At 44.2% G+C, this 71,629-nt stretch overlaps 3 protein-coding genes across 3 annotated transcripts; 1 reads left to right on the forward strand and 2 right to left on the reverse strand.

The window, feature by feature from the left end:
• Positions 1-5,107: 5,107 nt before the first annotated feature.
• Positions 5,108-20,434, reverse strand: LOC127238940 (MHC class I-like protein MILL2). Its single transcript, XM_051207716.1, has 8 exons — positions 20,423-20,434; positions 18,071-18,142; positions 17,278-17,363; positions 15,879-16,266; positions 11,995-12,025; positions 7,310-7,573; positions 6,835-7,104; positions 5,108-5,415 (listed from the first exon to the last, which is right to left on the reverse strand). Exons 1-8 carry the CDS (start codon positions 20,432-20,434, stop codon positions 5,108-5,110), a joined length of 1,431 nt encoding a protein of 476 aa, XP_051063673.1.
• Positions 20,435-20,833: 399 nt separating this feature from the next.
• LOC127238941 (carcinoembryonic antigen-related cell adhesion molecule 3-like) lies at positions 20,834-29,728 on the forward strand. The gene is made up of 5 exons (XM_051207717.1): positions 20,834-20,897; positions 22,079-22,438; positions 27,607-27,966; positions 29,106-29,241; positions 29,674-29,728. Exons 1-5 carry the CDS (start codon positions 20,834-20,836, stop codon positions 29,726-29,728), a joined length of 975 nt encoding a protein of 324 aa, XP_051063674.1.
• A 10,572-nt stretch (positions 29,729-40,300) lies between these two features.
• On the reverse strand, positions 40,301-47,127 carry LOC127238942 (carcinoembryonic antigen-related cell adhesion molecule 3). The gene is made up of 3 exons (XM_051207718.1): positions 46,656-47,127; positions 43,031-43,390; positions 40,301-40,572 (listed from the first exon to the last, which is right to left on the reverse strand). The coding sequence occupies exons 1-3, from the start codon at positions 47,125-47,127 to the stop codon at positions 40,301-40,303; spliced, it is 1,104 nt and encodes a 367-aa protein (XP_051063675.1).
• Positions 47,128-71,629: the final 24,502 nt, after the last annotated feature.

The raw sequence follows: 71,629 nt of genomic DNA on the forward strand, positions 1-71,629 counted from the left end.
CACCTTCACAACGGTCTCCATCCCGGGACACTTGCCTGGTCTCAATGACTTTCCTTAGTTGGGGGAGTAAATTCCACAACCCATTTCTTCTATTCATAACTCCAGAACCACATGGCCCAAACAGTCCTGATGCTTACTGTGGCTGGAACAAGGTCCTTTGTTCAAGTTCATCTTCACCAACTCTCTGTTTTCAATGGCTAGACCAGGCTGGCTTCAAACTCAGAGATCTGCCTCTGCTTTCCCAGTGCTGGGATTAAAGGCGTGTACCATCACACCCTGCTCCAAGATTTTCTTTAATTCCTTATCACACATTGTAAAATTTGCTGGGTGGGATCTTGCCCCAAAGTCAGTATTTTTGTTATAAGGCAAGACAAACTTTAAGATGTTCTCTTTGCTCTAGAGTTCCCTCTGGGACAGCATTTTTGAAACCCTCATTTCCCTTTGAGTTTATTTTTATTTTTATTCTTTTTTTTAAACCCCCTAGACATAGCCTGGCTGTCCTGCAACTCTCTCTGTAGATCAGGCTGGCATCAAACTCAGAGCTCTACCTGCCTCTGCCTCCTGAGTGCTGGAATTGAAGGTGTGCGCCACTATCGCCTGGCTTTTTTGTCTTCTCTCTCTTTTTTTTTTTGCCATAAAATCAGGTGTCTCATAGGGCAGACAAGAAGCTTTTAAATAAGCATGCTTGGGTCCAGAGAAGCAGGAGAGGAGCAATAACCCAATTCCACAGCCAGCTTTTCAATAAAGCACAACAGCATAAAACAATATCTCAACTCATCTGAGTCCCTGCTAAGTTGGATTCAGTGACCAGTAGGAGGGACCAGAGCAACCTGGGAATGGAGATAGCAATTATGGCAAAGAACCAAAGTGGCCACTGCTCCATCTTCCCCTGATGAGTCTGCTTCCCCATCCCCTCTTTGTAGGCCATGGGTTTCCTGGGACAAAGAGTCAGGAAGGATGGAGGTGAACGATCCACTAGGATCCACCTCTGGGAGTTTGCCTTTCTAGTCCTTGCTGTCCATCTACCTGCCCTGGCCGGGCATATGGGCCCAAAGCCTGTGCCTAGCAGAGACTCAGGATGGGAAAACGAAGTTTCCTCTGACTGTGGGCTTCAGTGGCTGTTACTGTGGCAGGTGGAGGGAATACGGCAGGGACAGAAGAGTTAAAGAGACAGACAGGTCAAACAGTCAAACCACAGAACACAAAGGGATAGAGTCAGCAAAAATCAAAACCATTAAACATTAAGGTGCAGAGAACCTTCATGTAGCTGAAAAAGACTGGTTAAAAACAAACAAACAAACAAAACAAAACTGAAAAACCCAAACCATATGGTGTCCACCTTCATTCATCTTCATTCATACATTTAATTAGGCCTGACTGATTTCTTTCTTGCTTCCCAGCATCCAAGAACTACGTGGGCAGAGTGTCCCAGGCAGGAGACAGACAGTATACAGGACAAACCACAGGGGACCAAGGAGAAGGCACCAACATCCAGATGGTCAGTATAAAACCTTGCTATTGCCCTGGGCAGGAGTGCATGTACTTTACCAGGTACCTCTCTGCCCCCTAGGTGGGATCTCATCAGAAACATTACCAAAGCCTGTGGGTCATGACCATTGGGAAGCATATATTTCTGATGGTCTTAGGAACCCCTAATCATAACTGTAATTTTGCTACTGAGCGGGGTGTTAGCTCCTAAGATCGTTGGAAATATGTTTTTTTTTTTTTTTTTGATGGTTGAGACTTGCAGGTTGAGAAACACTGCCATGGAAGGAGACACCTTCTATGACTGCCAATGGAACACTCCTCAGACAGGTTCCTCCTGCCTGTTTTCTTTTTTTAGAGCTGCAGTTTGCTACAGTAATTTGCCAAACCTAAAGCATGCATTGCAGTCCGGGAACATTTCCAAGGCATGCACCTTCCAAGGCAGCATTTAGGCTCTGGAGTCCTGGAGTGAAGGTCTGGCTTCAGAATATGGGTCGGAGGTCTTGATCTCGTTGGGGCCTCCAATTGTTGATCCCTGTGAACAAGCATAAACACAATTAGTCAAAGTCTTTGATCAAATTAAGCAAGCTTTGCTTTCTGTCAGACAGGGCTCTCTCCCTAAAGTGGGGGTTTGAAAAAAAATAGCACCAGACACAAGAAAATGTGGGGTTTATATGGCTCCCAAAACTGCAAGAGTAGGGGGTGCTCAAGAGTTGGGGAATTTCCAGAGAAATTTTGGTTACCTAGGATGTTAAAAATTATTTGGCTGAACATCTTATTCATTCAAGGTGTGAGTCAAATCCCATCGGGGATGGGAAGTATGTTAAATTCAAGGAAGAGGTTAAAACACCGTCAACTTTAATTTTGCAGCAAACAGAAATGAATTTGTTATGAGCTTATAACAAAATGGCTTCTGTCCTTAAGATGGAGTCAGGCTGGTCCATCATAGGTTCAACCAATTGGGTGGATATGTTACTACTGATCAGGCATGTACTTTCCTTAGAGTAATAATAATGCTGCTGGAACTCACTAGGAATGCCCATCTTCTGGGACAATACCCATAAACCAACAAAACAGCCACAAAACACCAACCGGCATCCCTTAACAACAGCACTCACTATGTTTTGTACTTTCTTTTTTTTTTTGAGACAGGGTTTCTCTGTGTTGCTTTGGAGCCCGTCCTGGAACTTGCTCTGTAGCCCAGGCTGTCCTGGAACTCACAGAGATAGCTTGCTTCTGCTTCCCAAGTGCTTGGTTTAAAGGCGTGCACCACCACCACCAAGCATGTTTTACACTTTCATAGCCCATGTTTCTTGATTAAACAAGTATCTAGGGTATCCGATAAGATTAGGTTTAAAGAATAGGCACGTTTTTGAGATGGCATGGATGGTATTATATGCCATTCCTTCTGAGATTGCATTTCTCCTTCTGACTGAGAAGAAGGAATTTGGTGAGGTCTCCAAGGTCCATGAAATCCTGATTCCTCACAAGTGTGATTTCCCTTTTCCTTTCTTTCTTATTTATTTATTTATTTTATATAACCAAGTCCATTTAAATGAAAACAAACATTTATAGACAATATTTGGGAATTTGGGCGTTGTTCTTTCCAAACTACTTCCTGTTGGTAAGGGGCGCTGTCATGGGGGATTCTATAAGAAGATGCAGAAATCCTGGCTGTAGTCTGTAAGGCTGCTTTGTCCAGCTGTTTTGAATGTAGGGTGATCTCCTTTTTCTATGTGGACATTATCAATGCCTATATTTTTAAAAAGAGATTTTATTTATTTATTTATTTTTCTCTGAATAATTTGATTTTACTAACAAATATTGGTCAGTGCATGTTTGAACAGGGTAAAACAATCTTCTAAAAAATGCGAATTTTAATGGCGATTTTAGGAGCCTGTATGGCACAGACAAGAAAAAAACTGCAGGGGTGGGCTGCCACAGAGGAAGGAACCAACATTCTCCGCTAAGGTAATAAATAAATAATAAAGCTTTCATTCAGGCAAGGAGACGGGAAACTTCGAACTGGCGCACACTTTGTGGGTTGCCCTGCACAACCAGTGCTTTGCAAAGGTCTCCTAAATGTGCACCTCTCTAAGCAACCTGCCGTAGGGTGAGAAGAATCCACGCTCACAATCCTCAAGCCACCTGTGCCAAAAACTCATGAGAGCAGGCACCCTCTAATCAAGGACACATTGGATGGCTGTGGAGGAACGGCACTTCTCTTCCATCCTGTTAACACCCCAACCTCCCTTTCCTCCCTCACAGACAGCCGGCTTGGGACACCACCTTCCCGCCTTCCCGCTGTAGACGGAGGGGTGGCAGAGCAGCAGGGAGGACATGGGGCGGAGGGAAGGATCTGATTAGCTGCCTTCTTTGCACTTAACAGGAGAGTTTTACATAGTGCAGGCTGCGGGGGGGGGGGGGCGGTGGTGACTGAATGGCCCAAGGTGCTTGTGGCTCAGGCCATGATTCAGTGGCATTTCCAGAGCCCCCATAAGGTTTGGTGGAAAGAATGGATTCTACAAAGTGACCCTTTCACCTCCACAAATGCATCTTGGCATGTGCCCCGTGCCCCTGACTACACACACACACACACACACACACACACACACACACACACCACCACATACACTGCATATACATATACAATCAACACACACACTCACAACACTTAGACACACCACACACAGACACACACATACACACACTGCATACACATACACACATATACCACACACACACACACACACATCATATGTACACATATGCATACACACAGACATACCACATACATACTTACCACATACCCTGCACATACACCACACACACACACACACACACACACACAGAATATTGTCGGTTATCCCAGGACCGTCTTTAGACTCCTCTGATAGCCATTCTTGTGGAGCTCTGAGTCTGATCTGATCTCCTTTTGACAAGCAAGGGAAACCTTTGAAATGTATCAAGGGATCAGTAGCTTCCACCAACCAGAATGTCATGAGACCCATGCCCCTCTTTGCTGGAACACACCTACTGATGTTTCCTCTAATGTATTTGAAAAATACCTTGATTGAAGGTTTTCTTTGTTCTACGACACTTCATCAGACTGCAACTGCTTTGGAGCATGGTATCTGGGGAGCCTTGGATCTGTTTTCCTGGGCCTTAGTCAGGTATATTCGGCTGCAGAATAACCATGTTCTATTATTCCCTGTGTTGTGAGGGCAGGGTTGTTTGGATTTTGATTGACACTGCCCTTCTTCTATTTGGCCTGGCTCCTCAGAAGCCTCCAGGATGTAACCGATGCAGCAAAAGGCTCACCCACTTCCCTCCTAACTCAGCAGGAAAGAAGAGGGAGAAAAATTGTTCCGTCTCCAGTCACAAGCTAGAGGAAAAAGCAGATCACCCAACATGGGCTCCTTACCTGGTAGTTTCTTACCTTTGTGTCCTGGCTTCAGTTGGCTCCAGCCAGCACCACTACCAACACAGCGAGGAGTGAAGGAGCAGCCGAGACATCATTGGGGCTGGCAGCATCTCGAAGGTCAGTGGCACGCCCTGGACCCACCATAAAGTGAGTAGTCATTTTGTGACCTAGGATTCTTCCGCCTCTGCTCCCAGATCCTCAAGTGGATGGCTGCCCCGTTTTCTCACCAGAGGCAGCAGGGACTTTGATATCATGGGTTTGTTGTCTCAGGTGGCAGGTGAACTCTGGTTCCTGTCCAGGAAGAATCCAAATAGACACCCAGGTCTGGTAGGTCCCATCCCCACTGGGCAGGATGGTCCTAGGCCCAAAGGTCTGCTGCTGTACTGGCTTCCCATCCCGAAGCCAGGCCAGGGTGGCCACAGGAGGACACAGATTAAAAGCCCAGCATGTCAGGGTGATTCTGCCCACTGGGTACCTTCTGCTGGTCACCTTCACCTCTGGGAGGCCTGGGAGAGGATGAGGAAGAGGCAGTGAATGGTGAGATGAGGGGGGCAGAAACGAGACAACCACACTGTGCACTTTGCCTCCAACCTGCACCCCCAGGAAGTGTGCCCAGCGGCTAGAGGGCTGCGGAGGCCAGCAGACGGCTCCAGCGATGCTCTCCACCATCAGGCCCTCATCTGCCAGAAGACGTTGTCAGAGGCCAGAAGATGGACCTTCCGGCACATGTGTAGATGACTTTGTTGCCGTGGAATAATCCTCTTGTACACTGTAAAGGTTTGTCACTCGAATTGGTTTTAACAAAATGCTGACTGGCCAGTAGCCGGGCAGGAAGTATAGACAGGGCGGCCAAACTAGGGGTGATGGGAAGGAGAGGGTGGAGTCAGGGGTTGTCCGCCAGATGCAGAGGGAGCAGGAGAGAGCCATGGCAATGAAAGCACTGCCACTGGGCAGAATGTAAGTAAGGACTATGGGCTGACTTAAGACGTAAGAGCTAGTTAGTAATAAGCCTGAGCTATCGGCTGAGCATTTATAATTCATATTCAGCCTCCGAGTCGGTTACTTGGGACAGGGTGGTCGGGACAGGAAATGTCCGATTGCACTTTGTAGGGACAGTGGGTGTCTCTAGTCAGCACATGGCTGGCAATCTGACTTTTTATCTTACACTAAGTTGGTGTCTAGTAACTCCAGGAGACAGAGAGGGACCGCCAGCTGTGGCTTTAATTCTCTGGCTCACGAGGACTTTTGACTGATCACCAGTGTCTTTACTCCCTACCCCAACCCCATTCCTAGGGCCCTTTCATTCTTTCAGTTTCCAAGGAGAAAGGGCCACCTTACAGGGGCCTGGCAGAGCTGTGCACACCTGTGATCCCAGCGTTCAAGAGGCGGATGCAGGATCTTGAGTTCGAAGCCAGCCTTGGCTATGCAGTGAAGCCTTGCCTCAAGGAAAAGAAAACTTAACCAACCTGCTCATGGGGCGTGGGTTGGGTAGCCTGCATTTGAATCTGTAGGCCAGGTCCATGGTTGGATCCTTCCGTCTTACCTTAATTCTGACCAAGCAAGCATGACTCCTTCTTACCACCTAAGCCCAGTTGTTTGTATTGAGCTTTCTCTCCTTCTGGACCCAGAACATTCCAGAAAAAGATGCTGATAGAGAGACAGATCCCCTTGCTCCTGTCTGCTGGGGTCTGGTATAAGATCCAGGTAACATCTGGGAGCTCCCTCTTTTCCCATCCGAGGGACCCGGCAGTGGATCTGGAGGAAAACCTACACCCCAACTTCCAGGCCCCACCTTAGACTGTGCCACGCATGTAAACACCAGTGAGAACCAGACCCCCCCCCAAAAAAAGTATCATGGAAGGAGCCATTTGGCCACAGGGATGTCCCCCTGGGTGCTGGGAACCAAGCCTGTTGATGGTTAGTACCTGTATCCATTGAAAACTTCCTCAAGAAGCCCAGGTATCCCTGGAGCTGAGCAGGACACGTGTCCTCCAAGAAAGCCTTAACCCTGTCAGCTCTGGGTGCATGTGTCTCCCAGGCCATCTGCTGGGAGTAGGGCACAGCCACTGTCCACGTGGGAGTCTTCTGGTCAAAGGTGAGGGAGTCCTGCCCGTCATAGGCAAAGCGCCAGAAGCTTCCAGTGCTCCGGTTTTCCTGAAGCTCACAGCCCAAAGTTTCCTGTAGGGTGTGAGAGCCTGGCCCACCCCAGGCAGGGACCTGTCACCCTGTTGTCCCTTGACCTTAACCCCCCCCCAGACTTTGGTCTAAAAGAGACGTATCCAGTGCTCTGTCCCATGGGAGCATTTTTGCTTTATTCCATTAAGTCGGCCATGCCCTGCCCACAATCAAGGCTTAGGGATCACAGATGGGACCTGTGTATCTCTGGCCCTGCACACTCACCCTCATTATGGCCCTGCTGGGTCATGACCTCGGTTAGCATTCTCCTGAGTTGTTCCTCCTTCTCCTGAAGGTCCTCAGTCTCTCTTGTCCAGGTCTCAGGTCCTGCATGCCCCTTGATTCTGGGCCCACAGGCCTCTGCTTTTCTACTGTCTCCCTTGTAGCATAGGAAGAGCTCGTCATCAACGTATACCAGGATTGGGTATGGGGGCTGCCAAGAGTTTTCTGGAGACAGGACTGTGAGTTCATAGTGCAGGGTATGGGTTTCTGAGGAAGGGAGGGAGGGAGGGAGTGAGTGAGGGACACAGGTGACAACTTGGTGGTTTCCACAGGCAGACTGTGCTGCCCCGTGGGTGTGAGAAGCCAGTGGAGTGCTTTGTTACAGCGTGAAGGAGAATAGAAGGGAGGTGTTAGGAGTGGGCGGTTAGGAAATCCCGTCTCCCCACCAAAGGGTTTGAGAGTGGAAATGAACACCCGTTCTAAGCAGGCCTTTTGAGACAGCGTTTCATACAATTATTGAGATGTTTGCTGGGTCCAATAGGTGCAAAATATTCTGAGAAACAGCTCTGCAACTTATTCCCAGATAATGACCTGTAGATGTTGGTAATTTGAAACTCATAGAAATGAATGGAAATAGAGCCAGTGCAAAAGAGGGAAAATAACATCCCCGTTAGCAGGGCGGGCCTGGGCCCTGCTCCCAGTGGATGATGTGACAAGCTTTGATGGTCCCTCTCGGAGGGCCTTACCCTCCCTGGAGTGTGGTAGGGGAATGGGATGGGGGGGACCTCTAGGGGGTGTGGGAGGATGGGAGGGAGAGGGAACTGGGATTGATAGGTAAAACAATCTTGTTTCTAAATTTAAGTTGAGAGAGAGAGAGAGAGATCTGTCAGTTAATTTTCAAGAGGGAATACAATGTTTTGCTTGGATTGGGGTGGAAGGGTAGCACATGCCTTTAATCTCAGCACTTGGGAGGCGGATCTCTGAGTTCTAGGCCAGCCTGGTTTATATAGCGAGTTTCAGGACAGGCAGAGCTGTTGCACAGAGAAACCCTGTCTCAAAACCCCCACCACAAAAAAGGAAAAGAGGAGAGAGACAAGGGTGGGGTGGGGTCCTGTTGAACACATTCCACCGGCCTTGGCAGGGTAGGGAGGAGAGACTCTGAAGCTGCCCACAGCCCTCTGGCTTCAAATGGCCCCATCCCCGCTGTTTTAGCTGCCTGAGGTCTGCTGAATGCAGAGAGCAGTGTCTGATGCTACGGGTCCCAAGGAATGGTGGCTGGGCTAAGCTGCTGTAGCATGAGCTAGGGCTCAGCTTCCCGAGAGCTTAGTTTTTATTTCCTGTTTGTTTGTTTTCCCTCAAAGCAGGACTAACTCAACGTAGATTGACCAGCGGTCCCTTCACATGGGGAAAAAATTAAAACAGGCCAAACTTCTAGTACAGGGATACTCGCAACTGGTATATAAAGGACCTGAACTGGTTTAATTTAATCACATTTCCTGAGGTATTTCAGTATATAGATGTCATTCTCCTCCCCTGCTCATCTAATCAATACTTAGATGGATGCTTAACTCTCACAGTAAGAAAAGTAAAAGAGCAAAATTTGAAGTTTTGGGCCATATCAATCCGGTGCCCGTGTCCTCTGCTCCCCCGGACATGGTTTCTCTGTGTAGTCCTGGCTGTCCTGGAACTCATTCTGTGGACCAGGCTGGGCTCAAACTCAGAGATCCTCCTGCCTCTGCCTCCTGAGCACTGGGATTCAAGGTGTGCGCCCCACATGCTCCTGGGCAGGGCATACTCTTACCTACCTAGCACTGTTGGGGATGCAACTCTGCTCTTTTAGTTGCCTTTGGAATCCTTTAGATTCTCTAAAAAAAAAATATCGGTGGGGGGATGTCCTTCCGTACATTCGTTTCTCTTACTGTTGGCCAATAAGGCAGGAAGATGGGTAGGAGTAGGAGACAAGGAGAATTCTGGGAAAGGTAGGCAGAGGAAGCCTGCCAGAACAGTCATCATGTAGAGCTGGGAAGAAAGGACTCGTGTTCTCCAGTAAGATAAGACCATGTAGAAATAGTAATAATTAAGACAGAGCTAGACAATAAGAAGCCCTAGTCATCAGCCAACAGCTTTATAATTAATATAGTGTCTCCGTGTATTTATTTAGGGCGAGGCTGCTGCAGGACCAGACTGTAGGGAGAGAACCTCCGCAACAAAACGTAACACCCGAAGCAGAGCAGGTTGTTGGGTTATTAAATAATGATGCTAAAGCTGTAGCTCATAGAATCACTCCCCTGTCAATCAACCATCCTTTCTCCTCATCACCTGCTGAACCATCTATCAACAAGGTAATGGTATTATAGAACTTTATGTATATCATAATTGTCCACAATGCGCTGCAACTCCTTATCTATTAGAAATTATAGACTTAACAGTAACGGGAAGGGTCTACCTTAATTTATTGACAGAACCTACAGAAATCGTTGTGCCATTAAGTAAAGTGCAGGTTGATTATTTGTTGGGTGAATTAAAAAAAAAAAAAGATGAAAACGAGAGGACGTGACTGGAGAAGGTTTATTGTAGATAAGAGGGAGAGCACAGTCAGAGGCAGGGAAGTCTGGGAGAGTCCACAGCAGACATGACCCTGAGGCAGCCGCATGAGGGGAGGGAGGAGGGGAGAGAGAGGGAGAGCCAGAAGACCAAGAGGCCAAAAGGGTAAAATAACAGAACCTAAATCCCCGCACACTATGCTACATTTAGCCATGCCAACTGTGGTGGTTTGAATAAGATTGGCCCTATAGCTTTCACATATTTAAATGGTTAGGGAGAGGCATCAGGAGATGTGGCCTTGTTGGAGGAGTTTGAGGGTTTCAGATGCCCAAGCAAGGTGCAATGGCTTTCTCTCTTCCCGCTGCCCGTGGATCTGGATGTAGAATTCCCACATCCTTCTCCAGCACCACGTTTCCCAGCTATTAGTCTTCGGAGTTCGTAAAGCCCCCGCCCCCTCTCCTCCACCCCGCCCATTTTCCTCTCCTTCCTCTCTTTCCCTGGCTCTGGTCAGACTTCCTCGGTGCCCCTCACCCCGCCCCTCACAGGATCGATCGATCAGGACTCAGCCCAAAGCTACTCACCCCTGTGGCAGGATTGCTTCGAGTTCCATATGAGAGAAAGTGAGACCCACAGGAAGACCGCGGATTTTCCAGAACTGGCTTTCATTTTTTCTTTTTCCTCCCTCTCTGTGGTAAACAAGCTGGTCCTTCCACAAGCCCCACCCACAGCTTTCAGCAAAGACAGGCCTATAAGGCTCCGGGTGTTGCTCTGTCTCTCCGATGAGTAGTTCATTTCTGCATGTCTAAGAAGCCCAGATATTCCTTACACCAACACATGCCTTGTAATATTTTCAAATGCATCACAACATAAGAAGCTTGAGCACACATAACGCTGAACACACATTTGAAGGATGTTAAAAGGGTGGAATCCTTGCACCCGGGGCAATAAATCTTTGGCCAGGGCAAAACGGGAAGTGAATGTGTGTGATGAGCCCAGCCCGGGACAGTAACTAACTGCCTGACTGTACTTCCCTCTTCCCTTTCCACCTTCCACCTCCCCTCTGCCCCCATGCTCCCAATTTCTCAGGAGATCTTGTCTGTTTCCCCTTCCTAGGTGGATCTAGGTCCGCCTCTCTTGGGGTCCTCTAGGTTCTCTGGGGTTGTGGCTTGTAGTCTGGTTTGTCTTTCGTTTTATGTCTAATAACCACTTTCAGATGATTTTTAATTTTATCTCATTTCCACGTGCATTCACTATAGCTTAAAGGAGTAAGACAGATGTGTGCAAATCCAGCAGGGCACTGTAGAGTTCACTGATGTTGTATTGCTTGCACTGCATCTCCTAGGTGCAAAACCACAGCTTCTGAAGCATTTAAGGAAGCTCCTGTGTTTTTTTGTCTATACATTCTTGTGTCACTGAAGCCACAGAAGTATCATAAGCAAGCAGATGAACAAAACTGGCAGTTTGCACGTGTTGGGTTGACATATTTGGAGGGGTTACACAAGCACTGAGTCCAATATGAAAGGGTGCCCGTGTCACAACTGTTCATCATCTCCAAAAGTCCCGTAGATACTTGCGCTGTCCAGGGCTGTGGCTAACAGCCAAAGCTTTGGCTGAACAGTCCCCTCTGGAGACAACATAGCACAGCAGGTCTTAATATGTGGGGCACGGCCCTTTCACAGGGGTCACGTAAGACCGTTGGAAATATCAGATACTTACATTACAATTTATAACAAGAACAAACTTCCAGTTAAGGAGTAGTAAGGAAAATGATTTTGTGGTTGGGGGGTCACCATGACATCAGGAACTGTGTCAAAGCATTTGGGAGGTTGAGGGCCACTGCAGGCGCTGGATGTAGCCTACAAAGCTGTCCTAGGAAGTGATCTTCATCCAGACCAGGTGAGCACCTCCGTGACAAGTCAGTCAGCACTTCAGGCTGTTCACCCAGAGCGACAGAGTCCTTTAGAGCCTTGGAGCACACCATTCAAGGGGAATTCCATTTGCAAGCCTGGTATGAGAGTCTCATTGCTCATTGGGAAATTTCTGTCCTGAGGGTTATGAAAGACTGGAAAACTCAAGTTTGAAAAACTGTGCAGTGGATTCCTCCCAGTCCCCCAGATTAGAGGGACACATTGTTACTGACTCACCCATGACTAACAGGAATGGTGGATGATATCCCTGTGTAGTTAAGGAAGGCAGTGTGGATAACACAAGAGAAACATCCATAACGGTTGGACATGTGTAAAAAGCAATGTGTAAAAAGCCAGGTATTTTAAAATAAACCTTGATTTGTCATACATTATTCATTTTTTTTTGTAATGGCTAATCTTGGACCTTAGAAATTTCAATATTACATGTACCTTTTAAAAGTCTTTTCATAATTTTTATGTACTTTAAGTAACTTACTCATACCTTTATAACTTATAAAAAACTTACCAAGGTTTTTTTTTTAATGTTATCCATTTTGTAAACATATCTGTTATGGTGGAAGATTCACCCCAGCCCCTGGCATCTGTATACCCAAAGAGTTTGGGATGTTATGGTGCACATTCCACTCAAGCCCCCTCCCCTATTTCTATCCAAACCCTGCTGAATCTCACAAAGCCCACCAAATGATGACCCCTCCCCCAGAGACACTCAAGACAGCTCCCAAGGGGTATTTAAAATGTCCTCCAGGAAATGAATGTGTGGTTTTTCTGGTCTCTCTTTCTTGTCTCCTCTCTGTGGGAGGGGTTGGAAGTCCATGGAGCATTGTTTCCATTAAATGTGGGCTTTTTCCAATTTGTTTTGATTTGGTCTGATATGGATTGCTGTATCGGTGGAGAGGCTTATCAGGGTACAGAAACTTTTCAATATCTATCCTAATCTTTATATATAAGTCCTTATTTATAATTTTAATATTTTATATATTTATTAAAATATTTTAATCTCATATCCATATTTTATTATTTGATAACATATCTTTTTATAACCATGTAGGTAGATCTCACCTTTTTTATTTTAAGGTAGGGAGACAGCAGTTATTAATTTAGAAGATAGGGCAGAAGCCCTGTACAAAAAGCCTTAACAAAAAGCCATTTGGTTATTAGCTTGCATTTAAAATGATAGTAGAGGTAAAAATTTCTTTTAAAAACCTTTACATGCTTGTATTTTTGTGTATATATATATATATATATACATATATATATATATATATGACTTATTTAAAGGCACAGACATAAGTTACAGTTCAAGGGGACAAGTGTGTCCAGGATGGAGTAGGAGACATTAAGACCCAGCAGAGGGACCTTAGCAGCTGTAATTGTCCTGGAATTTTCTGTTGAAATCTGTCAAAGCTAGCTTTCTTTCTTGGTATGTTAGTGTTATCACATAGAAACTGTATCGAAATTCAAACAAAGCCTTAAGATAACGTACATACACGTATTCTTATTTCAGGGAAGCTGAGAGAGAGAGCCAGTTAAGAAATAAAGATTAGCGGGACATTGGAGGCAGAGGCAGGCAGAGGTCTACAGAGCTAGTTCCAGGACAGGCTCCAAAGCAATACAGGGAAACCCTGTCTCGAAAAAACCAAAACCAAAGCCCCCCCCCCCCGCCCCCAAGAAGAAAGATTAGAGGATGGGAGGAGAAAGATTTAACTTTTCAAGTCTCTCTCAGGAAAGGTACCAGCTCCGTTTTAACTTTAACTGTGTGTATCTTGAGCTTCTTCCTTTTTTTCCTCCTTTTCCCGAGGGGCCTGTCTGACTCCATTAAGCACAGACCGAGAAAAAAAGCTTGCTTGAATTCCACACTCTTGAGTCAGCGTCTCAGACCGAACCTAATAGGTTAAGATGATCTAGACACAGCAGCTGCTCTGTTTTCACCAGACGGCTCATTAGTCCAATGAGTATCTCAGCTGAGCTGGTAAAACCTGCCCTGTGAAAACCATGAAGCCGAGTTCGTGAGAGATTGCACAGCAGGGCTGGACGCTGTGGGCTGAGCCTGGAGTCTGCCAGGTTTCACTGCGCCCGGGTCTCCTCCACTGTCAAATCCCCTGCTGCAGAAGAGGAAAATCCGGGGGGGGGGGCAAGGAAAGCAAAAGCAAGCAGTTCCTCTTGCCCCCAAATACTCCAGCTGGGAGCTCAGACCCCTCCCCTCTGGCTTTCACAATTGAAGCAGAGAAAGCATTAACAGGGGCCTTCATAACCATGTGTGTTGAAATAGGAGGGAAACTTTGCTCAGCTACAGGAGTAGGAGACATTCCCGGTGATCTGAAAACTGTATCCTCAAAGGGGGTGGGGGGAGAGATGGGGGTGCTTGCTTCCTTCTCCATCCTTTCGATCACGACCACCGGAAAACACGTATTTGCGATGGTCTTAGGAACGAACTCTCAACCATAAATTCGTTTTCATTACTACTTCATAACTTAAATTTTGCTACTGAATGGGGTCTCAGTCTGAGGCAACATAAAACAAAGTAATTCAGTGGACACCACTTCCTTCTCAGGACTTTCATCTTTTTTTTTTTTTTTTTGGTTTTGTTTTGGTTTTTGTTGTTCGAGATAGGGTTTCACTATATAGCTTTGGAGCATGCCCTGGAATTCGCTCTGTGGACCAGGCTAGCTTCAAACTCACAAAGATCCGCCTGTCTCTGCTGCCTGAATGCTGGGATTAAAGGCGTGTGCCACCAACACCTGATTATTTTATTTTTCAAATCTTCCGTCCTGATGTCTGTTTTGGAGTAGAGCAGATTCACAGGGGTATTGATCTACAACTAACTATCTTCATGCCGTGGGTCTGAGTAGTCTGCTTTCCGATTCCAAAGCACAAACCCATCAATATGAAACTATTTCTTAAAAAAAGTTATTTATTTTTTAAAATGTAAGATTACTGTCTTTCCTTACAAGAGGAACCCTTCAGTAAACTTTCCATGTACAATCAACCCCTTTTCATATTGGGGACACATTGAAGTTAGCATCATGGAAGTTTTATTTAGCTTCAGATTTTGAACGATCAATACAGATGTCAAATTACTACACAAGACACCCGCAGGGACTTTTTCCATAAAATATTTTTTTTTGAAACGTCCACAAACATTGAGACCACGATGGCACGTGAGCTCTGACCAGCAAGGCCTTTCAATACATTCTGCAGCATCAGATTTGAGTGGGAGCTGGGGTGGGGCAGTGGAACTGGAGTTTCTTTCCCAGAAGGTCCTGCCCATCTTAAGCCCCACCCAAATAAGCGCACAGAGACATAGATTGATTTATAAAATGTTGGCTGATGACTAGGGCTTCTTATTGGCTATCTCTTAATTAGTAACCGATTTCTGTAAATCTATGTATTTCTATGTGCGTGGTCTTGGCTTGCCAGAGAATGCCCTGACCTGTCACTCCTTTGGCGGCCATGTGGCACCTCTCAGCAGCCTCTCTGCCTCTCCCCCACATTCTCCTCATCTCCTAGCAACGCCTATCTTCCTGCCTCTATTCATTAGACATAAGGACATCCCCCATGAGTTGCAGTGGGAGACTGCACTGATGGGTAGGGATGATTTTCTTCAGAACTTCTCCAATCGTTTTAATATCAGCACTGATACTCAGTATGCTGTTTGGGACTGGAACACTGCCATTGGAGTCTGTTCAGTGAGCCTTAATAACTTTGCCATCCTTTCTAGTCACTGCCCTGAAGCAAAATGTGCACTTCAACCAACCATCTCATCTGCTTTTCTAGATCTTTCCTTTTTTTTTTCCTTATTTTTTCTCATTTTACATATCGATTCCAGTTCCCTCTCCCTCATTGTATCCTAAAGGCGGAGGCCCCAGGTGTATCCTCAATACCAATTAGAGGCACGATAGCAGGGGTGGTGGTAATTTTAAAAGGTAATTTTAAGAGGATTACACCAGCATTTTGTGAGAGAGGATGTGTGGCATCCTCAGGGGCCTGGACAGTGTAAATTGAGTCATAATTACTTACTAATGCAGGGTTGGTGTTATGAGGGTATCCAGCAGTGACTGTGATGTAGTCCCAACAAGAGGAGGGTTTCCAACAGGCCTCACCTGTGGTTTCACAGCCCCGGTTTTGCAGTAATAATCAGAGCTGCCTCCACATTTATGTAAGAGGCTGTGGTCCCGATGGGGGCCCTGGCGTACATAAAAGGTGTATCTCTGCATGACTGCCAGTCGGCTTGGATGGGAGCAGTCAGCGTAGGCATAGGCAGGGCCCTCAAAGTTGATGGATGGTTCAGCTGACTGATCAAAGAGGTCCTCAGTGTCCCACTGGGCAGCAGCACCTAAGGCCAGTTTGCACAGATCAAGGTTAAGTTGTTCAGGACACCAATGGATATTATGGACACGAGAGGTGGACCAGACCATGTCTCCTCTTTCAGAGAGGACCACCCAAGTATAGTTCCAAGGGATGTGGCGGCTCGGTCTGTTTACGGAAGGCCTGTGAGGGAGGGTGACATCACGGGGCTGAAAAGGGGGTCAAGAGAAGAAAGAAAATGGTCAAAAGGGAGTTAGACGTCCATCCAGGTGAAGTTTGCCAAGCTGATGGCTGAGTCTTCATAACTGTTGTTATTCTTAAGCGCATCTTTATCCGAGAAGAGAGAGACATCTCAGGAGCAGGTGATTGCTCCCGTGAGAACATTAGGTCATTAGAGGATAGCAGTAACTTGTTTAACAAACCTCTCAGGCAGCCATTTGGGGGCATCGTGTTGCTGATCATAAATGCAGGCTAAGCCTCATATTTTTTTAAAAGAAGAATAAATGCCTGCTTTGTGCCATGTTTGTATTCTGGGGAATGTGGTAGGGTTGCTGCTGGGAAGGCTGGTATCGACCCATTTGCCCTGGGGATCGAGGTCGGGGGTGGGGTGGTGGTGGTGGTGGTGGTGGCTACGGAGGCTGCCTCTGTCTGAAGTTTCCTGGCTCCCTAGGCAGGAGTGGACGGCCCTGAATATCTGTTTTGGAGTGGCATTCGTTTTTCCAATGCTGCCCACGCATGCAGCTTGGACAGAGAGTAGTCGTGGGAGCTGAGACTGTGGGGTGGGTAGCTGATTAGGGGGCATCTGCCTGGGGGCCAGAAGGGGCCAGCTCATCAGGAGTCTCCTCTGAGTGCTCTTCCACTACATCCTCAAGGGGGGAGCTAAAGCGGAAAGGCTAGAAGTGGCTGCTTACTTTTGGGCTTAGGTGGTCCGGAGAGAGCTGGAGGTCTAAATCCCTAAATTTGGTCAGAAGCTGAATCTATTGTTCTCAATTGTTAATCATAGTTTTAAAGATATCTATATTATGAACAGTCTGAGATCAGTGTGTAGCAATCTTGCCGTGAAGAAAAATTAAATCCTGGGGGGGGGGTTGTTTCATAGGAAGCCGGGGTGAAAGGAGGCAAGCTTTTAGGCAGGGATTAAGTCTGGGGTGGAGGAGGAGGGGTGGAGGCCAGAGTCATCTTGACGTGGCTAACCCAGTAACTGAAGGCCAGTCGGGGTTATGGTAATGAGCAGCCTCCTCCTTCAGCGTGGCTTCCTCCATTGGGTCTAAAGGATGTTCCTGGGAATGGGAGATGAGGAGGTAAAGAGCTTGCTGAGGACTCTCCTCAGGGCCCATGGGAATCTTAATTTCGGAGCATTTATTTTGGGGCAACGCTGCACGCGGTGTGGGGGGCCGAGAAGAGCGTTTGGCGGGGTCCAAGTCTAAGGAGGGCGTGGAGGATTTTCTCTCATTGGCCGGTGCTGGTGGTCTGCTCCCTATTTCAGAATTGCAGCAGGGAAATCTGCTGGAGGGGTTTCCCCTCCCTCTTTTATCAAATCTTGAAGAGCAGGACAATGATTATTAACCCGAATAATGTCATTAATAAGATCCCAATAGCTAAACGCACTAACAGGGACCTTTTCAGGTCCGAAAGTTTCATTGTAATCTTGCATACAATTGCCCACTCTGGCCCGTTTCTTTCCATTAATCGTTCCTTCCTGTGGAAACCATGGAAAAGTGTCTCCAATGAAGAGGAAAAAAAATTTTTAAGTGTTTTTCCTTAACCCGACCCCCGTGTCCTGAGAGATTCTTTGATCCCAGAAAGAAACAACTCTTCCTTGCTAAGTTCTTGCCCCATTACTCACCTCTGCCTCAGGTGGTGCTCATGAACCAGAAGACTCTATGGAAGGCAGAGTCAGGCGATCGATGAGTCGTTCTCCTCCGCAGCCTGCGAGGAACGTGTCGCAGAAGCCTCACTGTGTGCACGGGCTGGTCCCTTAATGAACCCTGAAGTCCTCCTCCCGGGGTCTTCGAGACACCTTGAGGGCGCCAGTTGCCCTCACCCGCGAGGCTTCAACCTAGAACCCAAAGACTCAAGAGAAGGAAATGGGAGCAAGAGACGCGGGGAATTGACCATAAGACAGGATTCTGATCAAGTGGCAAATTTTATTTTTCTACCTGGAGCTTGTATAGTCAGCAGAGCAAGGAGGTAGGAAAGGGGGCAGGGGAGGTCAGAGACTGGTTGAGGACCAGGTGTTCTTGCAAGCAGAATATAGAAAATCACAAAGAGTGGACGTGGACATGGGTGGAAAGATCAGGAGATATGAGAGCAAGAAAGGTTACTATGGTGATGGGGCTAGTGGTTATACGCTAGGCTGACCTTGCTAAATAGGGCTAGTTACTAAACCATCAAACGTTTGTGATATAACTGACGGCTCTAAATGTACAGCCAAGAGAAACAGCCAGAGTTCAGCCAAGGTTCGTCCCATAACTGATCATAGACACAGCCTCAGTTTTCAACACCCTCCATTTGCTTTCGTGATCTCCATGACCCAGAAAGAGCACCCACAGCTTTGAAACATGCTCATGTTTCTTCATCCCAAATACTCCTAGCTCTTACTGTGTCACACCCGACGATTAGCTTCTGCTCTGATTCCATAAGAAGCAGGTGATGGATGTCCCTGGGAGGCCTGTCCTGAGTCGGGATGACACTGTTTCATTAACTCTTCACAATGTCTGTGGAGGACATCTCAGCATCACCGGGCTCAGGACCTGGGAAGTGGGGAAAGTAAAACCCAGGGTAGACATCTTTGAGCTGTGCCCTGGATCTTAGTGGACGCCAGTACTTGTGATGACCACAGCAAACATTGAGGGACACTCACTTGGAGAATGGAAAGTTTCCTTTGAGACCTCCCTGTGGAGGAGGATGCCTTAGCAAGTTTGAGACAGTGTCCTAGTTAGCATTGAATGTCGCCTTTACACAGCCCAAAGTCACCTGAGGCGGGGGGGGGGGTAGGGGGAAGGGAAGAGGGAGAGTTTCAACCGAACAACTGGTCTTTATCCTTTCGGGCTGTGGACATGTCTGTGATGGATTGTTTTAATTGGTGCAGGAGGGCCCAGGGCACTGTGGGCAACACCATCCCTAGGCAGATGGTCTTAGGTAAGAAAGCTAGCTAAGTGTAAGATAGAGAATAGAGCGTGAGCCAGGGAGTTAGCTTTCAAGACACACGTTTTTGCCTTGACTTCCTTCATTCCTTCACTGTGACCCAAACTTGGAAGGGAAATGCATCCTTTGCTCTCCTGAACTGTTTTTGCACAGGGTATTTTTTCTTTTAATCACACACAACTAGGGTAAGAAATCTGTACGGTATATAGGGCACAGCAGATGACACATCTATCTGAGTCAGCATTCTCTGTTCTCAACAGCAGAGCCCCTTTGCACTCCATGGGCAGAGAGCTTGAATGACTTAGACACCAGAGATTGGGCAGCAGGGGTAGGTGCAGCCGATGCATTAGTGTTCTCTCCTAAGAGTCTGAGGGAAAATGCCCTTGGACTTTCCTCTGAAATGTCCTGAGCACAAGGCTCCTCCTGCTGAAAGCGCCCTTCCTCTGGATTCACACTACCCCCAACTTTAGTCCAGCGCTTCCCAGGACAAATCTGGAACCCTGTCTAGACCCATCCTATCGGAGAAGGAATGAGGAGTCCTGAAGAGCACAGTGATCAGGATGACAGGCTCTGCATCCCACCTGTGCTGAATGTATCAGAGAAGCATACATTTGACTTGTTGTCCATGCTCGCTGTAGCCATAGACAAGAGGTTGCAGTTCTCCCAATGATCTCCAGGGGGTGATATTGGAACACACACTCAGCAATCTGAAAGTCTCTGAACCATGACCTTGGCTTGTAGATTGGTTCCCATCCCTGTCCTGACTAACCCAGAGCTCCCTCTGGACACCCTGCTCTGCTTCTTGTGTCTAAGAGAATCTTGCCCGGGGGGAACAAGAGAGTCAGCTCCCTCCTGGTATCTCCCAAAGGGAAAGACAGGATTATCACAGGGGACTCAGCCAGGCAGAGGGCAAAGGTAACCCAAGACAACCAGGGAGGACATGGGCGCACCACAACACATAGGTCAGCTAACACACAGTGCTGGAATGCTGCCTTGAAACCATCCGTAGAAAGAAGGAGCCTACAGTGCCTTCAAGGACACATAGATCACCTCTACTCCACCACTGAGAACATGGGACTCCCCACAAAACTGCTCTGGGGCCCCCACCCTGGATCAGAACTTTGACTGGTGACACTTGTGATCCAGGATTGATCTTCATCCCTATCGATCATTCTGCTGGTCTCTTCCTCACCTTCAGAGGCATCTTCGTCCCTTTCCTGCAGGGATTAAGTAAGTGCATTGGGACTGAGCACTCAGCTGAGTCTCTGTGTCACAAGGCCACATAGGCAGAATGGGGGCTGCTGACAGACCTAAGGCCAAGATACAGCAGATGTCAGCCCTGTGATGAGCGACCCTTCTCTGAGGGCATGGGGATGCTTATCAGCATTGTTGCTCAATGTGTTGCTTGGAGAAGAAACATAAAGGGAGGATGAGAGGGATGCAGGGACAGCATAGTGCCTTGGACACAGACTCACAACCCGCTGCTCGCTCTTTGGATGTGGGAAGTCCTCCTGCCTGGGAGGACACTCAGCTCAGAGGGCAGGGGGACAGCGGAGACTGAGCATCTTGCCAGAGGGCGGGGAGCTGCACAGGAAAAGCAGAGATGGGGCGGTCCTCAGTGCTTCTCTGCAAACAGAGCACACCCCGGCAGTGGCTCCTGCTCACAAGTAAGTGAACCCACTCTGTGTGGGGAGGGGACACAAAAGCAGGCAGCAGTGTCCTAAACAGGACAGGCACCTGAGATGAGACTCAGGTTTACTGTTTGCCGTTATGGAGCAGAAGGTACAGCGAGGGACAGGCTCAGGAGTCTCGGCTCTCAGTGGCAGGAGGTGATGCCGGGAAGAGAAGAAACTCAGACATTCAGTATTCACAGACAATTACACTGGCTGCAATGTTCTGAAGCCCGATGTCCCCAGCCATGACAGTTTGACTCTCCCAATAGAAATTAAGCAGGGGCGGACCCCTGAGATGGCTCAGTGTGTGGGGACATGGCAGCCTGAATTTAGCCCTCAGCTCCCACCTGGTAGATGGAGAGAACAGACTCCTGCAGCCTCTTCTCTGCCTGTCACACAGGTGCTGAGGCATGCACCCATACTTTCACACACTGAGACGTTTTTCTTCGCACAGATTTGTGACATAGCCTTCACATGTACACATGGAGATACCCGCCTCTAGAAATACACACATGCAATACATGAGTGAATCTAAAACAATATAAATCACACTTGAATATAATTATTGTCATTAACTCCAAATCTTGGAATTATGTAGATAATTCCAATGAGGCACATCCTTCCTTCCTTCTTTCCTCCTCCCTCCCTCCCTCCCTCCCTCCCTCCCTCCCTCCCTCCCTCCCTCCCTCCCTCCCTCCCTCCCTTCCTTCCTTCCTTGCTTCCTCCTTCCCTCCCTCCCTCCCTTCTTTCTCTTTTATCTACTTGTATCTGCATCTTTTCCAGGAACTGAACTTTCCAAAAAGGCCAGACTCTTCCCTGTCCTCACAATGCCTTTCTTCTGTGGACCTGATGTCAGGGTATCTGCAAGATGAAGTCATGGGTTGATTGGAATCACAAAGGGGACGGAGAGAGAGGACAGAAAGTGAGGACTCTCCAGAGGAGGAGTTCAGAGAGGCATTGTTGTTACTCTATGTGAGCAGGGGCATGAGACACTGAGGGGGGAACCAGGCAGATGCCCGAGCAGAGCGTTTCTAAGGGAGTTAATGACACACGCAGACACCGGGAGTCATGCTGGATATCTATCTGTAAAGGTGGGTAGACACACTCCTAGCCCAGCATCTAAGCTGAGTGATGACCACATCTGCTCAACACGGATGTTTGTTGTTCTCCTCTAGCTTTCCTTGGGACCTGCTGCCACCTCTCCTGCACTGACTATATCACCGTCCGAACTGTCCCACCCCAAGTGGCCAGTGGAGAAAGCGTTCTTCTCTCTGTCCACAATCTGCCAGAGGATATTCTAGCCTTCGCCTGGTTCAAAGGTGTGAAAAGCATGAAGCATGGGATTGCAATATATGGGCTGCACAAGAATTTAAGTGCGACAGGGCCTGCACACAGTGGAAGAGAGACCATATATCGCAATGGGTCCCTGCTCCTCGAGCGTGTCACCGAGAAGGACTCAGGATTCTACACCCTACGATCCTTAGATAAACAGGGAGAGATTGTGTCAACAACAACCATGCAGCTTCATGTGTACCGTAAGTGATTCTTCGTGACTTCTGGGTTCTGGGTGGGGTTCGTTCTGTTGGACACGCAGGCACGCACACACAGTACAGTGACCTGAGCTTCCCTCCCCTGGGCACTGCATCCCAATTTTGGGGCTTGAGTATTCAGTGCAGGGCACACAGGGTGTAGAATAAAGGCGGCAGATCAGAATTCATCTGACTTCACCTTGAGACAGGTGGGACGTATCCTGGGTAAGTCAGCTTAGGATATCAGATTCTGTCTAGACTCTTGGGGGTTCTTACCAGGAATATATCTTGGAGAAAGACCCAGAGGGAATCAGTGTTGGGCCTGGTGGAGGGAAATTTGGGATCCTCATAGAGATGTGAGACTAAGATGCCCTGGATTCAGACCTCTGTCCCTGAATAAGTCATTGTACAAAGGCTGGATTTTGATTTCCCGATGGCAGGGGGCAATGCATTTTTAGTAGTTCAAGTCCCACATCCTGTGGAGACAGCCAGTGCTCTCTGACGAGAGGTATGGTTAGTCTGCCACTGGCCACATAACCTGCCCAATCTGCCCACTGTCACTTGGATTCAGGGCATCTAGTTTGGTCTTATGCAGGTTCCACAGCTGTCACTCCAGGTCAGTGAGCTCTCAGTAGCTCAGGTCAGCTGGTTCTGTGGGTTTCCCCATCATGGTCTTGATATCCCCTCTCTTTGATTAGATTCAAGGAGCTTGACCCGTTGGTTAGTTGTATCTCTGCATATGCTGCCATCAGTTACTGGATGAAGGTTTGACAATTATGATAGTTCTCAATCTGATTACAGGGCAAGTCTATCTCAGTCCCCCCTCTCTGACGGGGCTTAGAGTTTTATTTGGGGTCATCATTGTGCATTCTTGGGAATTTCCCTAGTGTCAGGGTTTTCTGTAATCCCCAAACGGTTTCCTCTATGAAGATATTTCTTTTCTTGCTCTCCTCTGTCTTTCCCCCAACTTCCAGTTCCCTTATGTACTCCCCCCACTCCCCTTGCATCGTCCCTCCCCCTCCCATGTTCCCAATGTACTCAGGAGATCTTGTCTATTTCTCCTTTCTAGGTGGATTCACGTATGTTTTACTTAGGGTCCTCTTTGTCCTAGGTTCTGGGAGGTTGTGGACTATAGTCTGGTTGTCTTTTGCTTTATGCCTAATATCTACTTATGAGTGAGTACACACCATATTTGTCTTTTTGGATCTGGGTTACCTCACTCAGTATGTTTTTTCTAGGTCCATCCATTTACCTGCAAAATTCAAGATGCCATTTCCCCCCCCACCGAGTAGTACTCCATTGTGTAAATACACCACATTTTCTTTATCTGTTCTTTAGTTGAGGAATATCTAGGGTTTTTTTTTTGGTTTTGTTTTTTTACAGGTTCTGGCTACTATGAAAAATACTGCTATGAGCATAGTTGAGCAAATTTTCTCATGGTATAAATCTACATCTTTTGGGTATGTGCCCAATAGAGGTATTGCTGGGTCTTGAGGTAGATTGATTCCCAATTTCTGATAAACCGCAATACTCATTTCCAAAACCCTTTCTCTATATCCTCTGTAGCATAGGATGCCATCAGTGTTTTTGATCTTAGCCATTCTGACAGGTGTAAGATGGCACCTCAGAGTTATTTTGATATGCATTTCCATGATGCCTAAGGATTTTGAGCAATTCCTTGAATGTCTTTTGGCCATTTGAGTTTCTTCTGTTGAGAGTGCTCTTTAGGTCTATACCCAATTTTTAAATTGGATTATTTGGTATTTTGGTGTCCAGTTTCTCGAGATCTTTGTGTATTTTGGAGATCAGCCCTTTGTCAGATGTGAGTTTGGTGAAGATCTTTTCCAATTCTGTATGTTTCCTTTTTATTTATTTATTTATTTTATATAACCAAGTCCATTTAAATGAAAACAAACATTTATAGACAATATTTGGGAATTTGGGCGTCGTTCTTTCCAAACTACTTCCTGCTGGTAAGGGGCGCTGTCATGGGGGATTCTAAGAAGATGCAGAAATCCTGGCTGAAGTCTGTAAGGCTGCTTTGTCCAGCTGTTTTGAATGTAGGATCACCTGGTACTCTGTTTCAGGCAGTCTGGCGTGATCAAACCACATTAGTCAGGAAGGAAGCCACAGCTTTTCACTGTATGTCCTATGCTGTACAGAAGCTTCTCAGTTTCAAGAGGTCCCATTTATTAATTGTTGCTCTCAGTGTCTGTTATACTGGTGTTATATTTATCTTCTGTGCCCATGCATTCAAGATACTCCCCACTTTCTCTTCTATAAGGTTCAATGAGGTTGGATTTATGTTGAGGTCTTTGATCCATTTTTAGTTGAAGTTTGGACATGGTGATAGATATGGGTCTACCTACATTCTTCTACATATCGACTTCCAGTTATGCCAGCACCATTTGCTGAAGATGCTTTCTTTTTTCCATTGTATAATTTTAGCTTCTTTGTCAAAGATCAGGTGTTCCATAGGTGTATGGATTAATATCAGACTCTTCAGTTTGATTCCTTTGGTCCACTTGTCTGTTTGTGTGCCAATACCCCAAGCTATTTTCATTACTGTAGCTGTATAATAGAGCTTGAAGTCAGGGACAGTGACACATCCTGAAGCTATCTTGGTTTATTTTTCTATATGAAGTTGAGCATTGTTCTGAGATCTGTGGAGAATTGTGCTTGGATTTTGATAGGGATTGCATTGAATCTGTAGATTAAATTTGCTTTTGATAAGACTGCCAATTTTTACTATGTTTAGCTTACCTATCCAAGAGCGTGGGAGATCTTTCTATTTTTTTCTGATATCTTCTTTAATTTCATTCTTCAAAGACAACATTCTTGTCATATAGATCTTTCATTTGTTTGGTCAGAGTTACCCCATGACGTTTTAGGTTGTTTGTGGCTATAGTGATGGATGATGTTTCTTTGATTTCTTTTTCAGCCCATTTATCATTTGTACATAGGAGGGCTATTGATTTTTTTTGACTAGATATTCAGAATTGAGTCTTCTTTTTGATGGAATTTCCCAGAAACAAATATGAAACGTCCTTCTTTTGTCTTTTTTGATTAATTTTAGTTTGAAGTCTATTTTGTTAGATATTAGGGTAGCTACTTCAGCTTTTTTTTTTTTTTTGTTTGTTTAGGTCCATTTGATTGGAAAATCTATTCCCAACCTTTTACTCTGAGACAATGTCTGTCTTTGAAGTTGAGGTGTTTTTTTTTTTTTTTTCTTTTTTGTACGCAGCAGAAGGATGGATTCTGTTTTTATATCGATTTTGTTAGTCTGTGTCTTTTTATAGGTGAATTGAGGCCATTGAAAACACTGGATGTTAATGAGGCATGATTGTTAGTTCCTGTCATTTTTGTTTTTGTTGCTGTTGCTGATATTGTGTGCTCATTGTCCTTCTTTGGGATTTGTCCGTGTGCATTTGCCTGTGCATTTATGGGTGTAGCTGATTCCCTTGTGTTGGAGTTTTCCTTCTAGTATTTTCTGTAGGACCGGATTTGTGAATAGGTATTGTTTAAACCTGGTTTTGTCATGGAATAGCTTGTGTTCTTCCTCTATGGTGGTGGAAAGCTTTGCTGGGTACAGTAGTCTGGGCTGACATCTGTGGTCTCCTAGTGTCTGCATGAAGCTTACTCAGGACCTGGTGGGACAAGAACCTCCACAACATTCCATATACAGAATTCCTTTGGCTTGTGTTTTCTTTATTGCTTCTATTTCAGTTTTATGTGTTGAACCCTTTCTTTCGCCTGTTTGCTTGCTTTTTCTTGATTTTCCTTAAGGCATTTGTTGATTTCTTCCATTTCTTTAGGTCATTTTCCTCTGCTTCATCTGCATTAGACTCTTCAGGTCCTGCTGTTGTAGAACCACTGGTTTCTGGAGGTTCTGCATTGCTCTTTATGTTGTTGAGTGCATTCTTGCACTGCTGTCTATCCATCTCTTCCTCCAATCAGTACTGTGCAGCCTGTGCTTCAGAAGAGTCCCTCTTCCTCCAACTGGTGGAGTTGGTGGCACTGGGTCCATTGATCACTCCTCCAGGTACAGGCAGACCCAAGACTCAGGTGGCCATTTTCCCAGGTACAGTGGGGCCACAGCTCTGGTGATTGCTACCCTAGGTGCATGGGGATCTGAGGCTCTGGTGGTCCTGCAGAGGAGGAGCATCTTGTATATAGGATGGCACTGGATGCTGGCTGGGACACCTTTCTCTCTCTCTGATGCTTGTACTGCATGGGCTAACACCATCTGTGCTTTCTCTGTGATGTTTCTTAGGCAATGACCTCCAGATACATTGTTCTTAGTAAACATAACCACAACATTCTGAAGACTGATATTCTCAGCATTTTGTCAGAAGTAAAAGTAAAATCAAGCTGGTGTGGATTGGTGACAGGGGTCAGTGGATAGAAGCATTTGTTTCTTTTTCTGAGAAGCTGAGGCCAATGAACCAAGTGGTCATCTGACCTCCACTCAAGTACTGTGTCTTGCCCCCATCCACCCACCCACACTGAGACTAATACAAACTCACACACAAATATAATATGTGAACAAGTATAAATTTATTAAAGGAAATGGAATGATTCCATAATGTGTCCCCTAGTCTTTGAACTATTAAATAAATTCATGGGCATACCGGGTTCTGAGACATCATTCATTCATTAATTCATTCATTCTGTACAGGTATCCGAGTTTCTTTTCTTTGAAATAATCACATTTGCTTGTTTGTTTTTTTTGCAATGCCCCAGTCATTGTGGACTTGAACAAAGCAAAGCTAGAAGTTGAAGTTAGTTGTTGGCTGCACACAACAACAGTAAAGTCAGAGAGTGAAGGGTCTGTAGGGGAAGAGGTTGGGCAGGCATCACCCCGACACCATCCACTGGAAATGCGAGCAAGGGTTTGACGAGATATATAACACACACACACACACACACACACGCACACACACACACACACACACACACACATCATCATATATAGTGAGCCACATAGTGGAAATTGCAGGTGTAGGAAAACTGAGAACATGAAGGTCGTGTGCTGAACTCTACCAATTAGGACAGGGAGATGTTCACCCACAAACCTAGGCTGAGCAATGAATCCAGCAGCTCAGGCCACTGGACTTCATCTTAGTCAAATACCCAAAGTCCGACTTTATCAGGACCTATCTCTTCCCTTCTAGCTTTCCTTTGGAACTGTGGGCGTCTTGACACGTCTTCCAAGCCCACTATTGAATCAGTGCCTCCCAGCGTTGCCGAAGGGGAAAGTGTCCTTTTCCGCATTCACAATCCCCCGGAGAACATCGAAGCCTTTATCTGGTTCAAGCAGATAGGCGCATTCAAGAAAATTGAGATTGCCCAGTACATCATAGACAGGAAATCAACTGTGTGGGGGCCTGCGTACAGCGGCAGAGAGACGGTGTACCAGGATGGATCCCTGCTGATTCACGGGGTCACTCAGAAAGACCCTGGGCTGTACATGCTACAGATTGTGAGGACAGATATGATTCGTGAGGAGGCGCAAGTGCAACTCCAGCTGGACAGTAAGTGATTCTCCGTGACTGTTCAGCGCTGGGCGGGGCTTAGACACACAGGACTGTCATGGCTGGCTTAGCCTTCCCTCCCTCTGCATCGTGTCCCCTTGGGAAAGGCTTGAGCACTTGGTGCAGGACGCACTGGTAGAGACAAATGGCCATAGAGCGGCTGCCGTGTTCTGACGATGCTTGCATCAAGGAAGACCTTGATGGAAAGTAACTCAGCCAGAGATGTCAGAGTCAGCCCAGGCTCTCAGGGCTCAAGACCAGACTGGGTCCTGTCATCTTCCCAAGGCGGGACTAAAGTGACCCAGGGGAGCGTTTTTCTACTGCTCTACTATTACATCCGCTCTAAGCTGACAGGGAACAATGGTTTTGGAACATCCATGTGAAACTGGGGCATTTATTGGCTCCAAATTGAGAGTGTCACACACAAAATCCAGGCGCTGGTACGGAGAGCATGGAGGAGTGCTTCCTACTGCCTGCTCCTCATGGCTGCTCAGCCAGCTCTCCCATATCACCCAGGATCCTAACTTGAAGGTCTGAATCCTTTTATATCAATCCCCAATTTAAAAAAAAAAGTTTTATTGTTTTGCACACAGTTGAAAATGGTGGCGTTTTCAACTGAGGCTTTGTCTTGCAAAATAACTGTAGATTTTGTCAATTTGACATAAAACCAGCCAGCCTACCACACAAATCTTTGAGAGGCCTGAACCTGCCCTGAAGATTGGATGATTCCCAGCCCCCACATTGCCCCAGGCCTTAGATCTGAGAGCTACCTGATAGGTGAAGTCAGGAGTCGAGTGCTTTCTAGGATGAAACAAACATAGAAAGTGTAAGTTCCAGGCCTCTTGAATTCAGGGGTGGCATCATCTCAAACCAATGTACATGAGTGTGCACAGTGTCCGGCTGGAGGCAGTGAGGGATCAGCCTTGGGGACACCCAAGGAGACAGGTCCATGAGGAGGACATGGCACTTTCAGGGTCACTGTTGGAAAGGAGGAGGTCACGTTCCTTCCCTTCACTGAGTTAGACTCACACCTGCAGCTCTAGGCTGAGAGAGGAACCCATGTGTTCAGGGTGGAGGGCTTCACCTTTTCACCAAGAGCAATGATCCCATGTAATGCGTTTTACCCTTTTCCCTCCCAGCCTCCCTTTCTCCCTGCTGCATGGCTCTCATTTCTTCCAAAGTCACGATCAATGTGGTGCCTCAGTATGCTACCGAAGGGGGAGATGTCCGCTTCCAAGTTCATAATCTTCCAAGAGATGTGAAAGCCCTTTCCTGGTACAAATTGATATACAGGGACCAGGCCTTTAAAATCGCAGAATACAGCAGAACCACGTCTTCCATCTCCTGGGGGCCTGAACACAGAAGAAGAGGGATAATGTCGTATGATGGATCCCTGATGCTCCAGGACGTCACCGAGAAAGATGCGGGCATATACACACTAGAAATCTTAAACAAACATTACAAAATTGAAAAATCGTACGTGAAACTTTATGTAAAGAGTAAGTGACTCTCTATTGTCTACAATTGCTGGGTGTGCCTTAATCCTACTTCATACACTTAACCATCAGATTGGGCTGTGCCTGCTCTCTCCCCCAGCACATTGTGACCCCCCCACTGCCCCCACTGGGGTTTGTGCCCTTATGCAGAACATGTATGGGGTAGAGAAACTGCAATGGGCGAGACCCCCTCACCTGCCTTTACCTGCAGGGAGGAGGACCTGCGCCGGGTAGTCTCAGCCTCAGGATGTCAGCTGCAGCCCTGACATTTGCAGCTCTTACCATGCGCATGTCCCCAGAAAGACTGTGGGAGCCAGGCAGCCCCTGGCAGATGAAGCCATGGGGTCCTCACAGAGAGCCCTGACTCCAAAGCTCTGCCCCTGGCTGGACTCAAGGTGACACTGGGGTGCTTTTTGTAACTGTTTGTTTGGATTTCCCGTCAGAGCCAACAGGAAATAAGGCTTTACGGCCTGTAGAAGTCATGGGACTGATTATCCCATGGAGTGTAGAGTCAGCTGTGTACTGCCATTCAGCTGCATTTAGGTAGGTCACCTGTGCGTCTCCTTCTCCTGCGGCTGAGAAGACAGGTGTTTGGGCCATTGGCCTATTGCTCTGATGGGCTTATGAGACTTCACAGGAAGGTGAAGGCACTAAGGGAAGAAACAGAAGAGGCAGCTGCTCCAGATTTCCTCTTTCTCCTCAGGGGTCCAGCCTATGGAGTTCTCTTTTGCAGGTAAATAGTAACAGACAGTGTTGATGTGAGCGGCTCCCCCTCCCAAGTTCAGACTAGGGCTCATAATTAAGCTTAGCTCATGGACAGATCAGGCAGTAACCATTCACGGTTTGTCCTGTTTAGGAGAAACTGAAGTAGAGGAAACAGCGCCTAAATTAGTGCCATATACCCCTGGGTGGCAGATCCAAAGGACAAGACGGGTCTGTAGTCACAGCTCCAAATTCTCCCCCCTGGAAGCTTTATAAACCGTTAACTGAAACAGGATTTGGGTGAACTCTCTGAGCTACTGTCATTTGGTTAACATTCTTTGTTTCTTCACAGAGATTTTGACACAGCCCTTTGTGAGAATCACCAATACCACAGTTGCAAGACATAGATCCGTGATGTTCACCTGTGTTTCACCTGATACTGATGTCTCTATCCGCTGGATCTTCAATAACAAGAGTCTGTATCACCTGAGTAGGATGACTCTGTCTCCGACTAAGTGTGGACTCAGAATAGATCCTGTCAATACTGAGGATGCTGGAGAGTATCAGTGTGAGGTCTCCAAAGGAGTCAGTTCAGCAAAGACCAGTCCCCCAGTCTCCTGGATGTGACGGGTGAGTGACCTCTCCTCTCATCCTACAGTAGAATGCTGGCATTTCTTTATCGATAGGGGACAAAATGGAGAAGAGTTATGTGGTAAAATATGATTAGTTGCTACTCAGGTGCAGCCGGCATGTTGACTCACACTGATAATACTGGGATTCACCTGTGTACAAGGGAAGGCCAGGGTTTAAAGTGAGGTTGTCTTAAAAGGAAAAAATGAAGACATCGGTATGGTAAACCTCAATTCAAAGGCCTGAAGAGCTTAGGTCGCGAGTTGTGGTGTTTCCCATCCAGTTCCACAGCCACCTTACCCAAATGAACACCGGGATGCTTTATTAGTTATACTAGTGTTGGTTGGTGGCATGGGCTTCTTATTGGCTAGCTCTGTATTAACTATTAACCCATAACTACTAATCTTTGTATGTCTACAAGGTCTTATCTTGCTGGAGAACCCCTGACTTGTGTCCTCTCATCCCGGGATCACATTGCCACTCATTTCTGCCTACACTTCCCAGAATTCTCCTCGTCCGGTTAGCCCCGCCCATTCTTCCTGCCTGGCCACTAGCCAAACAGTGCTTTATTCATTAACCAATTAAGAGAAACATATGTACAGAAGGGCAACCCCCCCCATCCGTTGTGGTTAAAATGTATAACAATACCTCAGAATTCGTGTGAACTTGGGTTGGAGAGATGGCTCAGCTGTTAAAGGCTAGGTTCACCACCAAAAAAATGTAAGAACTCATGTGAACTTATTTCAGGAGCCCCCAAGCTTTGGAGTCTAGGAGTTCACTGTGAAAAATGGTGCATTGTTTGCATAGAGAAAAATATCTTCTCACATGCTCAAATACCCTGTCTAACTAATTTACCTAAGCCCAGTGCTGCATGCACGCCATTCTTCATCCAAGCGAAGTGAGGAAGAGTGGTAGGAGAAGCGTCTGCCCGTGTTTCAGCTGGTTTCTGGATAGCTTTGATCCGCAGTTCGTTCAATGCACAGAAGTAACATCCTTCATGTAAGGGCGGATCACCCTGCTTTCATCTTGAGAGTGGCATTCACAACGGGGCCTTGCGCGTGCGTGCTTTTCCTGTTGACATGCATCCCTTCCCCTTCCCACTCCCCTCTCATGTATTATTACATCCTGACCACAGTTTTCCCTCCCTAAGTCCCCGCTTCCCCTCTACCTCAGATCCGTTCCTCTTCTGTCCCCCTTCCAAAATGAGCTGGCCTCCCAGGGATATCTACAGGACATGTAGCTATGGCAAGGTATGTTAGACTTGCCACCACCTCTCACATCGCAGCTGGGAGAGGCAACCCAGTAGGAAGGGAAAGAAAGCTCCAAAGGGCAGGAAAAAGTGATGGAGTTGCTTACCAGTTCCAGTGCTAGGAGCTCCCTGAGAATTCCCATCTGCATGACCAGCACTTACATACAGAGGCCCTAGCTCAAACCCAGACTCAGTCTCCATGACCCTCTATAAGCCCTGCTTAATCGATTCTGCTCTCCATGTTTTCATGATGTCATTGACCCCTCTGGTTCCCACAGTCCATCCTCCCCATATTCTGCGGGTTTACCCTGATCCTGCCAAGTGTTTGGCTCTGTGTCTCTGCATCTGTTTCATTGTTGTGGGATGATGCCTCCCTGATGTCTATTAGGCTAGGCACTTGTCTACGAGCATGACATAATATCATTAGCAATCATTTTGTTGAAGGTCATGTTTCATTCTATCCTGAATTTCTGGGTAGTTGGCCTCTGGGTCCTGGTCATCCAGGCAGTGCCAGGTCTGGGCTCCCTCTCATGGCACAGGCTTTGAGCTGGACAAGCACCGGTAGCCCACTCTCACAAGTTCTGTCCAACCCTACCCCAGTACATCTTACAGGAAGGACAGAGTGGAGGTGTGTTATGAATAGGTTTTCCCCTGCCGGCCTGGTCCCTCTGCTGCGCCAGCCCCAAATATCACACAGAGATGCTGTATTAGATATTCATGCTGTTGGCCTGTTACTAGTTTCTTATTGGCTATTCTTATTAACCCATTTCTATTAATCTAAGTATTTCCACATGGTCTTATCTTACTGGAGAGAGGGGCTGGCGTTCTTCTCTCTAACCTCCATCTTGGATCTCCTTCCTACTACTTCCTCTCTCCTTCTTGTCTCCTAGTCCTGCCTATCCTGGTTTCCTATTGGCCAACAGTGGTTTGTTAATTAACCAATAAGAGAAACATATTTACAGACTGACATCTCCCATCAGTAGGTGGAAGGTTTTGTGGCTGGCTTGGTGTCCCAGTGCCACTGCTCCAAGTCTTCTGTTGTTATAGAAGATGGCTGCTTCAGACTATCTATCTCTCACCACTAGAAGTCTTTACCAGGGTCACTCTTGTAGATTCTGGAGAGTTGTTTTCCACAATGTTCCCAAAGCGCTTCCAACGTTCCAGTAATTTCTCCAAGTACTCTCTCTGTCTGTCTCATCTCTCGTTTCCTCCTGCAGATATGTTTTAAAGCCAATGAACTGGAAACATTTTATTTATTTGCGTTGCCTATTTGTTTTGTCTAGGGCACCTAAGGGAACACTGAAGAAATATGGCCACTGCGGCCACACTTCCTGGTCATAGAGAGAAAGCCGTCAGTGTCTCCAGCTAGCATGGAGTTGGCTTGGTTTCTCGCATGCGCACCCCCCCCCCACTGCTCTGGCGGACCGCCTACCCCTGGTTTGCCTCTTTTCATCATTAAAAATTGTTTACTTTTGTCAACTTCTTTATTGAGTCAATCACTTCTGTGTTTCTTTTTCTTTCGTCTCTGTAGGTTCTGGGTCCCTAGGCATTTGTTTCATGTAAGTCATTCTACAGTGCCCCATCGCTATTGAGTAGTCAGGGAAATTATAGTAATCTGAAAAGTGAACAGCAAGGTCTAAAGTCTCATTTCAGGATAAAGGATTGGGGAAAGATTTTCCAATGAAACGGTCCTAAGAAACAAGGTGGTGCAGCAATCATAATATCTAACAAAGTAGGCTTCAAACTAAAATTAATCAAAAGAGATGAAGAAGGCCATTTCATATTCATCACAGGAAAAATCCAGCAGGATGCAGTCTCAATTCTGAACACCTATGCCCCAAACACAAAGGCACCCACATATGTAAAAGAAACATTACTAAAACTCGAACCACATATAAAATCCCACACACTTCTAGTGGGATTTCAAACTCTATTCTCACCACTGGACAGGGCCAACAGACAGAAACTTAACAGAGAAACAAAGGAACTAACAGAAGTTATGACCCAACTGGTTTAAACAGACATCTATAGAACATTCCATCCAAATACAAAAGGATATGCCTTCTCAGCGCCAAATGGAACTGTCTCTAAAAATTGACCACATACTTGGCAACAAAGCAAACCTCAACAGATACAAAAAATTGGAATAAACCCCTATATCCTATCTGATTACCATGCACAGATTTCAAAATCCTACAAACTCATGGGAATTGAACAATGCTCAGTTGCATCACTCCTGGCTCAAGGAAAAAATAAGTAAAGAAATCAAGGACTTCCTAGAATTCAATAAAAATGAAGACACAACATACGCAAACTTTTGCGATACTTTGAAATTAGTGCTAAGAGGAAAGTTAATTGCACTAAGTGCCCACATGAAAGAACTGGAGAATAGTCACATTAGAGAATTAACAGCAAACCTGAATTTTCTAGAACAAAAAGAAGCAAACTCACCTCAGAGGAGTAGACACCAGGAAATAATCAAATTGAGGACTGAAATCAATAAAGTGGAAACAAAGAAAATAACACAGAGAATCAATGAAACAAAGAGTTAGTTCTTTGAGAAATCCAACAAGTTAGACGTAACTTTATGCAAATTAACCAAAAGACAGAGACAGAGAGAGAGAGAACATGCACATTAACAAAATCAGAAATGAAAAGAGGGACATAACAACGGACAACGAGGAAATCCTGAGAATCATCAGGTCATACTTTGAAAATCTGTACTTCAGAAAATTGGAAAATTTAAAGGAAATGGACAATTTTCTGCATAGCTATCACTTACCAAAATTAAATCAAGAGCAGATAAGCAATTTAAATAGACCTATAACTCCTAATGATAAAGTCTCCCCCCCCAAAAAAGCTCAGAGATAGATGGTTTCAGTGTAGAATTCTACAAAAAATTTAAGGAAGAGCTAATACCAATTCTCCTCAAAGTGTTCTACACAATAGAAGCAGGATGGTCATTGCTGAACTCTTTTTTCAATGCTATAATTACCTCTGTACCCAAACTACACAAAGACACAATTAAGCAAGATAACTCTGGACCAATCTCCTTCATGAATGTTGATACAAAAATAATAAAATACTGGCAAATTGAATCCAAGAACACATGGGAAAAGTCATCCACCATGATCAAGTAGGCTTCATCTAAGAGATGCAGGGATCATTCAACATAGGAAAATCTATCATGTAATCCACCATATAAACAAACTGAAAAAGAAAAACCACATGATCATCTCACTAGATGCTGAAAAAGCCTTTTGACAAGATTCATAAACCCTTCCTGATCAAGCTAACGCCTGAAACCCAGTTGTAGAGAGGGAGGAGGGGTGAGCAAAGGGATTAATGCCACGCTGGAGAAACCCATAAAAACAACTGACCTGAGCAAGTGGACGCTTACGACCTCAGTTGGACAGCTGGGGAACCAGCATAGGATGGAACCAAGCCTCCTGAACTTGGGTGTGAGTTAGAAGGCCTGGGCAGTCTATGGGACCTCTGACAGTGGAACCATATTTACCCCTAGTGCTCAAATGGACTTTGAGGGCTATTCCCCATGGAGGGATACTCTTCCTTCCTTCCTTCCTTCCTTCCTTCCTTCCTTCCTTCCTTCCTTTCTTTCTTTCTTTCTTTATTTTTATTTAATTTTATATAACAAAGTCCAATTAAATGAAAACAAACATTTATACACAATATTTGGGAATTTGGGCGTCGTTCTTTCCAAACTACTTCCTGCTGGTAAGGGGCGCTGTCTTGGGGGATTCGAAGAAGATTCAGATAGGAGGGATACTCTTTCAGCCTAGATGCGCAGAGAAGGGCCTAGGCCCTGCCCCAAATGATGTGACAGACTTTAATGATCCCCCATGGAAGGCCTCACCCTCCCTAGGGAGTGGATGGGGTGTGGGATGGGGGAGTTTGTGGGAGCATGGGAGGGAGAGGGAATTCGGAATGATAGGTAAAATAAGATTGTTTCTAAATTAATTAAAAATATATAATTAAAAACAAAGTAAATCTAAAGTTTGTTAATTAATCACTTTGAAGAATGAACATTTTAAATTTAAAATAGTTTCTTATGTAATATATACTGTTTATAGTTTCCCCTTTCTAAACCCTTCCCAGTTCTTCCCCCACATCCCCCACCATGGGGATCCATCCCTTTCTTTCTCTCATTAGAGAAGCATAGGCCTATAAGAGATAACAGCAAAACATGAGGAAGTAAAATATAATAAAGTGAAACAAAAACTATTATATTGGTGTTTGACCCTGCAACCTAACAGGAGTAAAAAAGTCCCAAGAGCAGATACAAGAGTCAGAGACCCAGTTGTTCTCAGAGTCGGGGGTCTCCTAAGAATACTAAGGTAATAGCTTTAATGTACATACAGAGGACCTGGTACCCACTCATGTAGGCCTGTGCATGCTGATTCAATCTCTGTCAGTTCACGTGTGCCTTGCTTAATTGATTCGCAAGGCCTTGCACTCCTGGCGTTCTCCATTCTCTTTGGCTCTTACACTCTTTCTGCCTCCTCTTCTTAGGGTTCCTTGACCTCTGAGGTCAAGGACTTGATGGAGACATCCCATTTAGACTGTCAACATTGTGTTACAGCTCTGTAGGGAAAGGTACCCTGGCCATTGGAAGCCAGGTAATACCCGTAGGTGTTACAGATCTGGAGGAAGCCAGGCAATACCCGTAGGTGTTACAGATCTGGAGGAAGCCAGGCAATACCGGTAGGTGTTACAGATCTGTAGGGAAAGGTATCTTGTCCATCAGAAACCGGGTGATGCCTACTATTCCTATCATAGAGATCCACCTGCTTCTGCGATCTGTCAAAGCTTACTGGAGCCTGTATACAATGTCAGAGAAGCAATGTGTACCAGTGGATCTTTGTTGTTTTGTTTCAAACAATATCCAGATGGATACATGATTTTTAAAATGTTTTATTTCATTTCACTTTTTTTTTTTTGCCCACATTAGGGTTTGGATGTACCCAGTTGATACAATCTGCAATGCTGGGATCTTTTATCTAAATTCACCCTGTTGACAGTAAGATGTGTAGTTGGTTAATCAGAGCACACCCGCATTGTATGGATCTCAATATAAATGTGGCCCTAAGAAAGCCTGTGATCAGGGAGGGTGTGCCTGAGGGAACTAGAATCTTACTAGAGGGAGACCCACCACCATGAAACCCTGGCTGTCCCAGATTCCTGACTCCAGGTGAGTTGGGAGTGTGGGCAGGCTCAGGATATTACCTGTTAGAGCTAACAGAGTAGAATAATTTATCAGCGGACTGGATCTCCAGCTCATGGAACCAGGCAGTGTTCCTATGAGAGCCATAGTTAGGCTAGGTCACCTGGGCATGTCTTTCTGAGTCTTAGCACAGAAGGCACAGCTGCACAGGGGCCCAGGACCTTGGCCAACTACTCTGACGGGCTTATGAGACTTCAAAGGAATGCCGTGCTGTGCAAGGGGAGGAATAGAGGACTCAGGTGCTCCCGATGACTTCATGTCTTCAGGGGTTAAGTCCAGGGCACTGTCTCCTGTATGTACATAGTAATAGGCATTGCTGATATGGATATCTGCCTTGTCCCAATGCCAGATCCTTGTTCATATTTAGTCTACCTTATTGCCATGACAATATTCACTTACAGCATGTGTTACCACTGGGGTATCGAGACACAGAAACACAGTGGCAAAATGAGGCTCACACAGATAATGGATGGCAGGTGTGGGAAGCACCTGCTATTTGTCTACAGAGATGTGTCTCTACCCTGTGGTGGAGGAGGAGCTGGCTATTTTTTCAGAAAACAAATGGACAGTTAGACTTGACTCTAGAATTAGACCACCTGCCTCTGGAGAGTTTTTGCAGGATTTCACATCCCCTAAGCCCACATGCCAGACAGGAAATCATGTTTTATAAATGCTAGTACCAGAAAGTCAGACATATGTCTTTATTTGCCCCTTCCACTGGATACTATATCCAGCACAGGAACTTTTCTGCTGAAGAGGTTACAGATTTAAATAATTTGCCTCCACTATTATGTGACTGTGCTCTTTCTAGAAATAACACTTGAAGTGACAGGACTTAAATCATGGGTATTAATGGCAATGGTCTCATATGGAGCAAGTGAGTATCCCAAATCCATAGCCAAAAGGTGACAAATGCAACTGTCCCTTTCAGCAAGAGTTCCAACATGTTCTTGTTCTCTGCCTTCTACCAGTCAGATCTGCCTTTGAAAGCATCCACCCCGAATGGCTGGAGTGATTTCTCAGTTATCATAGAGGAGCAAAATTCAGCTCCCAGCACACAGGGCAGCTCATAACCATCTATAACTCCAGTTCCAGGGATCCGTTGTCCTCTTCTGGATTCTGTGGGCACCAGGCACGCTTGCCATGAGCATACATGGAGCCCAAAGTACCATACACATAAAAATATCTTTTATTAAAATTTATTTTACATAACAAACACAGTCTCCCTTCCCTCCCTTCCTCCATTCCCCTCCCCCCATCTCCCCTCTCCCCCTTACTCACTCCTCCATCTCCATTTAGAAAGCATAAGGCCTCCCAGGAGAGTCAACAAAGCATGCTATATCAAGTCGAGGCAGAACCAAGCTCCTCCCCACTAAATCAAGACTGAATGAGGCATCCCACCATAGGAAATATGTTCCAAAGAGCCAGCTCATGCACCAGAGACAGGTCCTGATCCCACTGCTAGGGGTCCCACAAACAGACCAAGCTACACAACTGCCATCCACATGCAGAGGCCTACGTTTGTCCCAGGCATGCTCCCTAGCTATTGGTCCAGAGTCCATGAGCTCCCATGAGCACAGGTCAGCTGTCACTGTGGTTACACCATCATGAACTTGACACTCCCCCTTGCTCATACGATCCCACCTCCCTCTCTTCAGCTGGACTTCTAGAACTCAGCTGCATCTATTTCCATCAATTACTGAATGAAGGTTCTATGACGATAATTAGGGTAGTCACCAATCTGATTATAGGAGAAGGCAGTTTAGGCACCCTCTCCACTATTGCTAGCAGTATCAGTATGTTGATAAAATTTTAGATTATTTTTATTAAACTGCGTGAATGTTTCTTCTCTTGTTAAAGGTGTTATACCTATGGCGCTCTTTTGACAATGTAATATAAATTTCTAGTCTTTCAAAGTTGTTATTACAATCTATTTAAGGTAATTAAGAAATACAGGTTAGTAGTTAATCATCTAATAATCAAATTTGTGACCATGTTAGGGATGTTTTCAATGTCAAACAGAAATATATTTTAGATACACCTATGGTCTTCAAACAGTTCAGAGATCTACAGAATATGGCATTTAAGATGTTTTAATAGCATAAGGCTTTTTATGACAGTGAGACATGTCTGCTCATGGCAGAACCAATTCACTTAAAAATGGGTGCTGTGCATTGAAGAACCTCCATGTAGAGCCTGCTTTCATTGCAGCAAAGTTAGTCATTGGGCAAACAAACCTGCCCTTTGACTGCTGATGGTATGCTGTCCAAATTGGACAAGCAAGACTCAAAAGAAGATTACTACTGAACTTTGCCAAACACGTTGGGACAGTCCTTCAAAAACCTTGCTTCACAAGAAAGTCTGTCGGGTATTCTAGGCCTGTAGGCTGAATGTCCTCCAGCCTTACAGAGCAACCTTGGGGTGACTCTCCAGACAGCAGGATGTCTCTGTCATTTTTATAGTTGGAAGATGTTGGCTCTGCACTTCCTGTTTACTCTGTTAATATTATATCCTTCTTAGGTCTTTGATAGAGGTTGAAAACTAGATAATTATAGCATTTTTTTTGTTAGCAAATTCCAAATGAAACTTACAAAAGGTATTACAGTTTATAAGTTTGAAAGACATAAACACTTAAGTTGTTTATTAATGAATTAGTTAAACAATGAATGCATTTGACCACATGGATGCAGACTCAGAGCATCCAAAAGTTTGGCAGTTCCTGAAATTAGTTTCAATGAATTCTGATGGTTGGCTATTCTGATCCATAATCTAAACTCTCAAGTCATTTTCATTTCTGTTTACCATATTGGTTTCTCTGTTTTTGTTTAGAGACATAGCATCACTTTAAATCTTGGCCTGCCCTTGTACACATATGTATTCCGGGATGATAGATGTGAATCACCATGCTGGCTATAACTGAATGATAACTGACGAATTTCACCAAGTAACTTTTCTCTGTTTAGTGCCCCATTGATTAAGAAATGCTGGCATGCTACTGTTAGATGAAAGGAGAGCTCACTCAAACAAGACTGGGAGACTGGTCTTGGAACTGACTCGGTTGGAGACCTCACACTGATACTCTCCAAAATTCTCCAACCGTACAGGACATATTCTCAGTCCACACTTTGTCGGAGACAGAGTCATCCTCCTTGAAAGACGCAGGTGCTGGTTATTGAAGAACCAACGGATGGAGACGTCAGTGTCGGGCGAAACACAGGTGAAGATCACACATCTGTGTGACGAGACCACGCTGTTAGTGACTCGCACAAAGGGTCGTTCTACGTACTCTGTGAAGAAACAGAGGAGGGTATCAAATGATGGTATCCAGAGAGCTCAACCAGCCCCTCTTCAGTTCATACTTAATAGAGGCTTCAGGGGCAGAGTATGGAGCTGTGATTATAGATATGGCCTGTGCTTTGGTTCTTCTACCCAGGGGCTCTGTGACTGATTCAGACACTATTTCCTATGACACTTTCTGTAATAGGACACACAGAGCAAGATCATTGCCGTGTCCATGAGTTAAGCTTAGTTGTGAGCAATGATTTGACCTTGGGGTGTGGAGCTGCTCACATCAGCACCATCTGTTCCTATTTAGATGCAGAAGAAAATTTCCCAGGCTGGACCCATGAGGAGAAGGAAGAATCTGGACTAGCTGCCTCTGCTGTTTCTTCCCTTGGTGGCTCCACCTGCCTGTGAAGTCTCACACGCCATCACAACAATAGTCCACTGAGACTCAGGAGAAAGAAATACACAGGTGACCTACCCAACTGCAGCTGTCACAGCTGGTTCTATACTCTAAGGGATTTGGAGGGTCAGTAAAGACATGTTCCCTGTCAGCTCTAAAAGGAAATCAGAACGAACAGTGACAAAAATCTCCACTGTGTAAGCCAGAGTGCAGCCAGCAGCAAAGTTCTGGAGTCGGGGCTTCCTGGTGCTCTCTGTGCAGACCCCATGGCTCCCACATCAGTGTCTGTCTGCCTCCCACAGAGTCTGTCTTCAGTCTATGTGCACGGTGAGAGCCACAAGAGTCTGCACCGAGCCTGACATCCTTCTGATGAGTTATCCAGAACAGGTTCTCCTTAGTACAGGTAAAGACAGGCGAGGGATTCTAACCCACACTTAATTGTCCCCCCCCCCAATATGTGTCCAGCAGTGAGTGCACAAACATTATTGTGCGGACACAATGCAGCAGGCACAGTGGGTCCTGACAGTTCAGTGTATGAATTAGGATAAGCCACACCCCGCAGCTGGAGACCACAGAGTCACTTACTGTTTACATGGAATTGCACATGTGCCCTTTCAATTTTGAAATCACTTTTCAAAACTTCTAGTGTGTACAATCCTGCATCATTCTGAGTGATGCTCTTGAGCAGCAGGGATCCGTTGCTATACACGGCCTCTCTTGTGCTGTATTGATCTCCCCAGGTGACGGTATCTAGTTCTCTGTTGAGTTCGACAATTTCAAAATGGGGAACGCGGTATATCGCCCTGTACCAAGTGAAGGCTTGGAAATCTTCTGGAAGATTGTGAACTTGGAGAAGAACATTTTCCCCTTCAGCAGCGTACAGAGGCACTGGTTGGATCATGACTCGGGGAGTGGTGGGAGGGTTGCAGCATGGTAAATAGGCTAGGAGGGAAAAGAGAAAAAAGCTACCACACGGGGATCATTGTGCATAATGAGAAGATGTTGACACCCTTCTTGAGAAGACGGATTTGTCACTCAGGCTAGAGGAGCAGGTGAGGGTGTGTCTGTGCTACTTATTGGAGGTCAGGAGGATGACCTCTGCTTTGCACCTGAGCCCCCGCTCCCCCCATGTCATTTCCACATCATGGGACTCTCCCCTCATGTGTCTTCATGGCTGTTCCCTCACTGCTCTCGGTCAGACATTGTACACGCATGTACAATGAGCCTCAGATGAGGCCTACCATGAATCAGCATGACTGGGACGTGTTTTTTCAGTTTCCAGTGTGGCTCCAACCAAACCCTGACGCCTCACCATAGACGCTGTAGCTTCCCTGCCTGCCAGCCCTCAGGACTGGGACTGGGGGCATCAGGGAGCAGTCTGACCTTCGTGGCAGACTCAGGTCTTTAAAAGGCTTGTGAGCGAGACTGGCTAGGTGTATGTCAACTTTTCACAACGAGTGTCATTTTGAAAGACAGGCCTCGGTTGAAAATGGCGTCACTACATTGGCCTGTGGGCAAAACTGTAGTACATTTTTCAATTTTTGTTTTTCTTACTGGAAACTGAGATGAAAGGGTTGAGACCAATGCACGGTTTCACCCCTGGGCAGGCAGGTTGAGAAATCCATGAGGGGCAAGCCAGTGGGCAGCACTCCTCCACGGTTTCACTACCAGTTCCTGGATTTTATTTACGACACGATGGCAAAGAGCTAATACAGGCCCCGTCTTGGCGCAGATGTTCTAAATCCATTATCGCCTATCAGCTTTGACAGGATAAGTGCTCCCATTGGTCACTTTCATCCAGCCTTGGAAAGACGACAGGGCTCAGGGCTGACTCTGACATTTTAGGATGAGTCATTTCCATCAGGGTCTTCCTTGATGAAGATGAGTCAGAAGATGGATGCCGATCTACGGCCATTTGTCTCTACCATGCTTGTCCTAAATGAAATGCACAAACCTCCACATGGGGACACACTGGGGAGGGAAATGAGACCAGCCCACTGGTGACAGTCCTGTGTGTCTAAGCCCCGCCCAGCCTTGAACAAACACAGAGAATCACTCACTGTCCACTTGGAGCTGGGCATGTGCTTCCTCACTTTTCATATCTGTACTCATAAGTCGTAGGGTGTACAGTCCGGTGTCATTCCGAGTGACGTTGTGAATCGTCAGGGATCCATCACTGTTCAATGTCTCTCTGCCACTGTGCGCAGGCCCTGTATCACTTGAACTTCTGCCTATTGTGTATCGGGCAATCTCGTGTTCCCAGAACACAGATATTCCTTTGAACCAGACAAAGCCTTGGAGATTCTCTGGGAGATTGTGAATGAGTAGAGTAACACTCCCCCCTTCAGCAACGCTGGGAGGCACTGATTCAACAGTGGGCTGGGCGGAGGTGGCATGGCGCCCACAGTTCCAAAGGAAATCTAGAACGGAAGAGAGAGGTACGTACACGTTGGGGCATTTGTACTGATGAAGATGAGGCCCTGTGCCCCAAGCAGCTGTGTTCATTGCGCAGCACGGGTTTGCCCAGCACGGGTTTGTGGGTGGGAGCCTCCCTCTCCCACGGCGGCGTGGGGGGGGGGAGGTCAGCACACGACCTTGTTCTCAGTGTCCGCATGCCGGTTGTTTCCACTGCATGGCTCCCTGTATCCAGATGTCAATATTGCCCCAGCTACTGCCCTCAGACCCCTGCTCTCTTTTACAATGGATGTGGCTGGGATGATGCCTGCTCTTCCTCTTCCCCTACAGACCCTGTCTTCACTCTCTGAGTTCAGCTGTTGCTCTGCTCCTCTCGTGCTGGTGGACGATACCTGAATTCACCTTCTAGCTTCCTTTACTTCAAGTCCACCTGAACTGGGGCGTCTTAAGGATCATACGTTGTCTAAGAATCTAAGCAATATTGGAGAGGCTACCTTAAATGCCCTTCCCCTATAATGAGATTGATGATATGACATCCTAGAGCCTTCACCCAGTAGCTGAAGGAAACAGAAGCAGACACCCACAGCTAAGCACTGAGCTGAACTCCTGGAATCCAGTTACACAGAGAGAGAGGAGCAATGAGCAAAGGGGTCAAGACCAGGCTGGGAAAACCCACAGAAACAGCTGACCTGAACAAGGGGAGCTCATGGACCCCAGACTGACAGCTGGGAAACCAGCGTAGGACTGAACATGGGTGTCTGTTATCCCCATAGAGGGATACTCTCTTATCCTAGACACAAGGGAGAGGGCCTAGATCCCGCCCTGAATGATGTGACAAACCTTGAAAATCCCCCTTGGAAGGTCTCACCCACCCTGGGGAGCAGAGGGGGATGGGATGGGGAAATCAGTGAGGGGCATGGGAGGATGGGAAGGAGAGTGAACTGGGATTCATATGTAAAGTAAGATTGTTTATAATTCAAATAAAGAATCATAGGTTGTCTTGTTTTTCTTTTTAAAAGAAAATGCTGCCTAGAATGAAACTAAGATACATGTGGTGAGTAAAATAATTAATGATGTCCTAGACCCAGTAATGCCTGTGAATTTATTTAAGGAGCTCATAGGTTTAGGGATACAGCATTGAATCACTCCATTTGCCTTGATGTTTTCCACATGTTTACATATTATACTTGTGCATGAGTCGTATAAGTGCCAGTGTAGTGTGTGTGTGTGTGTGTGTGTGTGTGTGTGTGTGTGTATGTGTGTGTGTGTGTGTGTGTGTATCCTGGACACAGTACTTATGTGGAGGTCAGAGGATTTCCCTTCATCGGTCTCAGCTTGTCAGACAAGGAAGGAAATTCCTGTATCTCAACCATATCAGTGATCCACACCAGTGTGACTTCCGGTTGGGCTCTCAAGCTGAGAGCATCAGTCTTCAGAATACTGTGGCCATGCTTGCTAACTTTGTGTAGGAGTTAAGTCTCCCCAGCCCTTACAGTCTAATACTCAGGGAGAGCATCCTGATGGTGACCCCTCCCACTCTGGGTCTTCTCCCCTACAAACACCGAGAATCCTCTCATGTCCCTGTGCCACCCAGGAGACTCCAGTTTGTCAGACTTCTCCTCTCACACACTGTCAACACCCGCACTCACTATCCGTGAGTCCCGTGCACCCCTGAGAGGAGCTGCACTGTTTGCACAGGAGTGCTTAGGCTGTTCCCATTGTCTCAGTAGGCTGGCCTGCCATCCCTCCGGGTACTAATGCTCCTGCACAGCTCACAAGCTCTGCTGTCCTTCCCCCATCTGAGCTGAGCTCCTCACAGGAAGGAGCACATCCCATCAGCCGAGGGAGGGTCTGTGTTCAAATCCCTGCTCTGCCCGCCCAGTTTCCCATTCTTTCTTTATGTTTCTGTCCTCTAGAACACACAGTAAGCGCCAAGGGGAATTACCATCCCTGTGACATAACAGCAATTGACCCTGAGACTGCTCTCTGCTGTGTCCTGGCCTAGGTTATTCGGCATCAAAAAGGGAATCTGTACAACTATGTGACAAAGAAACCCAGCTGTGCACCTAGTGTGCCCTGTGCCTTCAATGCTCTGCAAACATGGATCATGATCTCAGCAGGAAGATGGCAAAACTACCTTTGAGACTACAAATGGACCAGGTGAGTGATGTGCAGAAGATAATAATCTGTCCTCACTGGAGTCACCATAGGACTGAGCTCCCAGTGAGATCAGATGCCTACAATGTGTCCGGAGTCTCACATCTTGGGTCTGTGGGGGGAGGTGACCTGATTCTTGGAAAAGGGCTGCAAAGTCTTTTATCCTTTGCAAGATTTTGAAGACCATGTTCTCATCTCCTTTGTTTGCTGAGCTGTGTAATGGGTCTAACCATGTGCTCCATGATCTTTCTGACATGCCTCGGGGGCTTCTACACTGTTGATCCACCATGGATGTCATGTATTTCCCAAAGGAACAGTACATACATGATGTCTTAGCAGTGTGGCAGACACATTAGATAACCAGTCAGTCTGAGAATGCTGTTACCATGATTTCCAGGTCTGTAAGAATATGGGTGGAACCAGGTTACTAAGTAAGTTCCTCGTTCGTATAAAAAGTTTCCTGCTAGTTCATTGTGTAACTGATGACATCCCTGGTAATTGTGGGAGGAACTAAAGCTCATGTCTGTGAAGAAAAAAATGGCCTGTAGCCATTTTTTTTTTTTTTTTACAGAGATGGTCAAGGGATGTAGCCCAAGCAAGGCTCTCGTGATGGTGAACTATCTGTTTCCACACATCACAAGACATTGACTGCTGGGGAGCAGTGGCCCCTGCCATCAGGAAATCAGAATCCAACCCTTAGATAACATGCTTCTCATGGACACCTGGAGTTGACTCTGGGGCAGAGATTTGGAGCAGAGCATCCTGGTGTTCATATCTCTGTGAGCCACCCCTGTCTTCTACAACCAGGCACAATGTTGATTCCCAAGGAGTCTGTCTCAAGGAAACATTCCTAGTAAGAACCCCTTGACTCTACACAGGGGCTGACATCTCTGGCCGAGTTACCCACCGTGCGTCTACCTATGTGCAAGGTGAAGTCAAAGGAAGGATTCTTATCTATTTCCATTATTCTACACTATGTGTGTCCTGCACAAAATGCTCAAACACCAAATACGGGGCACAATGCATAGGGAAGGTAGGCACAGGCCATTCTGCTGTGTGTGTCCAGTGAAGTGCACATCACCCGGCCCACAGAGCTCACAATGAATCACCTACCCTGCACATGGAGGTATGTGGATGTTGTCGTTATAACTTTTATATGTTCATCATAGGTCCGCAGGGTGTAGAATCCCGTGTCCTTCTTGGTGAGGTTTTCAATCAGCAGGGATCCGTTGCGATATATTGTCTCTCTACCACTGTGCGCAGGCCCTGGCCCACTAACATTGTTGAACACTCCGTATAATGCAATTGCATCTTTCATATTTGTCAGCCCTTTGAACCAGGCAAAGATTTGAACATTCTCTGGTGGATTGTGGACAAGGACAAGGACGTCATCTCCTTTTGCCACTAGGGGTGGCACTGACTCGGTGGTCACGGTCACATGGGCAGTGGTGGCCAGGTGCCAGAAGCTTAAAAGGGAGGCTAGAGGAGAATTGAGAGAAACCAGCAACATTGAACAGGTGTGACCGTCACTCCGCTTTGGTGGTGAGTAGGGATGCACCACCCTCTTTGCAGACATGTGCAACATGGCTTCTATTGATCTAGTATCTCGAGTGAGTCAGTGGCTCTCTTAGGAATTCTCTGCTGAGGTGTCTACCCTGCCCTCGTCCCTCATATGAAGATGTATGCCACAAATCTGTGTGCAGGCACATGTGTCAGGGTGTGTGTGTGTGTGTGTGTGTGTGCACGCGCGCTTGTGTGTGTGTGCGTGTATGCCACAGATCTGATATTGAGGGCCGAATGGAGCCTGCGGGAGTCTGTCCTCTCCATCATCCACTGTGTGGGAGCTGAGGATTGGTTTCAGGTTGTCATATTGTCACACACTGAGGTGTCTCACTAGTCCTCTCTGCTTGATTTCTGATACGAGGGTCATACTGTTGGTTGGCTACAGCTGTCTTCAGAACATTGCGGCCAATGTAATTCACAGCGAATATGGAAAGTTTGAGGCTTTTCTCTTGCCATCATCACATCCTGCCCACCAAAAGCTTCAGGCCCCTCACTCTGCCTTCTGCACCATAACCATAAGCAAAGGCCTTAGGTCTCCTAAATTCCCGTCCTCTTTAGGAGACTCCAGCCTGCTTCTGAGTTTCCTTCCCTGCACAGGCAGAGAATGGTTGCCCTTACCTGTGAGCAGCAGCCCCTGCCAGGGGGTAGACCCCTTACAAAGGAGCATAGAGGACCCCTCCATCAATCTTCTCACTCTCTGTCCTGCTTCTGAGGAGAAGAGCCTCAGCTCCAACACAGAACTCAGGCTCTGCTGTCCTTTCTCCTTCTCAGACCGGGGCCGTGAGTGGTGGAGTTTGAGTCCCAAGCACTGCTTAATGCCTTCTACCCTCAGTGCTGACCTACATCCCTCCCAACTTCCCTTTATGTGTCTCCTCCAAGCAACACACGTGAGCAACGACGCTGATAAGAATCTTCATTCCTTCAGAGAACAATGACTCATCCTAGGGCTGGCACCTGCTGTGTCCTTGCCTTGGGTCCCTCAGCACCAGAAGGAACCTCCATCACACCTATAAGTCCTTGAGACACAGAGAACCCGCCGAGAACCTGGTATGCCCTGTGGTCTCAATGCTCTGTGAAGGTGGGCTTTACTGAATCCCAGCAGGAAAGAGACAGGGAAGTCTCTGAAGACCAGAAAGAAAGCAGCTGGATGGTGACTAGGGATGAAGATCAATCCTTAGTCACTAATGTCACCGTTGAATTTAAGGATCCAGGAGAGAGGCTTAGAGGCAGTTGTGTGGAGTTTCATGTGCTCAGTGTTTGGGAAGAGGTGACCTGTGTGTCCTTGAAAGGACTGTATCATATGGAGGGTTTCAAGACAACCTTCAGCATTATGTGTTGGGTGAGTCTAAGCCCTCCTTGCTCTTCCTGAGTCACCTTTGCCCTTTGCCTAGGTCCTTCCCTGGTGCTAATCCCTGGCCCAGGAGATAATTGACAAACTTATTTCTCCTACAACATTTTGTCTCCATCCTGCATGAAGCATACAGGTATTGCTTCATCCTATGTAACAAAGAAAGCTAGCCGATAAGAAACAAGTAACTGTCCAACAGCATTATTATCTAATACAGAGTCTCTGTGTGTTGATTGGGGCTGGCGTGGCGGCAAGACCAGTGGTGGAAAAACATACTCCTTACAGTATTAGATATAAAACTGTTGGCCTGTTACTAACATTTCTTATTGGCTAGCTCTGTCTTAAATATTAACCCATTTCTATTAATCTAAGTATTTCCACATGGTCTTGGCTTACTGGAGAGAGGATTGGGACCTCTGTTCTCTTGGTCCTACATGTTGAATCTCCTCCTCCCTCTCTCCAAATCCTCCTTGTCTCCTAGTCCTGCCTATCTTGCTTTCCTATTGACCAACAGTGCTTTATTTATTAACCAATAAGAGAAACATATTTACAGAATGACATCTACCATCATCTCCTCTTTTCTGTCTAAAATAAAAAGAAGGGTTTTAACTTTAACATAGTAAAATATATAACAAAACAATTATCAAATAAGAACCACAGTTAATAATATTTAGTCCATTAACATTTAGCAAGATTTAAAGAAAATATTCTATCATCTATCCTATCTTTGTGAGTCTAAAGTCTTATATGTAACTTATCTTTAATCCTAACTAAGGAAAACTATAACCCTAACTATCTGTCTTCAACTCCTTCAAAGACCACCAAAGGATAGTATATAAACTCTAGAAATGACAGAGACAACTCACTGCCTGGTCAGTCACCCGAAGTTCGTCTGTAATGTTCCATCTTCAGCCTATAGGCCATAGTGTGTCTGACAGATTCCTCAGCAAAGCAGGAAACTTTAAACTGTCCACCTGTATTGGCAGTTTGTCAGTCACTTTTCTCTGTGTCCTGTAGACTGTCTGGCAGACCCTTTCATGAAACAGGACCCTGTAGCAATGTCCATCTTGAATCAGCAGTCACTTTTCTATGGGTCCTGCATGTCCAGTTTATACAGCATAAAGTCAAACAGTCCAGACATGAGCAGTATTTTTCCCAAATGGCTAGTCTTGTCATATTGAAAGTAAACTCCATAACAAGTTTCTTCAATGTCAATCTTTCTTTCTGATATAGGTGGTGTTGCCAGGAGCAGTTATGTCTCATTGTCAAGAAAAACCCTAAACCATTTTACATGCCATATTCTTTAGGTCTTTGAAAGGTTTGAAGAATGCCTAGTCATTTCAAATACATCTTTGTATATCTAGAAAACCGAACTCACCTAACTATAAGTTTTGACTATTATAGGTAACTATCTATCTGTACTAAAGTATACATTACATTTCTAAACCAGTTATATAAACACAATACCTAAACAAGAGGAGGAGAAATGTACATATCACAAAATTGACCTTAAATTTGTATCATTAAATGAAAATCCACTTCAAAACAAAGTACTCATCTTTTCCGATTACTTTAGGTTTGAAGTCTACTTTGTTACATTATGGTGGTTTGATTGGAAAATCTTCGATCTGGGAGTGAGATTCTGTCAAGGTTGGAGCTCATTTTGGAAAGTTAGCATTGCTTTTGGTGCAGCAGGGAGCCTCTGTTCTTAATTATATGTCCTGCATCTCTTCTTCTGATTGATGTGGCCTGTGCCTGAGCAGGAGAGTCAGCTGGAAAGAGGTCAGGGGCCAATAACAGTGAAGTTGATGAGCTGGAATAGTTTACTCTGTGATATGGGTCTTTGGGGACAGAATATGGGGAGTGTTGCATGTCAGCTGTCAGGTGGGTCACTCACTTGTTCTTCTGACTAGTGGAGCCTGTGCCTCAAGACTCTGTTTTCCCCTAAGGTGATTTTTGCAATCTTAGGGTAGCAGTGAATGCTATCTAGGACACTGTTTCAATTGTTAAGTCTTCCTCCTCCATAGGGAAATTGCAGAGGAAGCTTGCCATTATCCAAGTGAAGGTCCCTCTTTGTTTGCCATAATTACCACATGTACTGGTGTCCAGTCAGAGCCACCATACAGCTCAAGAACACCTATCCCGAGTTTCCGTTTTCCTACTTCCCAGATCCTGGGCTCAGGGACACTTTGATGTTAACCACAGACATTGTGAAGAGGAACAGAAACAGCATCATCAAAATGTAAGTTGCATCTTGACTAAGGACAGGTCTCCCAGGCATATTTGTCACTTGCCTCTTCCTGTTCCATTGGAATGGGAACAGAGGCCAAACACCAGCTGAGACAAGACAGGATCTGGGAGCATGTAGGGTAAAGGAACATGAGCATGCTCAAAGTTCCGGGTGTTCCTTCTGGGTCATAGATATCATGATAGGAAATTGGGGGACAGGAAGGCATGAGTTACTGACAGAAAGAAAAATCTACTTGACCTTAAGAAAAGTCTTTCTACCTGGGAAGTTTCTCCAACCTGAGAGAATCTCCCACCTCATAGGCAAAGGTGAGCCAAGAGAATTCAGAGATGCAAGAAGAGGAGGAAAAATCATAGCTAGAATCTCATGATAGGATTGGGATTTCTTTGTGCCCAGGACACAAGACTTGAGTTAATTTTTGTATCTATCCATCAAGCCAAAGCTTCACCCAAAGCTCCATCCTATCATTTCAGGGATTCACTTCCAAAGGCCTGTAATTTCCATCACTTTGGCCCAATGGAAACCAATGGCTGAGTTCTAGACAAGGGAGATATAGGACTTAAAAGTATTAGTAATGATGTTGGGGGATAAAGAACTCTTGGCAGTTTACTTGGGGCTCATTGATAAGGCAAGAGTACTATGTGGGTGAGTGAGAGGCAACATAGCAGAAGGGGTTGAGGTTTGATCCTGGGTATAAATAAGTGCTTGTGAGAGACATAATCAGATCATCTGAGCCAACTGGAACAAACTGAATAATGTCACCTGTGGTGCCTGAAAGGAAATGGGAAATTCTTGGCGTATTGAAGACTCTAGTATATAATCTTAAAAAAATTCATCATAAGGGCATGTTGTGTTTATTAATAATCTATTTGGCTATTAAACTATAATAATCATCCTATGCATACATTTTTGTATATATCTTAAATTTCCCTAGAAGTTACTAGATACGGAATTATCAGGTAAAAAAATTATTAATAATAAGAATATATTAGTTTTTTGTGCTTTCAATACATGTCAAGTGCTTAGTTTGAATAAGAGAAATTCCATCAATCAATACAGGGTCTTGCTATAGATAGCCCAGTTTTATCTCAAGCAAGCAATCCTCCTGCCTTAGACTCCCAGTTGCTGTAATTACAGGATAAATGAGCACACCCTGCTAAGCTTTTTTTTTCTCATGATTTTTTAAAAAATTATTTAATATTTTTTTATTATTTTACATATTGATCCCAGGACCCTCTCCATCCCATCCTCCCATGCCCTGTACAGATCCCTCTTCCATTCCCCAGGGTGGGTGGGGCCTTCCTTGAGGAATCATCGAAATCTGTCAAGTCATTTGGGCTAGGGCCTAGGCCCTCCCTCATGTCTCTAGGCTGAGGGAGTATCCTTCCATGGGGAATGGGCCCCCGAAGTCCATTCATGCATGGGGGATACATCCTGGTTCCATTGTCAGAGGTCACAAAAGACTGCCCAGGCCTCCTAACTGAGACCCATGTTCAGGCGCTCTGGGTTTCCCAGTTATCAGTCTAGGGTCCATGAGCTCCCCCTTGTTCAGGTCTGCTGTTTCTGTGAGGTTCTCTAGCCTAGTCTTGACCCCTTTGCTCATTACTCCTCCTTTTCTACAACTGGATTCCAGGAGTTCAGCTCAGTGTTTCACTGTGGGTGTCTGCTTCTGCTTCCATCAGCTACGGAATGAAGCATCTAGGATGGCATATAGGGTAGTCATCAGTCTCATTGTCGGGGAAGGGCATTTAGTGTAGTCTCTCCGCTATTGCTTAGATTGTTAGTTGGGGTCATCCTTGTAGGTCTCTACATATTTCCCCAGTGTGAGATTTCTCTTTAAACCTATAATGGCTTCCTATATTCTGGCAACTCTGTTTTTGATCTCCTCTGTTCTTCCTCAGCCTCAATATTTCTGCTCCCTCATGTTCTCCTCTCCCCTCCTCTTGTCCCCTTCTCTTTCTCCTAACTCCCTCTCCCCTTTCCCATGCTCCAAATTTGCTCAGGGGTTCTTGTTCCTTTCCCCTTCTGTGGAGGATCATGTATGTATCTCTTAGGGTCCTCCTTGTTTCCTAGCTTCTCTGGTAGTGTGGATTGTAGGCTGGTGATCCTTTGTTCTATGTCTAAAATCCATATATGAGTGAGTACATACCATGTTCCTCTTTTTGTGACTGGGTAACCTTACTCAGGTTGGTTTCTTCTAGTTCCATCCATTTGCCTGCGGATTTCAAGATCCATTGTTTTATTCTACTGAGTAGTATTCCATTACGTAATGGTACCACATTTTCTTTATGTATTTTTTTTTTCAGTTGAGGGACATCTAGGTGCTTCCAGGCTCTGATTATTACAAACAATGCTGCTATGAGCATAGTTGAATAGATGTCTTTGTTGCATGGATGTGCATCTTATGGGTATATGTCTAAGAGTGAAATTGCTGGATCTTGGGCTATACTGGTTCTCATTATCCTGATTTCCAAAGTGGTTGTAGAAGTTTGCACTCCCACCAGAAGTGGAGGAGTGTTCCCTTTCTCTATATCCTCTCCAGCATAAACTGTCATTGGTGTTTTTGATTTTAGCCATTCTAACAGGAGTAAACTGTTATCTCAAAGTTGTTTTGATTTGCATTTCCCTGATGACTACGTATGCTGAGCACTTTCTTAAGTGTCTTTCAGCCATTTTAGAATCCTCTATTGAGAATTCTCTATTTTGTTCTGTATTCCATTTTTGAATTGGGTTATTGGTGTTTTAGTGACTAGTTTCTTGAGTTCTTTGTATATTTTGGAGATCAGCCTTCTGTCAGATGTAGAACTGGTGAAAATCTTTTCCCAGTCTGTGGGCTGCCTTTTGGTCTTGTTGACTGTGTCCTTTGCCTTACAGAAGCTTTTCTATTTCAGGAGGTCCCATTTATTAATTGTCTATCTCAGCGTCTGTGCTATTGCAGTTATGTTCAGGAAGCTGTCTCCTGTACCAATTTGTTCAAGGGCACCTCCCACTTTCTCTTCTAAGAGGTTCAGTGTGGCTGGATTTGATCCATTTGATGTCTTTGATCCATTTGAACTTAAGTTTTGTGCATGGTGATAGACATGGGTCTATCTGCAGTCTTCCCCAAGTCAGCATCTGTTATGCCAGCACCATTTGTTGAAGATGCTTTCTTTTTTCCATTGTATAACTTTAGTTTCTTCATCAAAAATCAGGTGTTTGTAGCTATGTGGGTTAATATCAGGGTTTTCAATTTGATCCCATTGGTCTACCTGTCTATTTTTGCACCAATACCCTGTTTTTATGACTATAGCTCTATAGTACAGCTTGAAGTCAGGGATGGTGATGCCTCCTGAAGTTCTTTTATTGTACAGAGTTGTTTTGGCTATTCTGGGTCTTTTGGTCTTTTGTTTTTCTATAAAGTTGAGTATTGTTATTTCAAGGTCTGTGAAAAATTGTGCTGGGATGTGCTTGCAAAGTCTTTTTGTGCACCAGGAATACACCCTGGTTCCATTGTCTGAGGTCCTTTAGACTGCTCAGGCCTTCTAGCTGAGACCCATGTTCATGCTGGAATGAACCCATGCTGGATTCCCAGCTATCTGTCTGGGGGCTCATTAGATCTTCCTTGTTCAGGTCAGCTGTCTCTGTGTGTTTCTGCAGCCTGGTCTTGTCCTCCCTCTCTGCATCTGGATTCCAGTTCAGCTCAGTGTTTCCTCTTAGCACTGCTTTCAAAGTGTCCCATAAGTTTGGGCATGTTGTATGTTGTGTCTTCAGTCACATTTAATTCTAGGAAGTCTTTATTTCTTCCTTGTCCCAGGAATGACACAATTGTCCATTTTTCAATTTCCATGAGTTTGTAGGTTTTCTGAAATTTGTGTTGTTGTTGAATTCTAACTTTAAAGCATGGTGGTGTGATAAGATACAGGGGTTTATTCCAATTTTTTATACCTGTTGAGGTTTGCTATATTGCTGAGTATGTGGCCGATTTTTAGAGAAGGTTTCATGGGGCACTGAGAAGAAGTTATATTCTTTTGTGTTTGGATGGAATGTTCTATCATTTTCTGCTAAACTCATTTGGGTCCTATCTTCTGTTAGTTATTTTGTTTCTTCATTAACTTTCTGTCTGGTAGTCCTGTATAGTGGTGAGAGTGTGGTGTTGACATCTCCCACTATGAGTGTGTGAGGTTTTATGTGTGATCCTTTTATGAATGTGTATGCCTTTGCATTTGCGGCATTGATGTTGAGAATTGAGATTTCACCTTGATGGATTTCTTTTGTGATGAATATGAAATGACTTTTTAAAATCTGTTTTGATTGATTTTAGCTTAGTGTTTGATTTGGTAAATACTAGGATTGGTACACCCACTTCTTTCTTGGGTCCATTGATTGGGAAGTCTTTTCCCAACTCTTAAATTTGAGGTAAGGTCTGTCTTTGAAGTTGAGGTGTGTTTATTGTATGTAGCAGAAGGATGTGTTATGTCTTCATATCCATTCTGTTAGCCTGTGTCTTTTATCGAGTCAAGGCCTTTACTATTTAGAGAGATTAATGACCATTGATTATTAATTCTTATGTTTTATTTTTTTTTGTTGTTGGTATTGTGTATGGATCTCTCCCCCTTTTTCTCTTGGCTGTTGGCACAGTGGGATTATCTATTGCCTATGTTTTTGGGATGTAGTTAACTTCCTTGGGTTGGAACTTTCCTTTTAGAACTTTCTGTAGGGCTGGATTAGTTGATATGTATTGTGTAAATCTGGTTTTGTCATGGGATATCTTGGTTTCACCAAATATAGTGATTTAAAGCTTTGTTAGGTATTGTAGTCTTGGGTGGCATCCGTGGTCTCTTAGTGTGGTAGGCCACCAGAATGGCTTAGTGTGCAAAGGCACTTGTTTCCAAGGGTGACAGGCTCAGTTCAGTCACCACATTCAACTTGGTGCAAGGGGATAACCAATTCATTCACGTCTTTTATCCTTCTCATACGTACATTGTATTTTCTTATTGACACACTGATGAATTTGTGAGTAAACACACACATATTCTACCTCTCTTTCATACACACACATAAAATGCATAAGTAACTGTAAACTACTAGTCAAGCTGTGGCATTAGCCTATTTTGTTATCTACCAACATGAGAGTCCTTCAAATGCAGAGCCCTTGTATATTCATTCATTCATCCCTCCATCCATCCATCCATCCATCCATTCATTCATTCATTCATCCGTAGTTAGCTTTTTCTAGGCATTGCAACATCCAAAACCACAGGGGTTTTCTATTATATCAAAGCCCTAGTTGCAATGGACTGGAAGGCAGACAGGCATTTGGAAGGTGAACCCAGGTGTTGAATATCTTTATAAAGGGAAAAAGGAAGAATATGATAAAAGGGGTCTTGGGAGATGACCCAGTGTTTAATAACACTTGTTGCTCTTCCAGAGACCTGAGTTCAGTTCCCAGCACCTATGTGAAGAGGAAACCTCACCTAACTCCAACTCCAGGGGATTCTATACAGTCAATGAGCACCCAATAGTCAACTGGGCGTCTTCTTATGAGTCTCAGCACAGATGCACAAGCTGCACTGGTGCTCAGGCCATTAGCTAATGGTTTTGATGGGCTTACGATTCTACCCAGGACAGTCAGGGTCTTCTAGGGGAAGGGCAGAGAACATATGTCTTCCTGATGACTGCACACCCTTAGGAATTAGGTCTAACAAATCCTCTCCTGCAGGCAACTAGTAAGCAGATGGTGCTGATCCATGCAGCTTTCCATACCACTGTCAGGGTTTTATCCATATTTGAAGATACCTTATTGCCATGACAACATTCATTAACCACATGTGTTATCATTGGGAAACTAAGATACAGAAACCACAGTGTATAGATCTGCCTTACATAGGCCATAGATGACAGAAAAGTTTTTACAACAATGTCTACAGTATCTTCAACCTGGAGACCTTTTCAGGAGGGGGAAGATCTCTCTTCCTGAGATGTTAATCTCAATCATCAGTAACTTGAGTGATTGTCAATTCCCAGAAGTCAAAACAAATGGACAGTAAGATTTGACTCTAGAAGTAAACTACCTGCCTCAGGAGAACTGTGTAAAAATTCCAGGACTCTGCAACCCAGCTGCTGGACAGGAAATCATGTGTTTTCTGGAACTCTGTTGCAATACTCCAGAAAGGCATAGGACAAGGCTTTAGTTTCTTTCTTATAGTGGATTATGCATCTAACACAGGACACAGGATTCTCTTTGCCCAAGAAGTTGATATTTCAAACAACTTTAGCATTTGTCTCTCATTATACCTCATTGTATTCCTTAGGGAAGCAATCCTTTCAGGGGTTGGCTTTAGATTTCTGGTATGAGTAACAATGGTCTCATATGGTAAACAGTAAAATTCAAAATCCATAACCTAATTCTGCCAAACACACCTCTACCTTCTACCATTAACATGTGTCTCTGAAATCATGAACCTTGGAGTGCTGGAGAGATGGTTCAGTGGTTAATAGCAATTACTGCTCTTGCAGTGGACTGACATTCTGTTCCCAGCACACCCATGGCAGATCATAAGGAAGTTGTAATTTAATTTCCAGGGTATCCAATGGCACCTTCTTGCTTCTGTGGGCTCAAGGTATGCTTGTGTTTCAAAGATACACATGCAGTAAAAATAACCATACACATGGAAAGAAATGAAGAAAGAAAGAAAAAGAAAACAGCAACCCATATTTCTGGAAATAGCTCTTACCTGTGAAAGACAGTGCATTGCAGGAGAGGAGAATGGTTTTGCTTCAATCTCACCTTGACCTTGTATTCTTCCCTTTCTTAGATCATCCCGAGACTCATTTGTCTTTTGGGTACCTGTACCTCATCTCAGTCCCATGAAACACCTGTGAAGATTGGCCCATGTTATGGTTCAGCCTGCTCATTTAGCTGAATGACAGGAATGCTTCTGGTCTCATGTTTGAGATTTCTGTACACACAAGATGGCCCCTGTGAGAGGTACAAGACATACACCAAATATCCAGGCTATACAAAAACAAAATACAAGTTCCATACTAACAGAGGAACTGAAAGCCCTACCCTTAAAATGGCTAACAGATAAACCTGTATAGGTAGGGCAATGGCCTATGACCTCTGAGAAGTTAGAGGTTTTAGAAAACCTAGTTCAGAAACAGATAAATGCTGGACATATCAAAAAATCAGCCAGCTCTTGGAATTCTCCAGTATTTGTTTTTAAAAAGAAATATGGAAAATGGAAAATGCTTACAGACCCGGGAGCCATCAATAAAGTTATCCAGCCAATGGGCCCTTTGCCTCCTTTGATACCTAAAGAAAGGCCTATTATAGTTATTGATATAAAAGATTGCTTCTTCACTATACCTTTACATTGTCCCATTTCAGCAGGAAGTAATCTTAAGATAACGACATCCCCTTTTCCTACTGTTGGCTTTTAGGGATAACATATATCTGCATAGGGTTGGTTTTAGTTACTTAGGGTTGGGTATGGAAGGTAATGCACAGAGCGGGTATCTCTTTTAGATAGGTACAGGATATGGTTGGGAAAGGTATGGTTTAGATCAGATATAGGTAGATTAACTTATCTTCTTGTGAATTATGTAATTATTAATTATATACAACTTACATTGTTATAGATTCTTATATGTTGTAACCAATGTAAAATTAAGTTTGTATTCCTTTCTCAGGTGATTTGTATATTACATTTTGCTATATTGTGTAAAATCTTTCCATTTATGTTGTTTTGTGCACAATATCTTATCATATTCTATGTATATATATCTTTACTTATGTTCAAGACATTTTGAATATCAATACAATTTAGGATATTTTTATCTTGCTGCACTATACAGTTCTACCTCTGGTCAAGATATTTCAACTCTTCCTCTGTTTTAGAGATTTACATGTATATATAAGTACATGGTTGTATTGCTAAAGTAAATTTCCCTGCTTTACTAAGGGAAGTTTCAACCATTGTTATAGCTAGGTTCCTGAGTATTACACATTATCTCCACCCATGTTTCTTATACCTATGAGATTAGCCAGACATAGATGCTTGATCTTCAAACACTTCATAGACCTGCAGAACATGGCATTTGAATGTTTCAATATTACTATTCAAGTGACATGAGACACTATTGCTTCTGACAGCACCACACATTTCCTGAAAATATGTTGGGCACTGAGGTTGCTCCTTCTGGAGTCCATCATCACATCAGCTAATGGCCTCTTGGGCAAAGAACTGCCCCCAACTCAACCACTGACTTGGATGTTCTGTCCAACTGTGCTTGCAGGAGAAAAACATAGAAGACTGCTGAACCTCACCAAAACAGGGTAAGACAGCCTTTCTATCTCCCTGCTTCTGTAGTGGTCTGTCAGATACTCGAGGCCTTAGCTAAAACTGGTTGCCCCAACGTTGCTGTGAGACTTTGGGTGACTGTCCAGGTAGCCTGCTGTTTCTGTCTTGACTGCACCGTTTGGAAGCGGTCCATCTGCACTTCCTGCCTACTCTAGTATTGTTATCTTCCTTCTCAGGTCTTTGACGAAGTTGAAGATTAAACTATCACAATTATTATTCTCTCTTCCTAGATAGATTTTTTTTTAAGTACTAGACTTATGCTTTCCAGCTTAGGACAACTCTATTGTAATCTCTATTATGACTTCACCCTAGGACTAGGACTAGATAGGTCTTAAGTTTTTATGGTCTTGATTTTCCTTTTCTTAGAGCATACTTGATATTTACTGTCTTTGTACATAGTTTTGTATTAAGCCTAATTTTTTCTTAGACTAAAAGGAGAATTATGGTGAGATATTCACCCTGCCCACCCCTGTTGCAATGACCACCATTGGGGGTGGGTACAGGTGCTGACTTTACCTGGGAGAACTAGGTCTGGGGTTGGGGACCCTGAGGCTCTATTGCTTCCTGGTTGGAGACAGACAGCATCTGGAGGCATCTCTGTTGTAAGTGACTTCTCCCTGAATAAACATCTATTCAGCCTGTTTTCCCCAATCCTTATTTTTCTACAGCATCCCTGAGCTCCGGATCTGGGAAGTGGGAGAGTGACACCCAGGGTAGATGTTCCTGAGATATACCCTGGCCCAGAGTGGACACCAGCACTTGTGATAGTGACAAACAGACTGCCTCCAGTGTACTCTCTCTATGGAGGCGGAAGACTTGACAGTTAGAAACAGAGTTCTAGATAGCAATAACTCTCACCTTGACACAGCCCAATGTCATCCGGACAGGAAACTGCATCTTGAGGCACAGGCTACACAGTCAGAAGAACATGTGAGCAACCTGTACAACACCTGAACTGCCACCCTCCCTAGATTAAGTTCCTAAGACCAGTCCCACAGCTTTCAAGCTTTCCAACTGCCCTGCTCTTGGACCCTGTCCCTAAGCACAAGTGTCAGTATACAATCAACAATATACGGGTAGCACAGCACCAAGAGAACCCAGCTATCATTTGACAGCAAGGCCTGAATCTTCTAGTGCTGAAGGACATGGAAATTACCTTAAAATATATTTATGAAGATGTTAGTGGTCTTTAAAGAGGACATGAACTGTTTCCGTAAAGAATCCAAGGAAAAGACAACCAAACAGTAGTCAGAAATAAACAAATCCCATAAGGAATATCAACAAACCAGGAAAAACCAAACAGGTGAAGGAAAATATTCAATTTCTGAACATTGGAATAGAAGCAATAATGAAAACACAAACCGAGGGAATTCTGGAAATGGAAAAGTAAGTGAACAAGAAGTATAGAATCAACAGATTGCATGTGATGGAAGAGAAAATTTCAGACACTGCAGATACGATAGAATAAATAGCTTTATTGGTCAAAGAAAATGTTGAATAAAGAAAACTAATATCAAACTTCCAGGAAATTTGGGATAGTATAAAAAGACAAAAATCTAAGAATAATGGGGAAAAATGAGGAGAATCCCATATCAAAAAATCCATAAAATACATTTAGAAAAATCACAGGGGAAAATTTCCCTCACTTAAAGACATATTTATAAGTGTAGAAGAAACTTACAGAACATCGAATGGAGTGGACCAGAAAAGAAAGTCACAGAGTCACATAATAATCAAAACACTAAACATGTAGAACATAGACAGAATGATAAAAGCTGCAAAGGAAAGAGACTGAGTAACATATGGAGGCACACTTACTAGGATTACACCCAAGTTCTCAACAGTGGTCTCTGAAAGCCCGAAGGGCCTGGATCGATTGATGTCTTACAGACTCTGTGATTGGTGCCAGTCCAGACTGCCACACCCAACAAAAAATTCAAGCATCATATATACAGAAAATAAGATATTTTATGGGAAAAAAGTCGAATTTAAAGAATACCTTTCCACAAACCCAGCAATATAGAGGTACTAGAAGAAAATGCAAACCAAGGAAGTTATCTGCACTCACAAAATCATAGACTATAGATAATCTCACACCAGCAAAATACAAAGAACAGAAACAGCCCCTCCCTTTCTCTCTTTCTCCCCCCTCTCTCTGTATCTGTCCCTCACACCCAGATGCACACACAAACACACACTACCACCACCACCAATAAAATAATAGCAGTAATTAACAATCACCGGTCATTAATTATCTCAATATCAATGAACTCGATTTGCTTATAAAAAGACACAGGCTAATAGAACGGATGTAAAAACAGGATCTATCCTTCTTGCATACTAGAAACATGCCTCAGCTTCAAAGACAGCAATTTCCTCAGAGAAAAGGGTTGGGAAATGAATTTTTAATCAAATGCTCCTAAGAAACAAGCTGGTATAGCTATCCTAACATCTAACAAAATAGACTTGAAACTAAAATTAATCGAATGAGGTGAATAAGGTCATCTCATATTCATCACAGGAAAAACCCATGAAGATGAAGCCTCAATTCTAACATTATGCCCCAAACTGAAAGGTACTCATATTTGTAAAAGAAACATTACTTCAGGAAATACAACTCAAAACAACTATGAGATACCATTTTCCTCCTATCAGAATGGCCAAGATCAAAAACACTAATAAAAGCTTATGCTGGAAAGAATGTACTATAAGGGCAATAGTAAACCATTGCTGGCCAGAGTGCAATCTTGTACAGCTACTTTGGAAATCAGTATGATGGTTTCTCAGAAAATCGGGAATGTACCTCAATACCTTGTGATTTAACTGTTGGGTACATACCCAAAGGATGTATACTCATACCACAAGGGCATTTGCTTCAACTATGTTCATAGCAGCATTATTCATAATAGCCAGAGCCTGGAAAACAACCTAGATGCTCCTCAACCAAACAGTGGATAAGGAAACTGTGGTACATTTACACAATAGACTACTACTCAGCATTACAAAAACTACTTAGCATTGAAATTTTCAGGCAAATGGATGAAACTAGAATAAATCATCCTGAGTGAGGTAACTCAGATTCAGAAAGACAAACACAGTATATACTCATTCATAGTGGATATTAGACTTAAAACAAAAGAATAGCCAATCTACAGACCACAACTCCAGAGAAGCCTGAAAACTAGCAGGATGCTACTAAGCGAGACATACATGGATCCCCTTGGGAAGGTAAATAAACAAGATTTATGTAAATTGAGAGTATGAAGGGAAGGAGGAAGCTGTTGGGGAATGGGGAGGGGAATTGGGATGGGGGAGGATAACATGATGAATCAGACATGTCGAGTTGGGAGGTGGACAGAGAGCAAGGGAAGAGTTACCTTGATAGAGGGAGGCATTATGGGGTAATTGAGAAACCTAGCAGTAGAGACATTCCCAGGAATCCAGAAGGATAACCCCAGTGAAGTATCTAATTGATAGGGATGAGGGTACTCTAATTGCCCTACCCCTGCAATCAGATTGATGACTACCTTGTCATCATTGAACCTTCATCCAATAACTGATGCAGAGATCCACAGCTAAGTACTAGGTTCCAGTAGCAGAGAGGTAAGAGGGGTAATAGCGGTAAAGAGGTCAAGACCATGATGGGGAATGTGGCGTCTGTGGGACCAGAGTACTGAGCTGGTGGAGGATGTCAGGATTGAAGCACTTAACAGACCACCATGAGAAGTGAAAAAGAAGCTGCTGGTTATTACAGAGAGTAATGGGCTTAAATACCCAATCCAGGGGATGGGCTAAGCATAAGAGGAAGTCATGCACCACCCACACCTGGGGTCAAGGTACGGGCACTGCACACCGGAAAGTTCTGAGAACAACCTTGATTGCTCAACTTTGAGAGCATGGAAGTTCTACAGCTGGGTGGGGAGGAAGAGAGCTGTAAGGGACAAGTGCTTGCATTTCCCAACTGGGGGAAAACACAGAAACAGCTGACCCGAGGACGGGAGTTCACTGACAGCTGGGGAATGTGCGTAAGACTAGACACTCTGAATATGGGTGACAGGTGTGTGGCTTGCACAGTTTGTGGGGCCATTAGCAGGGGAATAAGTATTATCCCTAGTGCATAAACTGGCTTTTTAGAGCCCATTCCCTAAGGAGTGATACCTTGCTCAGCATCAATATAGTAGGATGGCCTTGGTCCTTCCTCAAGTGACGCGATAGACCTTGTTGATTCCCTGTGGGAGGCTTCACCCTCTCTGAGAAGTGGATTGGGTGGGGGCAGAAGTTGGTGGGAATGGGAGGATGGGAGGGAGAGGCAACTGGGATGGGTATGTAAAGTAAGATTGCTTTAAAATAAAAAGGAAAAATTAAACATTACTAAAGCTTATATCACATTACAAGCACCATACTTTAATAGTGGGAGACTTATTAAATACCCCACTCTCACAATGGACAAGTCTGTCAGACAGAACTTAGAAAAAGAAGGGTACTAAGATATGTTATGATGCAAGTGGACTTAAGAGATAGCTTCTGAAGTCTTCACACAAACACAAAATAATATACCTTCTCCAAAACTGACTGTGTACTTGGTCTCCAAAGTAAGCCTCAATAGATACAAGAAAACAATGTATAGTTGTGCCAATACCAAGCTGTTTTTAGGACTACAGCTCTATAGTAGAGCTTGAAGTTGGGGATGGTGATGCCTCCTGAAGTTCCTTTATTGTACAGGGTTGTTTTGGCTATCCTGAGTCTTTTGTTTTTCCATATAATGTTGATTATTATCTTTTCAAGGTCAGTGAAGAATTGTGCTGGAATTTTGATGGGGATTGGATTGAATCTGTAGATTGCTTTCGGCAAGATTGCCCATTTTACTATGTTTATCCTACTTATCCAAGAGCATGGGAGATCTTTCCATTTTCTGGTATCTCCTTGAATTTCTTTCTTTAAAGGCACAAAGTTCTTGCTATATAAGTCTTTCACTTGTTTGGTAGGTGTTACCCCAAGATACTTTATGTTGTTTGTGGCTATTGTAAAGGGTATTGTTTCTCTGACTTCTTTCTCTGTCTCTTTGTCGTCTGTATATAGTAGGGCTACTGACTTTTTGAGTTAATCTTGTATCCTGCTAATTTGCTGAAGGTGTTTGTCAGCTGCAGGAGTTCCCTGGTAGGGTTTTTTGGGTCACTTATGTAAACTATCATATCATCTGCAAATAGTGACAGTTTGACTTCTTACTTTCCAATTTGTATCCCCTTGATGTCCTTTTGCTGTCTTGTTGCGTTAGCTAGAACTTTAAATACAATATTGAAGATCTATGGAGTGAGAGGCCAGCCTTGTTTTGTTCCTGATTTTTTTTTAGAGAAATCGCCTTAACCTTCTCCCCATTCAGTTTGATGTTGGCTGTTTGTTTACTGTATATTGCTTTTATTATGTTTGGCTATTTTCCTGTTATCCTGATCTCTCCAAGACCTTTGTCAAAGACCTTTTCAGCAGTGGTTTTTCTCTTTCAGTTTGTTTATATGGTGGGTCACATTGATAGATTTTCATATGCTGAACCATCCCTGCATCCCTGTTGATGTGCTATTGGATTCAATTTGCCAGTATTTTATTGAGTATTTCTGCATCAATGTTCATGGAGATATTGGTCTGTAGTTCTCTTTCTTAGTTGTGTCTTTGTGTGGCTTGGGTACCAAGGTAATTTTTGTGTCATAGAAAGAGTTTGGTAATGAACCATTTTCTTCTATTGTATGGAACAATTTGAGGAGTATTGGTATTAGCTGTTCTTTGAATTTCTGGTAGAATTCTGCACTGAAGCCATCTGATCCTGGGCTTTGGATTTTTTTTTTTTTTTTTGGTTGGGAGGCTTTTGATGACTGCATCTCTTTCATTAGGAGTTATAGGTATATTTAAATTGTCATACATGAAGAAAGTTTTTATGGATTTTCCTGTAACAAGCATCCATGCATTTACAGCAGGCTAGAGCCATGAGCCAACCCCAAATCTTGCTTTAAGTTTTAATTGAGTTGAGACCACATAAAAACCATTTGTCACTTGTGTCCATAGAGGGCAGCAGAGGCAAGCACTTGGGAAACCACCATTGGCGTGCCTGCAGCATGGAAGGCGTCCTGCTCCTGGCCCACATCAGGTGATTATCAGGCAGGAAGGGGCAGCCGCTTGAGGAAGATGGTGACAGGTGCTGGCACTCGCCTTTGGCTCTGACCTGGTACTTCAGGCTGGGCAGCTGAAGGTGGGCACACCACTTGGCCAATACACCATTTTTCTCTGGACATTTTCACTGATGATTTGTCCTTTTCCTTCAGATATTCCACTTATGAAATGGTCTGTGCATTCCTTAGTTTTATTCTTTTATCCTCCTGGGGGGGGGGGAAGCAAAACCCTCCTGCAACCCTATCTTTAGGGAGGGAGGGTTTCCCTTTTTGGAACATTTTATCTTTCCTCAGGCAAAATGTGTTTTGACAATGGAAAAAAATATTATCTTTCAGTTTAAAATATCCTTTGTCTTACCGAATGTGTCCTTTGCCTTACAGAAGCTTGTCAGTTTCAGGGGGTCCCACTTATTAATTGTCTGTGCTACTGTTGTTATTTTCTGGAAGCTGTGTCCTATACCAATTAGTTTAAGGGTACTTCCCGCTTCCTCTTCTAAAAGGTTCAGTGTGGCTGAATTTATGTTTAGGTCTTTGATCCATTTGAACTTAAGTTTTGTGCATGGTGATAGATATGGATCTATCTGCAATCGTCTTCCAGTTGTGCCAGAACCATTTGTTGAAGATGCTTTCTTTTTTAATTGTATAATTTCAGCTGCTCTGTCAAAAATCAGGTGTTTGTAGGTGTGTGGATTAATATCAGGGTCTTTAATTTGATTCCATTGCTCTACCTTTATTTTTTTTGCCAATACCAAGCTGTTTTTTTTTTTCCTTTTAATAGCTCTATAGTAGAGATTGAAGTCTGGTATGGTGTTACCTTCAGAAGTTCCTTTATTGTACAGAATTGTTTTGGTTATCCTGGGTTTTTGTTTTTTCCGTATAAAGTTGAGTATGGTTCCTTCAATGTCTGTGAATCTGTAGATTGGTTTTGACAAGATTGCCATTTTTACTATGTTGATCCTACCTATTCGAGAGCATGGGAAATCTTTCCATTTTCTGATATCTTCTTTAATTTCTTTCTTTTAAGACTTAAAATTCTTGTCATAAGGCCTTTCCCTTGTTTGGTGAGAGGTATCCCATGATATTTTATGTTGCTTTTGGATATTATGAAGGGTGATGATTCTGTGATTTTTTTCTCTGCATATATATATATATATATTTTTTTTTCTGATTTTTTGAGTTAATCTTGTATACTACCACTTTACTGATGGCTGTAGGCATTCCCTGTTAGAATTATTTTTCTATCAGGAAAATGAAAATCAAAACAACTCTGAGGCACCATCTTATACCTGTCACAGTAGCTAAAATAAAAAACACCAATGACAGTTTATGCTGGAGAGGGTGTGGAGAAAGGGGAATTCTCCTCCATTACCAGTGGGAATGCAAATTTGTTCAGCCACTTTGGAAATCAGTATGGCAGTTTCTTAGGAAAATGGGAATCAGCTAGGATCCAGCAATTACACTTTAGGCATGTACCAAAGGATGCACATACATACCACAAGGACATCTGTTCAACTATGTTCATAGCAGCCTTATTTGTAATAGCCACAACCTGGAAGCAATCTTGTTGCCCCTCAGCCGAAGAATGAATAAAGAAAATGTGGTCTGTTTACATAATGGGGTACTACTCAGTGGAAAAAAGCAATGAAATCTTGAAATTCACAGCCAAATGAATGGAACTAGAAGAAACCATTCTGAGTAGGTTATCCCAGAAACAGAAATACAAACATGGTATGTACTCACTCATAAGTGGATATTAGACATAGAGCAAAGAATAAGCAGCCTACAATTCACAAACCTAGAGAAGTTTGGAAACAAGGAGGAACCTAAGAGAGACATACAGGAACCCCTCCCCCTCCAAGAAGAAGAAAAAGACAAGATCTCTTGAGGACACTGGGAGCACAGGGGATGGGGGTAGGTAGAAGAAAGGGGAGGGCCAAAAAGGAGGGGAAGGAGAACATGAAGGATTAGGGAGGTTGAGTTGTGGGAAGAACAGAGAAGGAGAGCAAGAATAGAGATCCCTTAATAAAGAGAGCTGCTATGGGCTCTTAGAAATCTTGCACTAGGGAAATCTCCAGTTACCACACGGATTTTCCCAACTAAGGATCTAAGCAATAGTGGAGAGGCTTCCTCAAATGCCCTTCACCCATAACGAGAATGATGACTACCTTATATGCCATCTTTGAGCCATCATCCAGTAGCTGATGGAGGCAGAAGCAGAGACTCATAGCTAAGCACTGAGCTGAACTCCTGGAATCCAGTTGCAGATAGGGAGGAGTGATGAGCAAAGGGGTCAAGACCATGCTGGGGAAACCCGCAGAAACAGCTGTCTGACAGCTGTGGAACCAGCATAGGACAGAACCAGGTCCCCTGACTGTGGGTGTCAGTATTGGGGTCTGGGCAGTCTATGGGGCCTCTGGCAATGGAACTATTGTTTATCCTTAGTTCAGGAAAGGACTTTGGGAGCCCATTCCCTATGTAGGGATGTGCTTTTAGCATAGATACATGAGGGAAGGTCTAGGTTCTGTACCAAATGATGTGACAGACTTTGATGATCCCCCATGGGAGGCCTCACCCTCCCTGAGGAGTATGTGGTGGGTGGAATGGGAGGATGGGAGAAAGAGGGAACTGGTATTTGGTATGTAAAACAAGATTGCTTTAAATTGAAATAAAAATTAATAATAATGAAAAGGAAACTGAAAAAGAAACACCTTAGCTTAAAAGACAGAAGTTACATCAGATTAAAGGGTTGGGATAAGATTTTTCCAATCAAATGGAGCTGAGAAGCAAGTTGATGTAGCTATCCTAACATCTAACAAATTAGACTTCAACCTAAAATTATTCAAAAGAGATGAAGAAAGGCATTTCCTATCCCTCACAGAAAAAAAAATCCATGAAGATGAAGCCTCAATTCTGAACATCTATGCCCTAAATTTGAAGGCACCCACATTCATAAAAGAAACATTACTAAAACACAAATAACACATAAAACCCCACACACGTATAGTGGGAGACTTAAACACCCCACTCTCACCACTGGACAGGACTACAGAAATAAAGGCACTAACACAAGGTATGACTCAATTGGGTTTAACAGACATCTATACAACATTCCATCCAAACACAAAGGAATGTACCTTCTGGTCAGAATGATTTCACGCACGTCAACTTAGATTATCCAGACTCACAGACACTGCTCAGAAACATTTTGAGGAGGCTAGCTGAGGTGATTCAGCCTCACAGACTACTCTAGCCAGGACTTGAGACAAGCCCTCCACGCCCCCATTACATAGAGACTGGATGTCTACTGACACCATTTGACGGTTAGCCCAAAGTTTTCTTTTCAAGATCCCCTTAAGACTCTGTCACCCCAGACAACAGGAAGTGACTTCAAGGACATGATGCCCACATTCCCAAGAGATGGGGTGGCTGGTCTTGATTACTCAATGTGATGTGGACATTTGTCATTGCTTAGGGAGATTGATTATAAATTGTTGTTAGTTACTTTCAGGAAGAAAGTTGAAGAAAAGGGATTAGATTCAAGGTTCTTGTCTTGAAAAAAAGGTACAGGTATGATAGGATAAAACAGTAGATTATTGAATCTACTTTTGAAAGGAAAAAAAGAGCATGTGGATATAAGAAAAAAAGTTAAAATATTGAACCTACATCTAAAAAGTTTGGCTATGATGAGATAAAAAGTGAGATTATTGAATCTTATTTTAAAAGGCAACTACTAGATTTAGGTATTTTACATTTGATTGGACTTTTGTATATTGCACACAAATATTGTATATTAACACAAAATTGAGATTAATTTGTTAAAACATACTGTGATGCATTTCTAATATAGTTTAAGGTATTGTACCCATACAACTCATTTATCAATGTTATGAAAATGTCTAGTTCTTGAAAGTTATTATTAACACCTATATAAGATAACAAGGAAATGTAGGTGAGTAATAAGTCACCTATTACAATCAAACTTGTAGTCACATTAGGTATGATTCCAAAGCCAAACAGAGATATATTTTAAACAGGTCACTTTCACACACTTCAGTGATCTACATAATATGACATTAAAAGTGTTTTAATAACATAGTTCTTTTTTTGCTTCTGAAGTCTCAACTATTTTTACTTAGAAATGTATCAAAGGGTAAAAATATCTTTTTAACCTTTATGGTGTTTAATATATTCTCATGATATTGTTATTGTTGGTGCAGTAAGCTTTATTATCCCTACAAAGTAATAAGAGCTAGATATTTTGTAATAAAACTTTGTTCTGGGTGAACCTGGGGAAGGTAAAATGCACTATGATATGTTTTCTTGTGTTCATGAGCTTTTGAGGGATTATTATGAGTTTCAGATAAATGCTATACAAAAGAATTTAGAGTTGAGGCCAAGTGACAGATAGGAGGACATAGACATTATATTTAACCAGCATACAGTCTAAGAATAATATATAGTAGCTGTACAATCTCAGAATTTTAATAATAATACACCCAGCCAGATAATCCACTGTTGCAATAGTGGCACAGGGAATAACATAGTTCTTTTACGGCAATGAGACATGTCTGCTCCTGACAGCACCAATGTACTTCACAGAAGATGATGTGCATTGGAGAAACTCCACATGGAGTTCACTTTCTTTGTGGCAAAAGCAAGCCACTGGGTATTAAAGTGTCCTTGCCTCAACTGGTGACATTATGCTGTCCAACTCAACAAGCAGGGTGCCAAGAAGAATGACCACAATCCTTTTCAAGACAAGGTGTGACAATCTTTTGAAATCCTACTTTACAGAAATTCTTTCAGAGATCCTAGACCTATAAACTAAAGTTGGATGCCCCAAAGTTGCAGGAGAACCTTGGGTGACTGCCCAGGAAGCCAGCTGTTTTCATCATTTCTCACATAGTTTGGAAGTAGCTTGCTTGCACTTTATGCTTTCTCAGTTAATACTATTTCCTTCTTGGGGCTCTGAGGGAGTTGAAGACTAAATACTGTAGTTATCGTTTTCATTGTTTACCAAACTCAGGAAAGATATTTAATAAACATATGTAAAGTATAAAAGGTTGAGAAGCATTAAAAGATAATTTGATAATGCACATTAGAATAGTAAGTAAATTAGGTACAAGACTTTTGACTCACCAATTTAGGCTAGATAACTAAGTAGTTTCTCTGAATTTCCAAATGCAAATGGACTAGATATATTCTTTGACCTTGTCAAATGTAAATGAACTAGATATTTTCTCCGAATTTATCAAATGCAAATGGACTAGACATTGTTGATGAACTTGTTGCCTGTATATGTTTTATATACTTATTGTATGTAATTTTTTCTTATGTCAGTTGTAGCCTTCTTGTGTTTGTATTAGACAAAAAGAGGAATTATAGTGAAATATTATTTATAATTTATTAATTCTTGCCTGATGATTCAGAAAGCAAAGTCAGCCATAAGCTATAGAAGTCAGGCATACACCTTTAATCCCAGCAGCCAGAAGCTAGGAGGTGGTGGCACACACCTTTAATCCCATGACTCAGGATTAAGAGACAGACAAATAATGCTGCTATGAACAGAGTTGAACTGATGTCCTTGTTGTATGAATGTGCATCCTTTGGGTTCAACTATGTTCATAGCAGCATTATTTGTAATAGCCAGAATATGGAAGCAACTCAGATGGCCCTCAACTGAAGAATGGATAAAGAAAATGTGGTACATTTACAAAATGGAGTATTGTTCAGCAGAAAAAACAATGGAATCTTGAAACTCTCAGGCAAGTCAATGGAACTAGAAGAAACCATCCTGAGTGAGGTAACCCAGTCACAAAAGGACAAACATGGTATGCACCCACTCATAAGTGGATACTAGACATAGAACAAAGGATTACCAGCCTACAATTCACACCTCCAAAGAAGCTAGGAAACAGGGAGGACCCTAAGAGAGACATATGTGGGCCACTGGAGAAGGGGAAAGGGACAAGATCTACTGAGCAAATTGGTACATGGTGGGAGGGTATAGAGAATTAGGAGAAAGAGAAGGGGAGAGGGAGGGGGTGGGGGAGTAAGACACGAGGGACCATGAAGATTGAGTTTGGGGAAGAATAGAGGAGAGCAAGAAAAGAGATATCTTAATAGAGGGGGCCATTACCGGTTTTAAGAGAAATCTGGCACCAGGGAAATGCCCAGAGAACCACAAAGATGACCCCGACTAACAATCTAAGCAATAGTGAATAGGCTGTCTTAAATGCCCTTCGCCTATAATCAGATTGATAACTACCTTATAAGCCGTCCTAGAGCCTTCTTCATTCAGTAGCTGATGGAAGCAGAAACAGATACCCACAGATAAGCACTGAGCCGAACTCCTGGAATCCAGCTGTAGAGAGCAAGCAGCGATGAGCAAAGGGGTCAAGATCAGGCTTGGGAAATCCATATAAACA

This window comes from Phodopus roborovskii, unplaced genomic scaffold, assembly GCF_943737965.1.
Source record: "Phodopus roborovskii unplaced genomic scaffold, PHOROB, whole genome shotgun sequence".
Taxonomy (NCBI): Eukaryota; Metazoa; Chordata; class Mammalia; order Rodentia; family Cricetidae; genus Phodopus; species Phodopus roborovskii.

Coding starts and splice junctions, on each gene's coding strand:
- LOC127238941 (XM_051207717.1), top strand. CDS start 20,834: ATGGGGCGGTCCTCAGTGCTTCTCTGCAAACAGAGCACACCCCGGCAG. Junction 20,898..22,078: donor GCAGTGGCTCCTGCTCACAA/GTAAGTGAACCC, acceptor GTTCTCCTCTAG/CTTTCCTTGGGACCTGCTGC. Junction 22,439..27,606: donor CATGCAGCTTCATGTGTACC/GTAAGTGATTCT, acceptor CTTCCCTTCTAG/CTTTCCTTTGGAACTGTGGG.
- LOC127238942 (XM_051207718.1), bottom strand. CDS start 47,127: ATGTTGCACATGTCTGCAAAGAGGGTGGTGCATCCCTACTCACCACCA. Junction 43,391..46,655: donor CACATACCTCCATGTGCAGG/GTAGGTGATTCA, acceptor CTTCCGTTCTAG/ATTTCCTTTGGAACTGTGGG. Junction 40,573..43,030: donor TGCCCAGCTCCAAGTGGACA/GTGAGTGATTCT, acceptor GTTTCTTCACAG/AGTACGTAGAACGACCCTTT.
- LOC127238940 (XM_051207716.1), bottom strand. Junction 16,267..17,277: donor GACTGGCCTTCAGTTACTGG/GTTAGCCACGTC, acceptor CCTCCCTCACAG/GCCTTCCGTAAACAGACCGA. Junction 5,416..6,834: donor GAAGTTTTCAATGGATACAG/GTACTAACCATC, acceptor ATCCTCTCCCAG/GCCTCCCAGAGGTGAAGGTG.